Raw genomic sequence first — 72,089 nt, forward strand, 5'->3', positions numbered from 1 at the left:
CTTTGTGATAGTCAAAAATCTATGATGCCCCCCCCCCATGACCTACGTCCTTGTGTAACTCTCTACCCTTGAGTGTGAGAGATCTGAAAATGATGGGATATCATTTCCATGATTAATTTATTGGCTTTAAAAGAGAGATTATCTTCAGTGGGTGGGCTTGATGCAATCAGGTAAACCCTTAAAAGAAAGGGGCTCTCTCTGAAGGAGATTTGACACGAGGGAGATTCTGCTGCTGGCCTTGGAGGATTCTGTTGCCACCATGTCCTGTAAGCCTCAGATGAGTGAGACCATTGGCAAGGAACTGGGAGCATCCTCTTGGAGCTGAGAGTGGCCTCAGGCTGGCAGCCAGCAAAGAACAGGGGACTTCAGTCTTACACTTTCTAGGAACTGAATTCTGCTGTAATCCGAAAGAGCTTTCCCAGAGAAAGATGAGACCACTCCTGGCCAACACCTTGAGTGAGAGACCCTGAAGAGAGAATCCAGTTGAGCCATGCTGGTCTCCTGATCCATGGAAAAACTGTGCCATAATAAATGTGAGTTGTTTCAAAGCCTCTAGGTTTATGGTATTTGTTACAAAGCAAGAAACAACAAATACACTTTTCTTTCTAAGACATTCAATTTTGACCATGCCACCCCCTGCTTTTGGAGTGTGAATGTTGTCTTACTGATAAAAATTCAATTTAAATAAGACTTTTTCCCCCCCAGGTGTGTATATATATTTTTTACTTTGTACATTTTATTTTATTTTTTTTAACATCTTTATTGGAGTATAATTGCTTTACAACGGTGTGTTAGTTTCTGCTTTATAACAAAGTCAATCAGCTATACATATACATATATCCCCATATCTCCTCCCTCCTGTGTCTCCCTCCCACCCTCCCTATCCCACCCCTCTAGGTGGTCACAAAGCACTGAGCTGATCTCCCTGTGCTATGTGGCTGCTTCCCACTAGCTATCTATTTTACATTTGGTAGTGTATATAACTACATGCCACTCTCTCACTTCGTCCCAGCTTACCCTGCCCCCTCTCTGTGTCCTCAAGTCCATTCTCTACGTCTGCATCTTTTAAAACCCTGATCACCTCCCTAGCCTCATTGCCTGCCAATCTGATGTTGTCACTCCATTCCAGACAGACTGAAATAATTGGAGGTCTCATAACACTGTGCTCTCTCTTGCTTCACTTCTTCCTTGTAATTCATGTCTCAGTCTAAACTTTGATCTTCTAGCAAGCTTTTTCCTAATGCCCTAAGACTGGGTGAGGCCACCGTCATCCTGGTCCCCAGACAATCTCGTTCTTATTCCACTTGTAGCCCTCGGCACACTAACATATTTGTCTGTGTACCCGACTCTCTCCCTGAGTACACAGCATGGTCCCTGAGGGCAGTGGTTTTATCTTACTCAACATTTTCCTTCCCAGGATCTAAGTCTGTATTGAATGAATGAATGTATACGCAGGAAACAGGAAAAGAGGCTGCACACTGCCTTATGTATGCATTCAGGAAAAGCCAAATCATAACCTGTTTGTTCCAGTGCAGAGAGTCTGGGTTTTGAATACCAGCTGGCTGCACCACTCTATCAGCTCCATTACTTTGGGCAAAGTCTCTTAATGTCCTTAACTTTTATTTTCATACTCTGAGAAATAGGGATGCTAATAGTGTTTACTGTATGAGATTGTTTTGATCAGAAACTAGGAAAATGCAGGTAGGTGCACAGTGCCAAAGACATAGTTATATGCACAAGAAATTATTAACTATTAGTTTTATCACAATTTTTAATTAATAATTGCCATTTCATGCATGCCTAGATGTGGGTTGCAGAGGGGACCAAAGATCTTTTTCATGTGCTCAACAGGAATCTTTTTTTTGTTTGTTTTATTGTTTCCTGTCTCTTTTTCATTAGAGAAAAAGAAACTTAACAGCAGGTGGCTTGCTGTCTCCTGATGGTTTGCTGCTTTGAGTTTCACTTTCCTTTCTTATGAACAGGAAACCACTGATCTCAGCAGAACCTTCAGTGTCCCAATTGTGGCTGTTCCATAAATCAGAGGGAGCAGTTTAAGCCTCGTCCAACTCTGAAAAACAGGTAAGTAACTTGCTGCCATCCAATGTTTCCTAGCTGTGTGCGAAGAAAGTTGCCTGTTTTTCTTTCTTTGAAAAAAGTTTCAGAGTGAAATCACTGCTAATGATCATGTTTTCTCTTTCACTGGTTTTGTTTTTTAATGAATATTTCAAAAACAGGGAACTATAGAGAATAAATGAACTCTACTGTAATCTTATACAGTTCTATCTGATTTTTAGAATGATTTGCTTTATTTAATTAGAATGGTTTGGTTTTTTTCCCTTGAAAACCAAAGCATTACAGATCCTGTTGAAATTATCTAAGAGTCTCTCCTACATTATCTTCCCTTCTCTTCCTTCCCAGAGGGGAACACTACCCAGACTTTGGTATAAATTATCATCATGCTTGTTTTTATGCTTTAACTGTATATATGTATGTATCTAAAATGATCTCTAGTATTGCTTTTTGTATTAACAGTTTATTTATGGTATCATACTAAGAGTCTCATTCTCAACTTGCTTTTTTCCAATTAATTCTTTGAGCTTTATCCATGTTGATACAAATAGGTCTAGTTCAGTCACTTCAATGCCCTTTAGTATTTCCTTGTATGAATATGCCAAAATTTGTACATCCAATCTTCTAACATCACCATAAACGATGCTGCTATGCATATACTTGCTTTCCAAAATGTTGCGTGCCCATCAGGACAATGTAAGTATTCTTGAATTTCTATGTCCTGGTCAACTGTTAGTATCACTGGACTTTTGTTTGATGTGAAATGATATCTCATTATTGTTTAATTTACAGTTCCTTGTCACTAGAACTACTGAACATTTTTTCATATGTTTATAGCCCATTTGAGTTACTTCATCCGTGAATTTCCTGTTCACATACTTTGATTACTTTTCTATTAGGTTGTTTGTGGTTTTCTTATTTATACGTTGGATAATATTTGCAGGATAAATGTGTTTTAAAGTTGCATTGTTGTATCTTTTATTGTAAGAAAAACTTAAGTTTTAATGTAGTCAAATTTATCTTTCTTTCCTTTATAGTTTGTACTTTTAGTATCTTATTTTAGAAATCCTTCCCAATACAGAGGTCATAATGATACTCTCCAGCATTTCCTTCTAAAACTTTGCACATTTAGTGCCTCACATCAACTGGAATTTACTTTTAAGGATGTTATGAGATTATGAGGATCATATGATTTAATTAAAATTTTTTTCCTATAGAGCTATTACTTGCTCTCCAAGCTGAGTAATCAGTTGTGTCAACTTTGTATTTGGTCAAGTCCTCGATTTCACGTTCTGCTTTACCTCATGTTTATTTCTCTGGATTTGAACCCCACAATAAAGCCTCTGCATGTAAACTCGGCCTTAAGCTTTGTTTTCTAGGGGACCCTGGCTATGAAAGTTGGTCAGTCTCAGGGCTCTTGACTATCTTAGTGCCACTCTCACATTCTCCTAATTATCATAATTTTATATGTCTCAACTTGTTTTTCCTCAAAACTCTCTTGGCTCTTCTTTGCTCCTTGAAATAGAATGTGAACTTTCAGATCATCTTCTTACATTCAATGGAAAGAATGTTTTTGGGCTTTTGATCGAGCTTGCACTGAACTGAAAGATAAATTTTGGAAGAATTGATATCGTTTTTAAGAAGGCTTTTCTCATCCAAGAAAGTTGGGTAGGTTTTTATTTGGGTCATTTTTCATGTCCTTTATAACATTCTTCATATAATTATCTCTTCAGAAGTTGCTCGCATATTTAAAAAAATTTACTCCTAGGAACATTATTTTATTTGCTGCTCTTGCGAATGAGGTTTAAATAAAAAATCTGCTTCACTTCTTTTTTCTTTAGGTTTGCTAATATTTTGCTGAGGATTTTTGCATCAGTATTTAGGAGTGAGACTAGTTTGCAAATTTCCTTGCTTATAATGCCATTGTAATGTGTTGGTCTCTAAATTATTCTCTTGAAGTGTTTAAGATTGTAAAGTTGATCCCTCAAAGTTTGGTTTAGCTATTGGACCCACTTATCCTTGAGTTTTATTTGTGGGAAGTCTTTAATGATGAATTCTGTTTTTTTTAATGGCTATGAGATTATTCATTATTTTCTATTTATTTTCATATCAGTTTTGGTAAGTTTTGTTTTTCTCAGAATTGGTCCATTTCAAATTTGCCTATTTTCAAATTTATTTTTAAAAAATTGTTCAGCTTAAACAATATTTTTATTGTTTGTAGCATATATACATGTTCTTGTCTATGTTCTTGACCTTGATACATTGTCACCCCACCACCTTTTTTTCTTTATCAGTATCAGCAATGTTTTACACATCTTATTATTCTTTTTAAAAACTAACTTTGGTTCTGTTGATCTTCTCTTTGTATACTTATTTTTGCTTTATTAATTTTTGCTTTTACTTTTATTATTTAATTTCTTCTTTTTTCTTTGTGTTTAATTGGCTTTTTTTCTTGACGTTGTGAAGTTGAAGTTTATATAATTCATTTTCAGCCTTTCTTCTTTTCTAATACATGCATTTAATTATATACATTTTTTACAGGATGTTTTAGCTTCATTTCACAAGTTTCAACAATAATACTTTATTATCATTTATTAAATTTTCCAGATCTCATTTTCTTATTTGATCCAGAGATTTCTTAGTAGTAGATTTCTTTATTTTCTAATGTATTAGGGGATCTTTTTTTTTTCTTCTGATTTCTAGCCTATATTCTTATTCAAAATTATAGTGCTTTGAAATGTTTTGAGATTTGCTTTTTTGAGTTTTGTAGGACTATTTTAATATATGTTCTATTCCTTCCTTCTCTCATTCTTAGACTCTAGTTGCACAGATGTTAGCTAATTTTACTGTACCCTCTAGTCTCTTTTGTCCTTTGTTTTTCTTCCTCTTCTTTTTGTCTCGTTTCAGTTTGATATAGTTTCTTCCAACTAATTTTTCCTTTTAAGTGTGTTTAACCTTCAGTTAAATGTATCTTTCAAGTTTTAAATTTCAGATATATTTTTTTAAGTCCAGAATTTCCTTAAAATTTTTTTTTTCCATTTTACTGTCAACCATTCAATCTTATCTTTAACTTATTTGAACACACCAAGCTTAGTTATTTAAAAATTGCTATGGGTAATTCCATGATCAGTATGGATTTGTTTCTATTTTCTTTTCTATTTTTTCTCTTGGTTTTCTATCATGTTGTTTTGTCTGCTCCCCTGTGTTTATGATGAGTGTGAGACATTGAATAGCAAGAAAATGTAGAGGTAATTTAAAGTTAAGAAAATGTTCTCTTCATCCAAAGTTTATATTGCATCTGTCCTGTAGCTAGAGACACTGGCAATCCTCATTTGTCTTAATCTGATTATAGATTGAGAGGACTAGAGATGAAATTAAGTCTATCTCCCAGTCCACTGGTGCTTCTTCTCTGTAGCTCATCATAATTGTTATGCATGGCCTCGGGGAGGGTTGTGAAGGCACCCTCTTTGTTGTGCTATATTACCCTAGCTCTATGAATCTAGCAAAAGCTTTGCTGAACTTCTTAGCATCTTCTAAAGTTGACAGATGCATCAAATGCCAAGCTTACCTCTCTGTCTTCACTTCTTTTCCAAATCTTAGCCAATAACACAATTCTTCACTGCTTTTTTTTCTCTCTAATACTTTCAAATATATCTGTTTTACAGTTTATCCTGTGTTTCTAATTTTTCTTATTGAAAGAATTGGTGTGATGGCTAATGGTCTATTTTGCCACTTAGGACCTCCCTATTTAATCCTCTCATGTTTCAATTTCTTTCTTTGTACACTGTTTTCTGAATTAATTTCTCATTTCTATCTTCAAATTCATGGGTTGGCAAACTATGGCCTATGTGCCAGCCATCTATTTTTGTAGAAAAACTTCTATTGGAACACTGTCATGTGCATTTGTTTAAATATGGTTTGTGGCTGCTTTTGCCTTACATTGGCAAAGTTGAGTCATTGTGGTAGAGACCTTATGACCCACTTAGCCTAAAATTTTTACTATCTGTTATTAAGAAAAAGTGTGCTGATCCCTGTTCTAATTCATTAATTTTTCTCTATTTTTTTAATCCAGTCTGTTTATTTTTTTCTACTGACCTTAAAAAATTAATGATATTTTAAATATCTAAATTATCTATTTTTTCATATCTACCTATAGTTTTATATATATGCATATATATGTATATATGTGTATGTGTGTACTATATATATAGCCTTATAATCCAAATCCAAATAAGTGGACGAGAGGCAAAAATAACTCACTGGAACTAGTATAGCAGAAACCACAATGCTATAGTACTCTCTCAAACTATTAATTTTTTTTCTCACTAGATACAGAACAATGGCAGTGAGAACCACACTGACATGGAATGAGGAAAAGAGTCTTCAAAAGCTGCTTGGAAATGTTTCTTTGATACTTCTTTATAAGTCTACTGTCCATGGAAACAGAATTAGCAATATGCATGATAGGTGCATTCGTCAGGGATCCACTGTAACAATGATTTATTACCCCAAGAATAGTTTTGGTATCTTTATGCTTGGGCATTATCCTGAAATCTCTGAAAGTTTTAGAAAGCTAAATACTTCCATCTATTTTTCATTTCAAAAGAATAAAACAATGGAAATGACAGCTGCATTTTTAAATTCAACATCGAAAATTAGCAATGACCAACTGGAATTTCAGTTCCCTATTTCTCCCGTTCAGGCTCAGTACTTATCTCTAGATTTACACAAGAGAACCATTGTTATACCTAAACTTTTAGTGGAAAAATTAGGACTAAATCCTGACTTAGGCTCCCGATTTTTGGAATGTGAAGTTTTTCGAGTGGAAGGTATGTTAAATTAGATAATCCTACATTCTGGTTCTAGTCTTTGTGTTTGGTAGGTCATAATTAATCTACGTGAACAAGGAAAAAGGAGACAGACAATTGAATTTCATGCCACAAAATTTTTTATAAGCTCAAAAATGAAACCTGGAAGGCCTAAAGGTTATGGGGTTATTACCCAGAAAGAATAGGCAGTTTTGATCAAAGTAAGTTGAGAAGTGTGAGTGAAGAGGTGGAGATGGAGATGGAGAGAGAGAAAGGGTGGGGGGAAGGCCTCAGTATTTTGACACGTGACACGTTTTGGGTCAGCTCGAGGACCTCTAGGCATAATTATATGAGTTTGCAGAGTGACTTAATGTACAAAGAAGAAAATTTTAGCTCCTCTTCATCTCGTTATGCTGCCGACCCTAACTCCTAACCCAACAGCTCAGCTGGGTTACGCAAGAAGACTCAATACCCTATTTAGAAGGTAGACTTGGCCACATTAAACTAGACAAGTTTAAACATTATTATGCTGTTTGTTTCCTTTAGGAATTAAGGATGCTGCAGGCTACATAAACAGGATAACAAGAGCCACACAGTAAGTTAGTTTCTTGGACTATCTATTACTCATTTCATTACTCACCAACTGTATAAATGGCATGAACAAATAGTAAAATTAAAAATTGTATCACTTGGAGTGATAAAAATCGGTTATAGTGTTCCAGACATAATGTGTTCAAGACAATGTAGAACAGCAACAAAAACAAAACCACTACCAACTGAAACTTTTAAGATCCACCTGATGACAATTTGACTTCATGTTTCACTTTGGCCCTGTTACATTCAAAGTTTTCCAGACAGAGTCAAGATGACCATTTTAGAAAATTCCTCTGAATCCTTTCCTTGAGAATAAAGTTTTCGAGGAACCTCGGAGAATTTTAAAAACAAAGTCCCTTCTCCCCAGTTTATAGATAAACACCTGCATTGCATTTATTTTATTTTTATTTCTCCTTAATATAACCTTTTTACTGAAAATTCATCTTCAGTGTTACTGTTATTTCTTACTAGATTTATATGGTCTAAGGCTAACAGTTTAGCAATGATTTGGTTGCTGGTTAATGTTTAACTTAGTCAGATATAGGTAAGTGCATTTTCTTCAAGCACAAAATGTATAACCTTAGACCCTTTCAAGTCATATGACAGATGTTAATATCAAAATAATAAGTAAGCATTAAACCATACCTTTCAGAGGGAAGAAAAGCGCCAGGAAAATTGTATTCTTCCTTATGGAAATTTGCCTGTTGTATTTAACTACTGCATTTTTACAGGCACAGAAATAGTCTCTTAGCAGACCTCAGAGCCTACAGGCCCTATGCAGACTTGGTTTCAGAAATCCGTATTCTCTTGTTGGGTCCAGTGGGGTCCGGAAAGTCCAGTTTTTTCAATTCAGTGAAGTCCATTTTCCACGGCCATTTGACTCACCAAGCCATAGTGGGGTCTGATGTCACCAGCATTACTGAACAGGTAAGTTATTTCAGGATTTTCTGAGGATTTTGTTTTATGGATTACAATTATTATTTTATAAGAAATGACCATGAGAAGCAAAACAGCGATTTAAACCTTCACAGGGGTAAATCAATCTATCAATGCTCCTATAAAGACTATCTTATTTGTAAATTAATAGATTTAAGGAAATAAGTATAATACTAACACCATTTTTAAAAATGTTACCTGAAAGACCTACCAATTACAGTGCAATATTTATCTAGAAACTTCCATTCTGTGCTTGTCAATGTTATCATACAAACAAAAAGAATAAAGGGAATTAATAGAAAATTTCATAATCAAGCTGTGTTTTTCTATGATTGCTATAGTCTAATATTGTTATCTTCTGATTGGGAATATGTTGTACATTGTCAATGCATAATTTAGCATAAGACAGCAATAGCTCATTTTAGTTTTGTGTCACATTCAATAACTGAAAGCATTTTCTAGGACTTTCAAGAATCACATCTTATTTCTTGATGTTGGCTATATTCTATCCACTTGAGTGGCTTTATTATGATATATCAGCCTAGCCTTAGGAGCCAAGGCAAGATACCACAACAGCAAATCAGGACATTAAGCATTGATTGAAATGTTTATGTTTGCTAAATACTGTGTTGCAATAGAGACCTAAGGGCAAATAATACTTGGTCCCTTTACTGAGGGATCTCAGGGACCAATGCAATTAATAAAAAAATAAGTAGTATTCAATGTGATAGATGCTATAATAGCGGTACTCATCAGGACAGAATTTCTCTGCCTTCTTTTTATGCTGAAAACTCCTAAGGCATTGCTTTAAGAGAAGATGTAAGCCCTGAATTCCAAATAGAATGCAAATACTATATACACTGAAGGAAAACAGGACAGAGTATTTGTGAAGGAAATGGAATATTTTATTGCTCAGAGACCCTTCTTTCTGAAGAATTGAAGTAAAGGAAACAGGTTAATGGTTAATGTCACTACGAATGTGCCTATTGATCTTGAAATTTTATAATGTACTTTAAGTATCTAACTCTAATGCTTCATGTAATTCCTTTCATGTTGAGGTACCAGTAAACCCCATTCACTTAGATCAAAATCTCCAGTGGGATTGCTCCTAGGCATTTCATGGAGCAATGGGAGCTTTGACTCCATCACAAATGACAATAGGTTGAGATTCTTGGGAGAACTGAATAAGTGATTGGTTGGGCTGTTGAGCAGGGAAAGAAAATAACCTCTAATTTAAGATATTAGTCATTGTTCTGCCGAGATGTGGCCTGGCTTTAACTCCTGATCTGAAGAGTCTTATCTTGAGTGGTACAGACTGTCGAATACCAATCGTTCGGATAAATTTGGAAAAGGAGTAAACTCGTGTATGTTGGTCTCCACCACTAACTCACATCAGGTTGAAAGGATCGTTGACAAAAGGAAAAACAAAAAAGGGAAGACAGAGTATTTGGTTCGGTGGAAGGCCAAGACAGTGGGGATAACACCTGGGAGCCGGAGCAGCACCTGGTGAACCGAGAGAAGTATATCCACGATTTTAACAGGCTCCACACCGAGAAGCAGAAGGAGGGCACCTTCACCAGAACCAATCGGACCTCCCCGAACAATGCTAGGAAACAGATTTCCAGACCCACCAACAGCATCTTTTCCAAGGCCTCTCCTAAATCACTAATGGTCGGCAAAGAGCACGAGCCCAAGACCAGCCCGCTGTTTGCCGCCGGCCAGAAGTTCAGGAAGAACCCAGCCCCGTCCCTCTTGAACCGGAAGAACATGGACCTGGCCACGGCAGGCATAAAGATCCTCGTGCCCAAGAGCCCTATCAAGAGCAGGACCGCGGGGGACGGCTTTCAGAACGAGCGCCCCGAGAAACTGGACCCCGCCGAGCAAGGGCAGGAGGACACGGTGGCGCTGGCGGTGGCGGCCACAAAGCCGGTCGGGGCTCTGCCGGGCCCCGGCGCCGAGCGGCCGCGGATGGGGGGGCCGGCCCGGGATACCCCCGCTGGTGCCTCAGGTGTCCGGCCCCCTGACTGCGGCCATGGCCACGGGACTAGCCGTGAAGGGGAAAGGTTCCTCCCCATTCACGGACGCGCTGACAGCCAACAAGACCACCAACCTGCAGACGTCGGTCACGGGAGTGACGACCGGGAGGAGGAAATTCATCGACGATGGACGAGACCAGCCCTTCGACCAGCGGCAGTGAGGCAGACGGAAAGCACCTACAGGTACAGGGACATCGTCGTCCGGAAGCAGGAAGGCTTCACCCACATCCGGCTGTCCACGAAGTCGTCCCAGAACAACTCACTCAACCCAGAGGAGAGGGCGGAAGTGCAGAGCGCCGAGAGCACGGCCGCCACCGAGACAGCAAGCCGGTGCTGCTCGGCCGCCTGGGCGTCTTCTGCTGCGTCCTCGACTTCATCTACTTCATCCGGCGGCGCGCCTGACCGACGACCGGAAGAGGGAGAACACGAAGATGGCCGAGGCCTTCAGAAACTTCGTGAATGCTTTCATTCAGTTTAAGAAGCCTATCACTGCAGCCGTAAACGGCCCAGCCATTGGACGAGGAGCGTCCATACTGCCTCTCTGTGACGTGGTTTGGGCCAATGAAAAGGCTCGGTTCCGAACACCCGCTACTATCTTCGGACAGAGGCCAGACGGCTGTACCACCGTTATGTTTCCCACGGTAATGGGAGGAGCATCTGCGAACGAAACGCTGCTCAGCAGGCGGAAGCTGACGGCGCAGGCGGCGTGCGGCAAAGGCCTGGGCGCCCAGGTGTTCTGGCCCGGGACCTTCACCCGGGAAGTCATGGTCCGCCTTAAGGAGCTCGCCTCCTGCAACCCGGTTGTGCTCGTGGAATCCAAGGCCCTCGTGCGCTGCAGCAGAAAGCTGGAGCTGGAGCAGGCCAACGAGCGGGAGTGCGAGGTGCTGAAGCAGATCTGGGGCTCGGCCCAGGGCATGGTCTCCATGCTCAAGTACCTGCAGAGGAAGATCGACGAGCTCTGACGGCCGGGCTGCCCCCAGACGACCCCGGAATCGCATGGCGCAGGGCGGCTGGGGCTCCCCGGGGCCCGGACCCACCCTCCCAGCCTGAAACACGTTCACTTGGCGCTCACGCTTGGAAGCAGGACTTGAAATAGCCAAGCAATTTATTACCAAGGAGTTTCTAAGTACTGTAACTTTAAAATAAATAACTACAAAGCTCCTTTGTCCAAACGTCATTATTTTATACTTAATACACACACAGGTATAAAAGTATAATGGAGAGCTCTGGGCTGCTCTTTGAGGCTCTAATTTTTGTTATCTTTGGCTAGGACTGTATAAAACAGAAGTGTGTTTTCCTAGTTTGGGTGTCAGAAAAGTCTGGAATAATGTTTGTTTTCCTTGTTTTTTACCCTCTCGAAAACAGAATCTAAAGAGGTGTTAGCCAGCCTCGCCTCCCCTGCCCCAAATAGAAATACAGAAAAATCTGAGGCATGCCCTTGTCTCCAAGAAGGTACAAAACCTCAGAGATGGAAAATTCTAAATCAATGGGAAGACTTATCTTTCAGGATAAGTACTTCTGATTAAACACCCACTGATGAACATACCCCCAGACTAAAACGCATGTAGGATTCACGCTGAGAAGTCAATTGATTCTCCCTTCTTTTTTAAATATGTTCGATTCTTACCCAGTTGACAGGAAGAAACCACTCTCTCTAGGGGAAAGCTTGTTTTGCTGTATTAGTGAATCACTGAATAGCGGTAAGTATGATATCTAAGTTATAAGTTAATCTTAGTGGGTATATAATTAGTTTTTTCTGACCCTTTTGAAAAATAACTACATAAGTGCTTCTTGTTGCTGGGTGAAAACTACTACTTTATATACAGTTTTGGTTTTCTATTTGCAGATATGATTGGTGTATTACACCAAAAATAAAAGTATTTTTATGTTTATAAAGTGTAATTTTTAGGTTCACTTAGAATATATTTTATTTAATAAGTTAAAATTCTTTTGGCACACTATTAAATGCAGAAACTCCTTTTTAAGAGAAAGAACTACCTTATATCGACGTTTAATGTTCTTGGTCTCTGCTTTCATGTCAACACAATATACCAAGTACAGATTGCTGTCTGAAGAATGCCCTGTGTAAATAGACACCCGCATTCCTGCCAGGAGTGGGGACTGATTCCTGATTCCAGATGCCTACCATTCAGTAGGATTCTGAGCTCGCAATCATATGGAATGTATGAAGAATGAAATAAAATCAAAACCTTATTTTGTACAGTTTTGACATTTATACTTAAAACTGACCACCTCCTGGCCTCGGAGAGCTGTACAGCGTGTAAATCTGCCTTTACCTTGGATTGGTTGGTGTAGTAATTTTGCATCTTTGGGACCTACTTTTTTCGTTCAGTAGTTTGAACTATATATAAAATGTACCATCAGTAAAGTTTTTATAGAATAAATATTCAGCTGTGAAAACTGGTTAAATGAAACTACTATTTCTTAACACATTTGAAAACAAACAAAAACACAAATTACAATAGGCTACAGGGGTATTCTCCACTTCCTCGTTTAGAGTGGGAGAATGGTGATTAGAGTATTGTCTGGTGTCTCTGAGAAGTCCTTTTCTTTGTGATTCTTCCCAAATCTTCCATAGTTGTGTCTATGTTGGAAGTGTATTTGACCAATAAATAAAGCTTTTTCAGAGTTTTCCTGAAAAATAGTCTTGGGATCAGATTGAGTGTGTCTAGAAAAGAAGCTTTGTTAAAGTAGTGCTTCTTAAAGTGAGGTTTGTGGACCCCTTAGAGTCCCTGAAACTCTTTTAGGGGATCTGTGAGCTTAAAACTGTTTTTAAAACACTAAGATGCTTTTTGCTCTTTCTAGTGTATTAACATTTGAATTGATCAAACAAATATAATTTTATCTGTTGGCACCTTAGCATGAATCAAGCAATGGCACCAAACACTACTACAGTCACTGTAATCTTCCCTACCACTGAGTTTGCAGTAAAAACAAACAAAATGCCACTTTCACTTAAGAATTTCCTTGATGAATCAGTAACGATTATTGATTTTATTTAAACTCAACTTTTAAATGCACATCATTTAAAAATTTTGTGTGATGAAATGGGAAGTGCATATAAAGTGCTCCTAATGCATGTCAAAATATGCTGGTTGTCTAGCAAGGGCACTGGTGCAACTGAGTTGTAAGCTGAACTTTTCTCATGTAACATTTTTGATTGAAAAGACAACTGAAAGACTTGCTGAGTCATACTTGGGTATTTGGTAGACATTTTTGGGGAAAATGCACGAAATGAGCCTGTCACTTCAAGGACAGCAACTCACAGTGTTTGTTACCAAAGATAGCATTTGAGCTTTTAAGAAAAAATTAGAACGTTGGGAAACTTGTATCCACCACTTTGAGCTTGAAAACTTAAGAACTTAAAGACTTATCTAATGAGATTTATGATGGTATTAACAAATATGATGTTTTAATATTGTACAATGAAATGTGCCAATATTTGGACCATCCAGATAAGACAGTGAACCAATATTTTCAAATGACCAATGCATCAGGTTACAAAATCATGGATGGATAAAAGATATATTCAAAGTGTAAGATAGATCAACGAACTTAATGTAATAGTATGAAAACGTCATGAATTTCACATTGCAGCTAATCTTTGAGAAATTATCACTTGTTCAGCTTTGATGTATTATTAATGAGGAATGTCCATAATTCTCTGAAAGCTGTTAAATACTCCCTCCTTGCCTACTACATGTATGTGTGAGGCCAGATTTTTTTCATATACTTCAACCAAAGCAGTATATCACAACAGATTGACTGCAGAGGCAAATATGAGAATCCAGCTCTTTTCTATTAATTTAGACATTAAAGAGAATTGCAAAAAGTAAATCAATTCCACTCTTTTCTATAACTTTTTTGGAAAATAATTTTTTTTTGTAAAATTGATAATTAACATGTAACAGGGTCATAATTGTATTTTTAAATGATTTAAGAAATATTTCAAATTTTTTGTTTTAACTTCTAGTATGTTACATGTCAATAGATATAACTCACATGAATAAAATAACTTTGGGACCCTCAATAATTTTTAAGGGTCTAAGTTGACCCTGAGACCAAAATGTTTGAGGACCACAGTTTAAAAATATTAACCAGTTTCTATTTTTCCTATTGCCATGTCTTGAAGGCTATTTGAAGAATGAACTTTTATACTTGTTGTGTTTTGTTTTACAGTATAGGATATATTCTGTTAAAGATGGAAAAGATGGTAAATCTCTGCCGTTTATGTTGTGTGACTCCATGGGGCTGGATGAGAAAGAGGGAGTAGGCTTATGTGTGGCTGACATACCCCACATCTTAAAAGGCTGCGTGCCAGACAGATATCAGGTAAGAATCCTTCAATGTCTAAAACATTTCAAATCATTTTCATCAATGCTTTTCATTGACTTTTTACCCCAGGCAGTTTCAACTGTCATAAAGTGGTTTTAACACCAACCAACACTGCTGTACTTTAATAAGTATTCATGTAAGGAAAGTAGATAACAGCTCTTATTTTCTATAGCATTAAGAAATATAGCCAAAAGGCAAGATTCTACTCATATAGGTTCCAGGGAAAGTTCAGGAGGAGCTGTGTTTATATCATTCTTTACAATGATGTAAAATAGTAGGAAAGCAGTAGTATAATCTCTTGCACTTTAATAATCACTTAGGCAAAATATTGAAACAACCACTTTTTGTTGAAGTGTGATGTTATACTGAAAGTAATCAGGCTTCACTACTTAAATACTTAGATTCAAAGGTTGGCTCTGCCACCAATTAGGTGTGTACCCATAAGCAAGTTACATACTTGTCTCTGTAAGTCTTAGTTTTTTCATGTGTGTGTGAAATGTAGATAATGCTAATGCTCATCTCATAGGTGGCTAAGAAGATTAAATGAGAAGATGTACTCTAAGTTCTCAAAAAGTTAACCATTATTATCACCTTTCTTTTAGGTACAATAAAATCAGCCTCAGTTTCTAAGCAGTGACCTCCTTTGCCTCTCAATTGTGCTTGATTGGAAACCTTAACTATGCACTTATTTATTTAAAAACTGTTGATTAAAAACCAAATTTGTGTCAGATACTATGCTAGTTTTGAATATGAACATAATCCTATCCTTAAGAAGCTCACAATCTAAAAAGACATAAAGATACAGGGAGGAGGAGCAGGGCAGAGAAATGGGAGAAATCATAGACATATGAGCACCTTCATTTTTCACAGCACAGAGTCAATCAATTCAGTCCAACATTGAGTTAAAAAAATAATGAACCCAGACTTGTATTATGTTTTGTAATTATTTTCTTAACCCTGGAAAGATTATTGTCTTGTGGTAAGGAGATGTTAATTTAAAATTTGGTATTTTTTTCACTTTAGTTTCTTTTTCTTCTGTAAAATTAAAAGAAATTATAGTGTTTTAGTTTAAATGGCATTTTCAATATATTTTTCTCTTGCCTTTTCTCTCAATTAGTGCATTTAAGTATGCAAGAGTTTTGAAATTAGGTTTTAAAAAAACATTATTTGTACTTTTCTGAAATATTTCCATTATGGATAATTAAGTTATAATCACCATTTTTGCCAAAGCAACGGAGTGTGTTGTTTTATAAAAAAGACATAATGGCACCATGCTAACAGTGGAGAGGAAGTATGAAAGGCGTGCTACTAACTAATCTGGGGAAGGAGTATCGGGGGGAAGGGAAGGTTTTGGCTTGGAGGTTAGTGGTGGGCATGTTTGAAACATGAATTGTGTCTGAAAGAATTCAGCAGAGACTCTCTAAATGTTACCTTATGTTTCTATAACAGTTTAGTCCCCATAAACCAATTACACCCAAGCATCCTACTTTCATCACCTCTCCATCACTGAAAGACAGGATTCACTGCGTGGCTTATGTCTTTGATATCAACTCTATTGACAATCTCTCCTCTAAAATGGTGGCAAAGTTCAAACAAGTTCAGAAAGAAGTATTAAACTGCGGTGAGTCTCATTGTACTTATTAAAATATTTTTACTTGGAAATAATGATATATTCACAAGAAATTGCAAAAAGAGTACAGCAAGGTCCCATGCCCCCTTCATCCAATTTCCCGAGCCCTGGGTTAGTTGGTGGCAACAGCAGATGGAGATCATCCAAAGGCTTTATTGAAAGCAGGACCCTAAATCCTAGTCTTCAGTACTTAAACACTAGAAAGGCCATAGTTTTTTTTTGTCATGTGTGATTTTCCTGTGGCTAGATAGGCGAGTCACCTCCCCACATTATATGACTAGACCAGAAAGATTAAAATCGGGAGATATAACACTCTTATAATGTTTGGTATAGCTTTGTCATTTTGTCACATGTAGATTCGTGTAACCGCCACTACAATCAAGATACAGAACTACTCTATCACCACAAAGTCTTTGTCATGGTATCCCCCAATCCTCACCATCTATAGTTCTTGGCAGCAACTAATCTCTCCTCCACCTCCATACTTTTGTCATTTTGAGAATGTTATACAAATGGAATCCAACAGTATGTCTGATTTGAGACTGGCTTTTTTCTCTCAGCCTAATATCCTTTGAATTCCATCAAAGTTGTTGTGTATATCAATTGTTCATTCCTTTTTATTGTTGAGTAGTAATCCATGGTATAGATATTCCACAGTTGTTTTAACCATTCTTTATCAAAGGACGTTTTGATTACTTCTGGTTTTTGGCTATTGCAAATAAAGCTCCTTTGAATATTAGTGTGCAGGTTTTTGTGGGACATAAGTTTTCATTCTCCTGGGATAATTCCCCAAAATTGTGATTGTTGGGTCCTATGCTAAGTGTGTGTTTAATTTTTTAAGAAACCACCAAACAACTCTTCAGAATTACTGCACATTTTATATTTTAACAATATATGAGAGATCTAGTTTCTCTGTATTCTTGCTAGTATTTGCCATTATTGCTATTTTAAAAAAATTTAACTCTTCTAATAGGTGTATAGTGATAGCTCATCATGGTCTTAATTTGCATTGCCCTAATGATGAATTACATTGAACACCTTTTAATGTACGTATTTGTTTGTATGTGTCTTCCTCAGAGAAATATCTCTTCATGTCTTTGACCTATTTTCTATTTGGACACTTTGGTTTTTCACTGTTGAGTTTTAAGAGATCGATAAATTCTAGATACGAGTCAATTATCAGATATATGGTTTGCAAATAGTTTCTCCCAGTGCTCAGTTGTCTTTTCATTATCTTAACAGAGACTTTCACAAAACTAAATTTTAAAAATTTTCGTGAGCTCCAATTTATCAATTTTTTTCTTTTAAGGATCATGCTTTTCATTTTGTGTCTAAAATCCTTTACCAAGCTTTAAGTCCCCAAATTTTTTCTATGTTTTCTTCTAAAAATTTTATAGTCTTATTTTTTACATTTGAATATATGATTAATTCTGAATCACTTTTTGTGTAAGATGTGAGGTGTAGGTCAAAGTTTATTTTATTTTATTTTTACCTATGGATATTCAATTGCTCCGGCACCACTTGTTGAAAAGATTATCATTGCTCCATTGTATTGCTTTTGCACTGTTGTCAAAAATTCATTGTCCTTGCTTTTGTGCATCTATTTCTGGGTTCTGTATTCTGTTACCTTGATCTATGTGTTCATTCTTCTACCAACACCACACAGTCTTTATGACTGTAGCTATATAATAATAAAAATATAGGTCTTAAAGTGCGTAAAATAATTCCTCCCACGTTATTCTTATTTGTCAAAATTGTTTTAGCTATTCTAGTGCCTTTACATTTCCATGGGAATTTTAGAATTACCTTGTCTATTTCTACAAAAAAAATCTTGGTGGGATATTGATAGTTTGTTAGCTCTAGGAAGATTTTTTGTTGAATTCTTAGGATTTCATGCCATCTCAGATGGGGACAATTTTATGTCTTCCTTTTCAATTTGTATGTGTTTTATTTCCTTTGCTTGTCTTACTGTCCTGGCTAGGACTTCCAATACTATGTTGAATAATAGTGGTGAGAGCAGATACCCTTGCCTTGTTTCTGATCTTAGGAGGAAAGTATCCAGTGTTTCACCACTATGATGTCAACTATGGGTTTTTAATAATAGTTCTTTATTAAGTTGAGGAAGTTCTTCTTTATTCCTACTTCTCTAGGAGTTTTTTTTTTTTTTAAATCATGAATGGGTGTTGAATTTTGCCAAATGGTTTTTCTCCATAGATTGATATGATCATGGGAGTTTTTTCCTCTTTAGCTTGTTTGTATCGTGGATTATATTGACTGAATTTGAATCTTAAGCCAACTTTGTCTCCCTAGGAAAAAAACCCATGTGTTCATGGTGCATAATTCTTTTTATGTATTGCTGAATCCTGTATGATAATATCTTATTAAGAATTTTTGCCTCTATATTTATGAGGAATATTGGTCTGTAGTTGTTGGGTTTTTATTTTTTGTTTGTTTGTTTTTTTAATTTCTGTGGTCTTTGTCAGGTTTTGGTCTCAGGGTAATATTGGTGTTATAAAATGAGTTGGGAAGTGTTCCTTCCTCTTTCATTTTCTGGAAGAGATTGTGTAGAACTGGTATTAATTTCTTTTTAAATGTCTGGTAGAGTTCTCCACTAAAGCCATCTGGGCCTGAAGATTTCTTTTTCAGGAGTTTTTAAAACCACAAATTCAATTTAAAAATAGTTTTAGAGTTATTAAAATTATCTATTTCATATTAGGTGAGTTGTGGTAGTTTGTAGTGTGTAGTTTTAGTCTGTTTCTTCTAAGTTGTCAAATTTATGCATGTAGAGTTGTTTGTAGTATTTTCTTATTCTTTTTATGTCTTTGGGGTTTGTAGGGATATCCCCTCTGTCCTTCCTGGGGAAGCAGTTATTAGTAAAGCAGAACTTTTATTCAGTTAGAAGCCGAGTGTGATTGACTCATCTGATCTCTGCGGTTTGAGGGAAAAGGCAAGAGGTCCTTAGTAGAACTGTGAAATCAGTGTACTTTGCTTTTATAAATGCTCACACACAATCTTCCTCACTTTCTCTTTCTTGGGGTTCTTTTGTAGTCTTCAAGATTCAGCAACCACTTTTACCCCCTGGCCACTTTAAAACACACTATTTGAATGGAATAGTAGCTGATTGCAACTCAGTGAATTTAATTGCATTTAGAAATGATCTCTCACTTTGGAAGAAATAATTTCTCCTGTTAGAAGAACTTCAAGTCCCATATTGAGATTTCTTGGGGATATTGCATTCTCCTGATCTTAACTTTACCTTACAGAGTACTGTTTTCACACATATTTAATTACCTTGTTTATACACTGCTGTTTATGATATAAAATAACTGATTTATCTTTTTGATATAGGTGTAGCACATGTAGCATTGTTTACTAAAGTGAAAAATTGCTATGAAGTTCTTCAAGACAACTTCTTAAAGATGAATAAATCTATGATTTCTCAAAGCCAGGTAAGGAATACTTTTCGCAACTAGATAGTATTGTAATAGTGTTGTACTGTGTGTGTGTGTGTGTGTGCGCTCACACTACATATTCATGGGTAAATGAGGAAATGGATCAATTGCCTGGTTGATTCAAGTTTATACCCCACTTTAAAATAATGATCTGAATTATAATTATATTCAGAAAATAATTTATTAAGCCATTACTTTTTCTGTTTCTTGAATTATATTTAAATCAGTCAAATTTCAGATATAAGACTTATGCTTATTAAATTCATTTTTCCACAGATACAGAATGCCAACAAGATGCTAGGCATTCCTCTTTCTAATATCTTGGTGGTTGAAAATTATGCTTCAGAGCGGGAGATGGATCCTTTAAAGGACATTTTAATCCTCTCTGCACTGAAGCAGATGTTCCGGGCTGCAGATGACTTCTTAGAGGATTTGCCTCTTGAGTAAACAGGTGATCTGGCCCCGTTCTGCTCCTCTCACAAGCTTTTGGAAAAACTCTAAGCTATACCTCAGTTGGATGGCTGGTACCCATCTGCCTGTTCTAGTGCTGACAGCCATGTTACAATATGTGCTTTGTTTTCACTCTTTTTATGTTTTGTTTTCAGATGCAATTGTGGGAATGTTCCAGCTCTGCATGCGACATCAGTTGCCTTGATTCAGACACTTGGCCCAAACCAGGGTTGCTGACAGCCTCTTTGAGACTCTGCTTCTATTCATGTTTTACTTTCTGTCTCTGACAACATCTAACTGATGGTTCCTTCTAGGATCAGTCACACCTCAAGTGCAAAGGCCAACCTTAAGCAGTGGTGGGCCAACATATGCTCTATTGCAAACCACCCTTTGTATTTCTGCACTATTTACAATTTAATTTATATGACATCTTTCTATATCTCCTCAGCAAAATTAACTATTCCCTTATTATTTATCCATAACACTTAATTTAAAACTCTATGCAAGTACTAATCACATTGAGTATAAACTGGTTACATAGTTATCTGCTTTCTAAATAAATTGTGAGTCTTTTAAGAAACAGAGTTTGGATTTTACTTATCTTTGTATTCACAGAAATTAACATAGTGCCTGGCGGGGAGCAAGCATACCTGCTATTAAGCATCTCTCTCAACCTCCCCAGAGTGATACCATGTATTTAAAATTCTCTCCTTATAGAGGAGAAGACTGGGAGAGAATGAAATGCTGGAGATAAATAAAGGAGGGAGAATGTTTCACTTATCTCTGGATGACAATATGATTTAAGTTAATTAAAAAGAACAAGTATTTCTAAAGGACTTACATTTTGTTTCTGTAAAAAAAAGCTTTTTCCTCTAATGAACCCATGCCTGATTTTCATTAGTTGAATTCCAAACCATCCTAGCCATGTTCCCAAAGTAAAGTGATCAAATATGTTTACTAGCGCAAGTCAATAACAAAGTTGTCTTATACAGGTGCTCCTAAATGATTCTAAAGTTCTCTGGGTAGCTGAAGAAGTTAGGACTATTAATAAAGACAGAAAAAGAATTCCAGAAAATAGTTTTCAGGGTTTTTTTTTTTTTTCTCTCTTTTTTCTCTTAACTCTCTTCTTCAAATTTCAAAGTCTTTTTCAAATGAATATGCTTTGGCTCAATAGTTATTTATATTAAAGCAGTCTAATTTACTTATAATCAGAATTATTATCTTTTTTGGGGAAGTCCTGGGTATTACAAGGGCAAGAATTCCTTAGGGATAGTTAAGGAAAAAGGAATATTTCCTAAAGCAAAGCTGCAGGTGAAGCTGTGCTCAAATGAATGTCCAGGAGCAATGATTCAATGGAAGAGATGGACGGGGTCTTTAAAAAAGATCTAGGAATAGAAAGGTCATAAGTATTGAGGAAGAGAGCCCAAAGTAGATATTGGGAACAAAATTAGAGTGGCAGCCAGTATGCTTATGATATGGATGTAGGATGCAACAGGTCCAAAAAGTAAGGTATGTTTTCTCTATGTAATCCAGGGAGAAAAACAAGCCATGGCCATTGTTGGTTGTGAAAGACTGAAGGTGATTGAAGACCCACCATTGTTTTCACCAACTATAGGGCCATAACTCATCCTTCTCCAAGGTGGAATCAGCAAAAATCTGGGCAGAGGAAAGTTTTGCTAGATGTAAAGTTAGATTCAAGGTAGAACTTCTTTACTCTATTTGAAGGGGTAGCATGGAATACACTTATGAGGGAGATGGAGACATTGAAAAGAAGAGAAGTAATGGAAACATCAAGAGAGATAAACAATGAAGGACTGTCCAGGTGAACCAACATTGTTTGAGAGCACAAATATTGAGGCTAAGTTTTTCTTTTTTTTCTATAAAGGTGTTAGATAAATGATGTCACAATTCTGAATCCTCCGGCTCTACACTACTTTGGGAACACTTAAACCTCCAATGGAGCTAAATGTATATTTGGAGTTTAGGTTGGAAAAGATTGGTGAGGGGAGCTTCAAAAAGGGATAAACTTCTCTTTTATCTGAGAGAGAACCTTCCCTGACATTGTGGATTCTGCCAACCTTTCTCTACCATCCTGAGAGATAGTAGGACTCACCACTTTGCTACATTTTAGAGGCCATTCAGGATTTTTGAATAATTTGCAATTCATCTAGATGTACAGTCCAGCCAAAATCACTAAAGTATTTCTTAGTAAAATAGTGCTAAGGGACACAGTAGCTGAAACATAAGTGTGGTGTCAAGTAGAATATCATCTTAAAGTGAGAGGGATGTTGTAGAGACAGTTTTGCTAGAAACTTTGCGCAGTGGGTGGGTGGGTGAGTGGGTTGGGTTGTGGCATTAAAAAGTCACTGTTTCTTAATCTACGTGTCCATCAACAGACGAATGGATAAAGAAAATGGAATATTATTAAGCCATAAAAAGAAGTAAATCCTACCATTTTAAACAAAATGGCATATGCTAAAAGAAGTAAGTCAGATAGGAAAGACAAATACTGTATGACATCACTTATATGTGGAACCTAACAAAGCTGGACTCATAGAAACAGTGGAATGGTGGTTGCCAGGGGCTGAGGGGTGGGGGAAATGGGGAGATGTTGGTTAAAGTGTACAAATTTCCAGCTGTAAGGCGAATAAGTTCTGAGAATCTCATGTACAGCAAGGTGACTATAGTTAACAATACAGTATCATATACTTGAAAGTTGCTTAGAAAGTAGTTCTTAAATGTTCTCACCACACATACAAAAAGTGTAATGATTTGAGGTGATGGATGTGTTAACTAACCTTATTGTGGTAATCATTTCACAATATATATGTTTATTAATGCATCATGTTGAACACCTTAAACTTACATAATGTTATATATCAATTATATCTTAATAGAGCTTGAAAAAAGTAAAAAACCAAAGTGTTTCCTTTTGACAGAAATTGGTAACATTGTACAAATTCACCCAGTATCTACCTTAATAAGAGGGGTAATTATGGTGGGTGATGTGTAAGGCTGTGTCTTCTTTAGAAAACTAATCTTAAAGATTATCATATTGCTTCTTCATAAAAAGGGCAGGTTCATAACTAATTTCACAAAATTGACTGGGGGACTCAAGTAAATCTCAGGTGCTTCAGAGACCAGCTGATGAGTAATCATCTTGTAGGGACAAAATTCCATCTGATGCTAAAGTAGCCACTTGATAGCAAGGCTGATCAAAGTCTTTAGGTGTTCCTAAAAGCTGTGGGAATTTGGATGTCCCCAAATCCCAATCCTAATGTGATGAGTGTCTGGGCCGATTTATGGAGGAGAGTAGATTAAGTGCATCTGATTTTTGCCATCAATCTAAGCAAGATGGAATCTTGCCAACCAGTTGCAAACCACTGCAAATTTTTTTTCTGGTGTTGAAGAAAATGCAAGGCACTGGGGTCAGCCAGACAATAGTTTGGATAATAGCCAATATCCAGCTGCATGTCCCTCACATGGATAGATTCAAGCTATTCCAGGCCCCAGGGAAGAAATGCCAGTGTAAGCAAAACTGCAAGTATGGGTTGCAGGAATTGGGATGGGGTGGGGAAAAGACTAACAAGCTGTGCTCAACAGTGGTGGGTAGATCATTATAGTTTTTAAAGTTTTTTAAACAATTGATTTCTTTGGAATATTTCATGAAAACTCCAGTCTGACGTCAATAAAAAATGCAAAACAACCCCATACATTTAAGCCTTTGAGCTCATTTGTCTTCCATTTTGGTGTTATATTGTGAAAGTAATTCACATGTGAATGGACCACTACAGTTTAAATAAGCATACTAAGATATATACAGTTATGGTGTTCTGAGTGTATCATACCCCGTTCTGCCTGTAAGTCAATCAGTGGTTCTGTTCTCAGTGCAGGTTTATAGAGGGGGGATTGTCAAATCCCCATGACTGAAGAGTCCAAGGAGAAAAAGAAGTAGCTCATCTGCATGGTAGGACTTCAGATATTTCAAATGGGCAGCACACGAAGCTAGAAAACCTCTTAAAATAGCAACTTTTATATATTTTTTGTACTTCACTGTGTATAGTTTGTCCCTCATTTCCCAGAGTCACTTACATTGTCTTCTTAAGAATTAAGATTATTTAAACCAGAGGGTGAAAAAAAACCGAAACATTGTTCAGATTTTTTTAAGTTTTGTAGTAGACCCTTGGGAGTCCAGGCCATGAAAGGATCTGAACACAGAATTTATAGAATTGCTATGTATTAAAAAGGTAATAGAGGGATGCAGTTCTGTAGAAACTATAAGGTAGTCACCCATCCTGGGAAGAAAGAGGGAAGAGAAATTGTCCATAACTGGTGGAAGAATGAAAGAAAGAGAAACAGAATTGAAGGGACTAAGAGGAAGGGTGTGGTCCACAAAGGGGGAATTCTCAGTACCATGTGAGCAGTTACGACAATGACTGGAAGCCAGGGCAATGTGTCCAAAGTTTTCATCCCCATTTGAAGAAGCCCTACACTTCACAAGGTAAAGAAGAAATGTTACCTGATGGTCTTGTCAATGTGGCCTGTGGGCCTTTCACTAATAATGGACTGACTGTCATCTGTAGACTATCCAACAGAAGGACACACCTCTGCTCTGAAATTTAGCTGAGACTGTCTGAATAGTTGGAGCATATCCACTTTATAAAGACCTGAGACACTCAGAATACTCCCAACATATACAGTTGACCCTTGATGCTAAAAGGACCAGTGGGAGTATGCAAGGGGGTACAGCAACACAGGTGTTTGGATGGGACCTATCATACCTCTGAGCTCATATAGAGCATCTATGTCTTCCAAAGGCTCAAGGAAAGGAAATCTGGGTATATCAATTTCTTGAAGGGACTGGTTCATTCAAATGACATAATTTATGAGCAAGGGCTACCTAAGTTATTTGGTTATTTGTATGTGTTGGGAGTGGGGAGGTAGGGGGCAGGTTTGAAACTACATCTTGATAAACGCCAATTCTACAGTATCTCTTAAAAGAATTTGGGGTAAGTGCTGACTACCAAATGATCTCTCCTCCCATCTCCATGTCTTGTTTCTTTATCATTAAGGAGCTAAGCCTTACTTATTTCAGTTCCATTGATGATACAAGGAATGTGTCAAATATTACCCTAAGATTCCTAGCTTTCTAACGGAGCTGACAGCTGTTTTCCAGGTGATGTTAGACCCTCTGGTTCCAGTCTGAGTTCTTAAGGCAGTCTTCAAAATGGAAGAAGAGAAGATCTTCTGCTCTTTTGAGCCTTTCAGGGAGCAGTGGAACCTGACCATAGAAGGAATTCAGACGGTGATGACACTGTGTTTAACCCTCGCTGATCTCTGCAAACCTTTTTTTTTGCTCAGTGTTCTCTGCTTGAGGCTGCTCCTCCCATCATAGCTTTTCAGAAGCCTTCCCATGTTTCTTTGCTGGAGTCAGCTTTAAAGTCTTCCTTAACACTAGCAGCATATAAAGCAGTGGACCCTGATGCACTAAGACCCTCAGGATTGGCCAATTTGGCAAGAGGCCCTCTCCACTGACCATGAAAATAGGGAAATGGAACTGTTCACCCTTGAAGACTCACTGAGACCAGGGCAGGAGACCTCCCTCCCTGTTGCTAGCATGGACCACAGCCTCACCCAGCTCTGCAGAGTCAGCTTCTCTGCAGGTTCACTTCTTTATTTGCAGCGGAGCTACATTCTTTAGCACTTTCCAGCATTTCCCTAGCAGGAGATAATCGCTACTACCCAAATGCCCTCTTCCCATAGTAAGACAAGACCATCCCTCAAATTCCCAGCTCCTGAGGAAGAGAGTGAGTCTTTCCAGATGTATAAATGGAGGAGGTGCGGAAGGGAATAGTTCCACCATTTGATGCAGCTGATCACTTCCTCCTTCCTCACGTGGCTCCTGGGATAGCTGACTCTTCCAGCTTCTCTCTACTTTTCTGGCTGTTCTCTACTTTTTTTTTTAGTCTTCTTGGATAGACCCTTTTAATAATTCTGACCTCTGGATATTGGGGATAAGGGCAGGTCTTTGTCCATAGGACCGCTCTTATTAACTTAAACTCATTCTTAGCATATGTGTATGTATATATATATATATATATATATATATATATATATATATATATATATATATATACACATACATATATATATATACTGATCATTCTCAAATTCAGTGTCCATCCCTGATCTCATATACCTAACTACCTGTATTATGTATGCACTTACAGATTTCAGTACATTTGGATTCCTCACAAGAAATCTTCTCCCAGTGTACTCATCTCAATAAATGGTTCCACCATTCACCCAGTGCTCAAGTCAAAATCTTTGGCAGTCATACTAAATTCTCCTTTTTCCTTCCTCCCCACCCTTCTCCCCACATCCAGTCCAGCAATAAGTTCTCTTCTTTTTTTTTTTAAATCCTTAAAAACATCCTGATTCTGACCACTTTTCATAGCTTCCCCCACTATCACTCTAGTCTACACGACCTTCACCTCTCACCTGATATTGCAATAGCCTTCTGGCTGCCCTCTATTCTTCCTCTTTCAAGAGTGATCAGTGACATCCTTCCGCTCCATACCTACTTTACTGCAGCCATATTGGCCTCCTTACTGCTATCCAAGGTTGTTTGTGCTTGCTTTCTCTGCCTACAATGCCCTCCCCTGGATGTTTCCATGGCCCTCTCCCCACTCCATTTAGGTCTATTCTCCAGTGTCATCTCCTCAGACCTTCTCTGATCATGTGATCTAAAGTGGCAGATACCTTCTCTCATCATTCCTTTCCCTCTCATTCCCATTTATTTTCCTCATAGCACTTTTTTCTAGATGACATTTGTGTTGATTGCCTGCCTTCCAAAGAAGAATATAGGTTTATGAGGACAGGAGCTTTGTCTGTCTTGTCTACTATATCCCTAGCCTCCAGAACAGTAGTAGGTAGGCACATAATAGGTATCTGATAAATATTGAAAGAAAGAATGAATGAAAGAATCTCAGTTCACAACACAAATAGGAAGCTTACCTTGCATAGCTAGAGACATTGGACTTAACAGATAACTAATGGCTTTTGAAAAAGAGCATCTATTCCAAGTGGAAGATCAGAGATCTCATAGATGTTATTTTTCTTACTTTTATTTTCATATTAATGAATTATTTAAGTATATTTGTGTATGCCATTGCCCTTAAACTGTGGCCAGGCAGTTTAATAGTATTACAAATTTCCTTACAATACAGGGAAAAACAGGATAATATATTGTTTGGAAATTGTGAACTTTTTTTCTTAACAGCTATAGTAAGGTACAACTGAGATACTTTAAATTGCACCTGTTGAAAGTATGTAATTTGATCAGTTTTGACAAATGTATGTACCCATGAAACCACTATCACTCTGTTTTCACTTAGATTATGGTTCAAACCTTGGCTCTACAATTTAGCAGTGGAGTGAAATTTGGCAAATTATTTAACTCCAATATTCTGTTTATTTATCTGAAAACTGGAGGCAAGATTGGTATCTTTCTCATAAGATTATTGAAATAAATAAATGAGATAACATGGAAAGTGCCTTGCAATAATAAACATATGATAACTTCTGGCACTTTTTTAGCTAAGTAAATATACTTAAAAACTGCTTAAAATATCTTTATTAGATATTGCTTTTTAAAATAGAGTCAAAAACTTAATTCCTTTTTGGGCCAGGCAAGTAATTTAAAAAGTTCAGAACCAGGAATAGGGGATTGGTGAGGACAATTGGAACTGGAATGATATAAAAGCATTCAAACTTAAAATCCACTCCCTGGCCCCCAGAAAGAGAAAGAAAGGAAGAAAGAAAGAAGGAAAGAAAGAAAGAACGAAAGAAAGAAAGAAAAGGAAATGTGGTGGCCTTACAAAACAAATCTGCAGGTTGTGTTCAGCCTATACGACACAAGTTTGTGATCCCCAGCAATGTGAAGTCAGAGAAGGGGTTTTAGTGTGAAATTTATATAATTTAGTATGTATTTTACAAATGAAGTTGACTGGCTCTGTTGAGGAGAAAGAATTGGAGAGGAGGCAAGCAGAAAAATAGAGGGACCAATTAGGAGACTGTTTTAACAATCTACATATATTGGTTTAGAATACATTGATAGCAGAGATGAAGAGGAGTGAATGTATTTGAGATACCTTCCGGAGGTAGAATAGACAGTGCTTTCTTGTATGTCCATGTACAGAAACTGATTGAATTTTCCTTAAAAGATTTTTTTTTTAAAGTCATTTTAAGAAAAGGTAGCGAGCTATTAGGTTTTTTTCCTGCTGACTTCAATTCCTTGATTCTTCCAATATTATTTTTATATGACTTCGCTATCTAAAATTAGCTGGATTCCTTTATGCTTGCTCACTGGAGGGAAATGGGCACACTGCCAACTGGGCTGGGCCACACTGAGTTTCAGTTTCCTTTTATCTGAGTCTCAGAAGCCTCAAGGTTGCTGAGAAATTTTCTCCTCCCACTTTGCGCCTGCCTCCCTGTCCAGAGAGAGCAACTACTCTCAGCTTCAGCCCTTGTATAGATCCTCCAAACAGGTAAATGACTTGCTGCTTTCCACTTTTCCCAGCCTCTTGCAAACAAGTCTTTTTTGTTTTTAATTTAAAAAGTAATTATTTAGAACGAAAAACTAGCTAATGACTTTTCTTGCTATCTATTCACCCTCCGTTTACTCATTTCATTTGTAATGTAAAGTAAATAAAAGGCATAAATGCAAACTTTGTGGCAGTACATATTATCTGTTTTTCAATATTTAATGGAAAATGTATTTGATTTTCCACCAGATTGAGAAGTATGGCAGTGACAACTTGTTTGACATGGATGCAAGAAAAAAAGCTGCAAAATCATTTTGGAGAAAAGCAGTTTAGCCTTCTCTATAAGGCCAGTGTCCATGAATTCTCTAGTGAAAGTTTGCTTCAGAGATGCTCTAAACAAGGACCTATTATAACAGTGATTCATAGTGAAGATCACATTCTTGGGGCATATGTGCCAAAGAGCTACCCGGAAGACTGTTTCATTATCCTTTTTGCCTTTCAAGAGACTACATTTTCACATTGCAAAATAGGGCCATTTCAACTATCTATGTTGTTTTATGAAAGTGATAGAAATTCTGAATTCAATATAAACCTAGAGAAAAAAGAGGTGGCTATTAGCATAAATACAATGGACAAACTTGGACTACCTCAGTGTTATATTTCCTTCCAGGAATGTGAAGTTTTTCGATGTGAAGGTAGGTTTAACCAGATAACGCTATATAGAGTTCTCTTTATGTTTGGAGGGTTCTAGCTGACTCATTCCTGTAAGGAACAATAACTTTTATACTTGTCCTTATCTACAGGTGGCCCAGACTGAAACCTGGCCACAAATTGTTTTCTACAACACAATCATGGTCAAAAGTAGAATATACAGAGTTTTCTGTGGAGTGTGGGGAATGGGTGGGGAGGAAGCGGTAGTGTGAAAGGAAGAGAGAGAGAGAGAGAGAGAGAGCACAGAAAGCAAACTTGAAGATTGTGAGACTGTCAAAAAGAAACCAGAGCTTGAACTTCTTTTGACTGGTACTCAATCCTTTCTGCTGCAGTTTCCTATTATATCCATTATATCAAAAGACCAAAGTTAATTTACCTATTTTTTTACTACAGGACATTTAAATTGTTTCTTATATTTGCTGTTATAAACAATGCTCCTGTAATATCTGTATACATATAACTGTGCACAAAAATACTTCTCTATGGTAACTTCCTGGTAGTGGAATTGCTGTTTAAGAATTACGTACATTTGCATTTCGATAGATCCCTTTCAAAAGCTTCAGTTGTCTGCGCTATCCCCAGGAGTGTTATAGAAATGATTCTTTCCCTGTATCCTTGCCTGTCTTTGCTACTATCAATATTTAGAATCTTCACCAATTTGATGGTCAAAAGATGGTTTCTCATTTAGTTTTTGCTTATCCCTGATTGTTAATGAGTCTACGTGTATTGGTTATTTATATTTCTTCTACGAAATACTTGTTTATATCTATCCACTTAAAAGAGGGGCTCCTGGGAGTAGTATTCCCTGATCATTTATGTTTCCAAACTAATTGTGGTTTTTATACTTAAATGACTAGCAGAGTACATAATTCATGGATCACATTTTATTCTGGGGGATACTGTAATGTTTCCACAGCTTTGGTGTTACTGTGGAAAACCTTAGGCCAGATTTATTTTTACTTGCAGTATTTTTTTATTGTTTCTCTTTGAGTGATTTGATCTTTCTTCTGGCTGCCCCAAACAGCTTAAAACGTTTTGTTGTTGTTGAAGTCTGATAAATTTACATGGATGCATCATGATGTTGACCCTAACTGATCAGTTAAGTCAACCTTTTATTGAAGTATAACATATAAACAGAAATGCACAATTGATCAGTGTACCAACTGACAAACTTTTATAAATTGGACACAGTCATGTAACCAGTACTTGGATGAAGAAATAGATTATTACCATTGTTTCAGAAGACTCCTTTATGACTCCTCTCAGTTATTACTAACCAAAGGTAACGATTATTCTGGCTCCTATTAACATTAATTAATACTTATTATTTTTCAATTTTATATAACTGGAACTATACCAAAGTGTGTGTTCTTCTGTGTCTGGCCTCTTTCATTCAATATTATGTGTAAGAGGTTGGGCTAATACAAGGGATTGGATTATAAAATCAGACCTCTGCAAATCAGATGTCTTACCTAGTATCAAGTTTTACTAATAATTTCAAGAATAAAGGCTATCAAAAATCTCAGAGAAGTCAGGAAGAGTACTAAGATATTCTGCGTGGCTCCTAATTTTTTCCTTCCCATATTAGACATATGTTTTCTGGTTAAGAACAGAAGGCAGCATTTTTAAATGAAGTTTGTGGGCCACCTTACATATTGAAGAGTGATTAGATTATGGAACATTTATATGCCAGTGATATGGGCTCCCAAATTACGATTAAGGCATGTTGAAGCCCTAATCTCCAGTGTGAGTATACATGGAGACAGGGTCTCTAGGAAGTAATTAAGCTTAAGTGAGGTCATAAGAATGGGACCTTAATCTGATAGGGATAAAGTAAGTTTCCATATAAGAAGGGACACCAGGGAGGTTTTTCCCTCTCCCCACGAATCCACAAGAAAAGGACTTGCAAGCACACAGCAAGGTGGTAGCCACTTTCCTACAAGCCAAGAGGAAAGGCCTCAGAATGAAACCTGCTTTGCCCACATCTGGATGTTGGACTTAGCCTCCAGAATGCGAGAAGTAAATTTCTGTTGTTTAAGCCATCCAGTCTGTGGTAATATGTACAGCAGCCTAAGCAGACTGAGACAATCAGCTTATGTGACATTTCTAGGAAGACATGCCTCATAAATCCATAAAATCTGGATTTATTTACTGTAAGTAATTCTTAGCCAGGAACATCCTGTCAAAGACATTCAAGAGATAAGTACTCTCCTTGTAGCAAATATCATTAGTTTATTTCCCAGGAGACAAGGTTATTAGCATATTTATAAGAAAATTAGTCCCAGTCACTTCTTTTTTTTCTTTCCCTGGTAAAGTAAGTGAATGTATCCCAGGCCAGATATTTTAACTTATAACTCCCTAGTGATTCATCCATAGTATTATATGTAGTAGTAATTTTTTCCTTTTAATTTTTATATAATATTCCATTGTAATGATTCCATCACACTTTAAAAAAATAATCAAATCACTTTTGGTGACCATTTGGGTTTTCCAGTTTGGAGCTATCACAAATAATACTGCTATAAATATTCTTCTGTGTGTCTTTTGGTTCGTGTATATACATAATTTTTTGAAGAATATAAATATGAAATTTCTGGGTCATTGGGTATGTGTATTTTCAGTTTCAGTAGATACTGATAAAGTTTTCCAACACTGTCATACCATTCTACTACCACAAGCAGTGTATGAGACTTTCTGTCACTCTAAATCTTTCCCCAAACCTTTTATCACTGGTTTTACAATATATAGCCATTCTGGTATGTGACCTGTGGTGTGACATTTTGTCAATTTGGCTTTCTTTAGTTAGACTAGTTAGTAATTTATTTATTTCATATTTTAAAGTAATTAATTACTATATATTAATTTATCCCTTTTTTCAATTTATGAATTTGTCTTTGTATTTTTGTTATTAATATATTCTTATATTTCTAAGGTTTGTTCCCCTCTATTCTTTTCTATTTCTTTCCTTCTTCCTTGTTATTCATGAAAGGTACTTTTATCCCAAGATTGATATGAAGCATTTATATTGTTGTTATTTCCTATATATTTACTATTGTGATTTTTAATTTCCTTTTGGATGTTAAAGTATCTAAAAAGTGATTTGTAAAATCCTAAGAGGTTGCCCTTCTCTTTGTTTACACTTGTTCTTTTCCAGTTTTATTATATTGCAGTCATTGAATGCAGTTCTTCACTATTTCTCCTTTTGGTAATTTAAAGAGGCTTTCTTTGTAACCATACATATAGCTATATTTATAAATGTTCCACACAGTATTATTTTTTTGTTGTTTAGAGAATTACCAGCATCACTACACCTAATCCTTTCAGTTTTAAATCCACCACAAAAGAGTATCTCTTTCCGGGGCTTCCCTGGTGGTGCAGTGGTTAAGAATCTGCCTGCCAATGCAAGGGACACGTGTTCGAGCCCTGGCCCGGGATGATCCCACATGCCGCGGAGCAGCGAAGCTCGTGCACCACAACTACTGAGCCTGCGCTCAAGAGCCTGCAAGCCACAACTACTGAGCCCACATGCCACAGCTACTGAAGCCTGTGTGCCGAGAACCCGTGCTCCACAACAAGAGAAGCCACCACAATGAGAAGCCTGTGCACCACAACGAAGAGTAGCCCCCGCTTACTGCAACTAGAGAAAGCCTGCACATAGCAAGGGTGACCAAACACAGCCAAAAATTTTTAAAAAACCAAAAAACAAACAAATAAATAAATAAATTTATATATATATAAAAAAAAATTATATCTTTCCAAGAAACAAAAGAATTCTGGGCCTGAGTCTCCTTGGTTCAAATGAAGACCTAAGCCCACCCCTGAACCACTCACTGTGCTCTGATTGGCTATGCACAAGTACTACATTCTCTTCTGCACCAAGAAGAAAATCAATTGGATTGGAAGTTCCAGGAAGCCCAATTGTTGACAGTAGGTTTTGGAGAAAATCTGGTGCCGTGGCTTTTTGATTTGTGTGTCCTTGCTCATTATCCCATTCAGACCTATTGGATTTATGGAGGAGAAAATATCTTAGAGTGTTTCCAGTCTTTCCCTAGCCTGTGCATGCCTCTAGACCTTGCTTCTCTGATTCAGAGAGGACTCCAGCCCTCAACTCTCATGTTGGAGTGGGCCACCCACTACTGCTGAGTAATTTGGTGAGAAAAGATCTGCTGACGCTATAGTCTTGCAACGCCTACATTGAGTCTAGCTCTGGACTCTTCAAATGAAATATGTTAAGATTTCCCATAATTTTCTCCACTTGCTTTTCATCATACTGCACTGTTCCTACAGAAAGGCTATTTTTATATTTTTTCCTAGTGAATTCATGGCATTCATTCAGTGCCAGTCATTCAACAACTTGTAATCTTCATTATTCTTTGATTATTTCTCTAGATTTATTGGACAAAAGGAGGATGGATGGGCTCACTGAGTAAGTCAATGTTCTTAATGTTCTATTATTCTATTCATTATCTTAGACTTATTCTATTATAGGTTTTGTCAATAAAATTCGTAGTGCAAATTATAGCAGATGACTTGTGGATCACCAAGAACAAGTTATATTTATAATCATAAAATATTTCGTAAGAGTAATGTTAAAACAAAAAGAACACTGAGTGGATGAAAGACATTTCTAATGTTTTTATATACTTGAAAGGAAATAATTATTTGGCTGAATGTCTACACTTTTGCTTAGAATTCTTACAGCTATGGTTGGTTTCAACTACTTCAGGGCAGGGGTGGTTGGCAGGTGGGTAATACCTATCATGAACTTCAAGGACATGTTAGAAATTTTCTACTTCTATAAACCTCAAAAGTCACATATTACGTTGTGGTTTTTGAAGTTTATTATTGATAATTTATCTTCATGTTTAACATAATTGCTGTTTATTCCAAGGTTTATATATGATTAAATCTGAAAGGTTTTATGTCTGATTGGCTTTAGTTAAAACTGTTACTTTTACTTCTTTTACAATAGGATTTGAGATAGGATATTTTCATGTCTTTTAATACAAGATGCTAATCAAAAATAAATAATAACATATGAGAAAAGAGACTGAATTCTAGGAAAATTTATGGTAGAGTCTTGTGACCTAACCTTAGTCAACTGTTAAAATTGTCTTGTCTAAACAGGCTCAGGGAGAGCTTATTGACTGCTATAAGAACTTACGAACCATATGGAGGCCGGGTTTGCCAAGTACGAATTCTACTTTTGGGTCCAATTGGAGCCGGGAAGTCTAGCTTTTTCAACTCAGTGAAGTCTGTTTTCCGAGGCCATGTAACAAACCAGGCTTTGGTGGGGTCTAAGACAACCGGGGTGTCTGAAAAGGTGAGTTTGTTCTAGTTCACTCAGCCTTTGTTTCTTTGTTCAAGTTAATTATATTTGAAAAGTCTTTTGCTGATCAATTTCATTACATGTAGACTTCATTTCAATTTACACGTAGACTTCATTTCAATTTGCAGTTTTTTAGAAAATGAACTTTTAAAGTCACTTTTTTTTCCTCTGCAGTACAGAACGTATTTCATTAAGGACGGGAAGGATGGCAACACCCTGCCATTTATTCTGTGTGACTCAATGGGGCTGAGTGAGAAAGAAGAAGGGCTGCACATGGATGACATACCCTATATCTTAGAAGGCTGCATTCCTGACAGATACCAGGTAAGATTTGGCTAATTATTGAGAAAGTATAATTGATACTTGAAATGTTTATTTTTGCCCACTATCGACAATATTAGACTCTAGTTTAGTGCACTGGCATTATTTTATTAAACTACACTTGTTCAAGATATTTTTCTGCTTTTTGATATTTTATTTTATAAAGAATTAAAACATCCATAGGGTTCTTCTCTCATAGTTGTTATAACAACTCTGAATGTTGTTATACATTCAATTGCTTTTGGCTATGTGGAACAGAAGTCTAACTACATCAATTTACTCACAAGGGTGATTTTTCTTATGTAACAGAAAGTTTGAAGGTAGGCTGCTTTGGGCAAGTGTGGAAGGTTATTAATTTCATGTGTCCTTCTGACTTTCTGTTCTGAGATCCTCAGCATAAGTCTATGGTTGTAATGTTTGCCCCCCACCCTCCATTCACATGTTGAAGCCTTAATCCATAGTGTGATGATGTTTGGAGACAGAGCAAGTTTGGGAGGTGATTAGGTCATGATGGTGAAGCCCTCATGAATGCAATTAGTGCCCTTGTGAGAAAGGACACAAGAGAGATGACCTCTCTTGCAGCCATATGAGGACACAGCAAGAAGGTGGCTGTCTACACACTAGGGTCTAACCACACACAAAATTTACCAGCACCTTGATCTTGGATTTCCTAGTTTCCAGAACTATGAGAAATAAAAATTTGTTGTTTAAGTAACCCAATACGGTAACTTGTTATAGCAGCCCAAGCTGACTAAGACATGTGGTTTCATCTTTATGTTCTCAAGATATTCATGCTAAGCACCATTGGTGTTCCAGGCAAGAGGAAGGAAGAGATTAAAGAGAAAAGCTACTTTAGTCTGCCTTTTAAAAAACTTTCCCATTCCTTTTTATAAACATTTAGATCTTAAGTTAATTATTAATTCACCTTGTTCCAAATGAATAGGCGAATGTGCTAACATCTTTTATTGAATGCTGTATCTTTCCCTTCTAAATATGGGTATTTATTATTGCAATCTATAGTTTGTCCTATTAATGTATTTGTCAATTCCTTTATAATATTGCTTTTATTACCATATTGTCTAATTGTTTTAATTGCCATAGCAATCAATGATGTCTTGATAACCCACTGGATGTCATATTCATTATTCATTTCTCACATGTTTTGGACTATTTTATACATATACTTTTCTTTTTCTAAATGAACTTGTTAGTGTTTTATTTGATTGTTTGTATTTGTGTTTGATTTGTTGGAGCTTTGATTGAAAATACATTAAAATTGTATATTGAATGTTGATATACATCTTTACATATCCAGTGTTTTTATCCAGAAACAGAGCATGCTTTATTTTTATATGCATGCAAGCTTCTTTCATTCTTTAATGTAGAGTTATCTTGTAGAGGTATTTAGTTTATTTTAAAATATTCTTTAAAAGAAATATTTATTTAGAGAATGTTAAACCCATGCAAAAGTGGACAAAATAATTTAATGAATTTACATTTGCATAGCTTCAACGATTTTTTATTTATAGCCAATCTTGTTTCATCTGTGCCTACCCACTTTCTCCTCTCCTGTATTATTTGGAAGAAGATCTGAGAAGTCATAATATTTCATCCATAAATGAATATGCATTTAAATACATATAAATATATATATACACATAAGGTCATATGTGTCTTTTATTAAACATAGCCATGATATGCTTATCACATCTAAGAGTAATAGCTGCTCTTAATTTATCAAATATTACCCATTTCTATTTCTCTTTTAAGTATCATGCATCTTTTATAACAGTTTGTTCAAAAAATTATTCAAATAAATCTATCCAACCTGTTTTATTTTTTTATTTTTTTGAAGGAGCATGCTAGGTTTATTAGAAGAGTGACAAGAACAGAATTCATAATTACATTTTTTTAAACGTTTTTATTGGAGTATAATTGCTTTACAATGGTGTGTTAGTTTCTGCTTTATATCAAAGTGAATCAGTTATACATATACATATATCCCCATATCTCTTCCCTCTTGCGTCTCCCTTCCTCCCACCCTCCCTATCTCACCCTTCTTGCTGGTCACAAAGCACCGAGCAGATCTCCCTGTGCTATGCGACTGCTTCCCACTAGCTATCTATTTTACATTTGGTAGTGTATATATGTCTATATATACACTACCACTCTCTCACTTTGTCCCAGCTTACCCTTCCCTCTCCCCGTGTCCTCAAGTCCATTTTCTAGGAGGTATGCATCTTTCTTCCCGTCTTGGCCCTAGGTGCTTCCTGACCTTTTTTTTTTTTTGATTCCATATATATGTGTTAGCATACGGTATTTGTTTTTCTCTTTCTGACTTACTTCACTCTGTATGACAGACTCTAGGTCCATCCACCTCACTACAAAAAACTCAATTTCGTTTCTTTTTATGGCTGAGTAATATTCCATTGTATATATGTGCCACATCTTCTTTATCCATTCATCTGCTGATGGACACTTAGGTTGCTTCCATGTTCTGGCTATTGTAAATAGAGCTGCAATGAACGTTGTAGTACATGACTCTTTTTGAATTATGGTTTTCTCAGGGGAAATGCCCAGTAATGAGATTGCTGGGTCGTATGGTAGTTATAGTTTTAGTTTTTTAAGGAACCTCCATACTGTTCTCCATAGTGGCTGTATCATTTTACATTCCCACCAACAGTATATGAGGGTTCCCTTTACTCCACACCCTCTCCAGCATTTATTGTTTGTAGAATTTTTTGATGATGGCCATTCTGACCTGTGTGAGATGATATCACATTGTAGTTTTGATTTACATTTCTCTAATGATTAATGATGTTGAGTATTATTTGCCATGTGTTTGCAGGCAATCTGTATATCTTCTTTGGAGAAATGTCTATTTAGGTCTTCTGACCATTTTTGGATTGGGTTGTTTGTTTTTTTGATATTGAGCTGCATGTGCAGCTTGTAATTTTTGGAGATTAATCCTTTGTCAGTTGCTTCATTTGCAAATATTTTCTCCCATTCTGAGGGTTGTCTTTTCATCTTGTTCATGGTTTCCTTTGCTATGCAAAAGTTTTAAAGTGTCATTAGGTCCCATTTGTTTATTTTTGTTTTTATTTCCATTTCTCTAGAAGGTGTGACAAAAAGGATCTTGCGTGATTTATGTCATGGTGTGTTCTGCCTATGTTTTCCTCTAAGAATTTGATAGTGACTGGACTTACATTTAGGTCTTTAATCCATTTTGAGTTTATTTTTCTGTATGGTGTTAGGGAGGGTTCAAATTTCATTTTTTTACATGTAGCTGTCCAGTTTTCCCAGCACCACTTATTGAAGAGGGTGTCTTTTCTCCATTGTATATTCTTGCCTCCTTTATCAAAGATAAGGTGACCATATGTGCGTGGGTTTATCTCTGGGTTTTCTAACCCATTCCATTGATCTATATTTCTGTTTTTGTGCCAGTGCCATACTGTCTTGATTACTGTAGCTTTGTAGTACAGTCCGAAGCCTGGGAGCCTGATTCCTCCAGCTCCGCTTTTCTTTCTCAAGATTGCTTTGGCTATTCAGGGTCTTTTGTGTTTCCATACAAATTGTGAAATATTTTGTTCTAGTTCTGTGAAAAATGCCACTGGTAGTTTGATAGGGATTGCATTGAATCTGTAGATTGCTTTGGGTGGTATAGTCATTTTCACAATGTTGATTCTTCCAATCCAAGAACATGGTATGTCTCTCCATCTATTTGTATCATCTTTAATTTCTCTCATCAGTGTCTTATAATTTTCTGCATACAGGTCTTTTGTCTCCTTAGGAACGTTTATTCTGTGGTATTTATTCTTCTTGTTGCAATGGTAAATGGGAGTGTTTTCTTAATTTCACTTTCAGATTTTTCATCATTAGTGTATAGGAATGCAAGAGATTTCTGTGCATTAATTTTGTATCTTGCTACTTTACCAAATTCATTGATTAGCTCTCGTAGTTTTCTGGTAGCATCTTTAGGATTCTCTATGTATAGTATCATGTCATCTGCAAACAGTGACAGCTTTACTTCTTCTTTTCTGATTTGCATTCCTTTCATTTCTTTTTCTTCTCTGATTGCTGTGGCTAAAACTTCCAAAACTATGTTGAATAATAGTGGTGAGAGTGGGCAACCTTGTCTTGTTCCTGATCTTAGTTGCAATGGTTTCAGTTTTTCACCATTGAGGATGATGTTGGCTGTGGGTTTGTCATATATGGCCTTTATTATGTTGAGGTAAGTTCCCTCTATGCCTACTTTCTGGAGGGTTTTTCTCATAAATGGGTGTTGAATTTTGTCAAAAGCTTTTTCTGCATCTATTGAGATAATCATATGGTTTTTCTCCTGCAATTTGTTAATATGGTGTATCACATTGATTGATTTGATTATATGGAAGAATCCTTGCATTCCTGGGATAAACCCCACTTGATCATGGTGTATGATCCTTTTAATGTGCTGTTGGATTCTGTTTGCTAGTATTTTGTTGAGGATTTTTGCATGTATGTTCATTGGTAATATTGGTCTGTAGTTTTCTTTTTTTGTGACATCTTTTTCTGGTTTTGGTATCAGAGTGATGGTGGCCTCATAGAATGGGTTTTGGAGTGTTCCTCCCTCTGCTATATTTTGGAAGAGTTTGAGAAGGATAGGTGTTAGCTCTTCTCTAAATGTTTGATAGAATTCGCCTGTGAAGCCATCTGGTCCTGGGCTTTTGTTGGTTTGAAGATTTTTTAATCACAGTTTCAATTTCAGTGCTTGTGATTGGTCTGTTCATATTTTCTATTTCTTCCTGGTTCAGTCTTGGAAGGTCGTGCATTTCTACGAATTTGCCCATTTTATTGGCATATAGTTGCTTGCAGCAATCTCTCATGATCTTCTGTATTTCTATAGTGTCAGTTGTTACTTCCCCTTTTTCATTTCTAATTCTATTGATTTGAGTCTTCTCCCCTTTTTTCTTGATGAATCTGGTGATGGTTCATCAATTTTGTTTATCTTCTTAAAGAACAAGCTTTTAGTTTTATTGATCTTTGCTATTGTTTCCTTCATTTGTTTTTCATTTATTTCTTATCTGATCTTTATGATTTCTTTCCTTCTGCTAACTTTGGGGTTTTTTTGTTCTTCTTTCTCTAATTGCTTTAGGTGTAAGGTTAGATTGTTTATTTGGGATGTTTCTAGTATCTTGAGGTAGGATTCTATTGCTATAAACTTCCCTCTTAGAACTGCTTTTGCTGCATCCCATAGGTTTTGGTCATGGTGTTTTCACTGTCATTTGTTTCTAGGTATTTTTTGATTTCTTGTTTGATTTCTTCAGTGATCTCTTGGTTATTAAGTAGTGTAATTTTTAGCCGCCATGTGTCTTTATTTTTTACAGATTTTTTCCTGTAATTGATATCTAGTCTCATAGTGTTGTGGTCAGAAAAAATACTTGATATGATCTCAATTTCCTTAAATCTACCAAGGCTTGACTTGTGACCCAAGATATGATCTATCCTGGAGAATGTTCCATGAGCACTGGAGAAGAAAGTGTATTCTGTTGTTTTTGGATGGAATGTCCTATAAATATCAATTAAGTTCTTCTTGTTTAATGTATCATTTAAAGCTTGTGCTTCCTTTTTTATTTTCATTTTGGATGATCCGTCCATTGGTGAAAGTGGGGTGTTAAAGTCCCCTACTATTATTGTGTTACTATTGGTTTCCCCTTTTATGGCTGTTAGTATTTGCCTTATGTATTGAGGTGCTCCTATGTTGGGTGCATAAATATTTACAATTGTTATATCTTCTTCTTGGATCGATCCCTTGATCATTATGTAGTGTCCTTCTTTGTCTCTTGTAATAGTCTTTGTTTTAAAGTCTATTTTGTCTGCTATGAGAATTGCTACTCCAGCTTTCTTTTGATTTCCATTTGCATGGAATCTCTTTCCCCATCCCCTCTGTTTCAGTCTGTATGTGTCCCTAAGTCTGAAGTGGGTCTCTTGTAGACAGCATATATACGGGTCTTGTTTTTGTATCCATATAGCCAGTCTATGTCTTTTGGTTGGAGCATTTCATCCATTTACATTTAAGGTAATTATCAATATGTATGTTCCTATTACCATTTTCTGAATTGTTTTGGGTTTGTTATTGTAGGTCTTTTCCTTCTCTTGTGTTTCCTGCCTAGAGAAGTTCCTTTAGCATTCGTTGTAAAGCTTGTTTGGTGGTGCTAAATTCTCTTAGCTTTTGCTTGTCTGTAAAGGTTTTAATTTCTCTATCAAATCTAAATGAGATCCTTGCTGGGTAAAATAATCTTGGTTGTAGGTATTTCCCTTTTATCACTTTAAATATGTCCTGCCACTCCCTTCTGGCTTGCAGAGTTTCTGCTGAAAGATCAGCTGTTAACCTTATGGGGATTCCCTTGTATATTATTTGTTGTCTTTCCCTTGCTGCTTTTAATATTTTTTCTTTGTATTTAATTTTTGATAGTTTGATTAATACGTGTCTTGGCGTGTTTCTCCTTGGATTTATCCTGTATGGGACTCTCTGTGCTTCCTGGACTTGATTAACTATTTCCTTACCCATATTAGGGAAGTTTTCAACTATAATCTCTTCAAATATTTTCTCAGTCCCTTTCTTTTTCTCTTCTTCTTCTGGAATCCCTATATTTCGAATGTTGGTGCATTTAATATTGTTCCAGAGGTCTCTGCGACTGTCCTCAATTCTTTTCATTCTTTTTCTTTATTCTGCTCTGCAGTCGTCATTTCTACTATTTTATCTCCCAGGTCACGTATCCATTCTTCTGCCTCTGTTTTTCTGCTATTGATCCCTTCTAAGGAATTTTTAATTTCATTTATTGTGTTGTTCATGATTGTTTGTTTCCCTTTACCTCTTCTAGGTCCTTGTTAAACGTTTCTTGTATTTTCTCCATTCTATTTCCAAGATTTTGGATCATCTTTACTGTCATTATTCTGAATTCTTTTTCGGGTAGACTGCCTATTTCCTCTTCATTTGTTAGGTCTGGTGGGTTTTCACCTTGCTCCTTCATTTGTTGTGTGTTTCTTTGTCTTCTCATTTTGTTTAACTTACCGTGTTTGGGGTCTCCTTTTTGCAGGCTGCAGTTTCATAGTTCCCATTGTTTTTGGTGTCTGTCCCCAGTGACTAAGGTTGGTTCAGTGGGCTGTGTAGGCTTCCTGGTGGAGGGGACAAGTGCCTGTGTTCTGGTCATTGAGGCTGAATCTTGTCTTTCTGGTGGGCAGGTCCACGTCTTGTGGTGTGTTTTGGGTTGTCTGTGACCTATTATGATTTTCAGCAGCCTGTCTGCTAATGGGTGGCTTTGTATTCCTGTCTTGGTAGTTGTTTGGCATAGGTTTCCAGCCCTGTAGCTTGCTGTTTGTCCAGCACTGGAGCTTCCTGGTCATTGAGTGCAGGTGGGTCTTGGTGTTGAGATGGAGATCTCTGAGAGATTTTCAGCATTTGATATTACATGGAGCTGGGAGGTCTCGCGTGGACCAATGTCCTGAACTTGACTCTCCCACCTCAGTGGCACAGCCCTGAAGCCTGGCTGGAGCACCAAAGGCCTGTCATCCACATGGCTCAGAATAAAAGGGTGAGAGAAAGAAAGAAAGAAAGAAAAAGATAAAATAAAATAAAATAAGATTAAAAAGTTATTAAAATAAAAACAAAAAATAAGTATTAAAAATTTCTTTTAAGTAATTAAAAAGAAAGAAAGAAAGAAGAGAACAACCAAAACAAATCCTCCAATGATAACAAGCGCTGAAAACTATACTAAAAAAAAAAAAAAAAAAAAAGGACAGACAGAACCCTAGGACAGATGGTAAAAGCAAAGCTATACAGACAAAATCACACACAGAAGCATACGCATACACACTCACAAAAAGAGGAAAAGGGGAAAAAAATATATATCATTGCTCGCAAAGTCCAACTCCTCAATTTGGGATGATTCGTTGTCTATTCAGGTATTCCAGAGATGCAGGGTAAATCAAATTGACTGCTGGGAGAGATTTCCCTTTCTCTTCTTTGTTCGCACAGCTCCCAGGGTTCAGCTTTGGATTTTGACCCGCCTCTGCGTGTAGGTCGCCTGAGGGTGTCTGTTCTTTGCTCAGACAGGACGGGGTTAAAGGAGCAGCTGATTCAGGGGCTCTGGCTCACTCAGGCCCGGGGGAGGGAGGGGTACGGAATGCGGGGCAAGCCTGAGGTGGCAGAGGCCGGCGTGACGTTGCACCAGCCTGAGGTGCGCCGTGCGTTCTCCTGGGGAAGTTGTCCCCAGATCACGGGACCCTGGCAGTGGCGGGCTACACAGGATCCCAGGAGGGGAGGTGTGGATAGTGGCCTGTGCTCGCACACAGGCTTCTTGGTGGCAGCAGCAGCAGCCTTAGCGTCTCAAGCCCGTCTCTGGTGTCCGCGCTGATAGCCGCAGCTCGCGCCCGTCTCTGGAGCTCATTTAAGTGGTGCTCTTAATCCCCTCTCCTCGTGCACCAGGAAACAAAGAGGCAAGAAAAAGTCTCTTGTCTCTTCAGCAGCTCCAGACCTTCTCCCAGACTCCTCCCGGCTAGCTGTGGAGCAGTAGCCCCTTCAGGCTGTGTTCATGCAGCCAACCCCAGTCCTCTCCCTGGGATCCGACCGAAGCCCAAGCCTCAGCTCCCAGCCCCCGCCCGCCCCGGCGGGGGAGCAGACAAGCCTCTCGGGCTGGTGAGTGGTGCTCGGCGCCAAGCCTCTGTGCGGGAGTCTCTCCGCTTTGCCCTCTGCACCCCTGTGGCTGCGCTCTCCTCCGTGGCTCCAAAGCTTCCCCCTCCGCCATCCGCAGTCTCCGCCCGTGAAGGGGCTTCCTAGTGTGTGGAAACCTTTCCTCCTTCACAGCTCCCTCCCACTGGTGCAGGTCCCGTCCCTATTCTTTTGTCTCTGTTTTTTCTTTTTTCTTTTGCCCTACCCAGGTACGTAGGGAGTTTCTTGCCTTTTGGGAGGTCTGAGGTCTTCTGCCAGCATTCAGTAGGTGTTCTGTAGGAGTTGTTCCACATGTAGATGTATTTCTGATGTATTTATGGGGAGGAAGTTGATCTCCACGTCTTACTCTCCCACCATCTTGAAGCTCCTCCCAGCCTCTTTTAATCTGTATGTTCTGCCTCTATATCTTCTGGTATTTTTCTTTGAAAAAAAATTTTTTTTAAGACATTTCATTGTTTGTTCTGTAGACTAACCCATAGTCTGAACTTTGCTATTTGAACCCCTCGATGTAGTTTTCCATGGTCCTCTGTATTCTATGTATCCTAAAAACTGGTAGTTGAACCTGGAGGCATGTTCAGATTCAGCTTCTACTTCATAGGTGGTGTTGTGTTCTTTCATGAAGAGGCACACAACATTGGGTTTTCTCATTTTTCTAATATAGATATTAATTAATGTTCAACGCCTAGATCCTTTATTCATGAGTGTGAAAATAGTGATATTCTTTTTCTATCACTCCTTTTTCATTTCACATATGAAAGAGAAACTTCCCCTCATCTACTCCTTGGGTACTTAGTGGTACAGTTTATATAGGAAAGGCAGGATGTATGCTTCATTTTTTTCTTTTTTGCAAGCTTTTGAATCAGTAAGTTAGTTTTTTGTATCTGCCAATAATGACCATTTATTATTTTATTATTAATATGAACTCATGAATTGAACATATTTGATATATTTCTATCCACTGTAGTTTTTCTTTGTACCAATGCCAAATATACCGTCTTTGACAAGTGGGAACCTCTACAATTTGGATGTGGAATCCTTTTGACAGAAACCTAAAAATCTTCTATATTCCTTATTTATGATATACTAGATATCCAAGCCATATCTTGTATATTTCCAGCTCTAGATTTTTGAATCAGTTATTTCTCTAAGGAGTCCTGGTTTGGGTCATTAGAATTATTGACTGCTTCTTCATTGGTCACTGGTTTTTGCCCTTTTCTGTAGACAGGGCTAAGATATACATATGTATGTGTATATATATATATGATAAAATACTTTATAAATTCATGCAGAAACTTTCCATTCAAATACAGGGCTAGAGAATTTTTACTTAATCTCTTCTATCGTCTATCTGATTTCTCCCAGTGGAGAATCCCTATTCTCAAGGACACAAGAGATTGCAGAATATCATGTCACAACTCATTTGCTTTATCTCATGTAATATTCACTGTAATCTCAGAGCAAAAATTCTACTACTACTATAAACTATCTAATCATATTTAATATCAAGATAATATAATCACAATCAAAGCTGGAAACAATTTAGTCTTTTTAACAGATTTTTATATTGTATTTAGGAAGTATCATGTAGTAAGAATATACAAATTACTGTGTTTTCAAGTCAATCAAAGAGTTTCTCTCTGTGTAGTTATGACCCCAGCTGGATGTAAGGGTTTATTTGTTTAATTTTAAGTTATGGATAGCTTTTAAAATTTCATTTTGTTTTATATTTATGTTTATCATTTATATATAAGTCAAATCTATGAAAGAAGGCAGAATCCATTCTTTCTACTCAAAGAATACATTTTTTCTCTGCCTCTTAAAATATAGTCCTCCTCTTATAAGTAACCATATAAAAATTTATGGTTTACTTGTGGTTTCCCCTTTCTTAGCGAAGTGATAGAATACTATATGTTACTGGTGAATCAGACTTTTGCCACTACAAATAGCCCTGAAGTTAATAGCCTTGTACATACATCATTTTGTATTTTTGCCAGGGTATCTGTGGGACAGATTTCCAGCAGAGGAACTGTTAATTCAAGAGTAAATGCATCCCATTTGGACCACGTTTCCCCTTGTATTCTGCCTCATGATACCAGATTTCTTTCTGAATGCTTTCACCTCCACCTTTGCCCATATTGCTTCTTCTATCTAGAACACTTTCTGCCATATCTTTATTCCCTTTATCAGACTAACTCCCCCTATTTTTTAGCTTTCAGAGTATATGTCCCTTCCTCACAGAAGCTTTACCTGACTATGTGAAAGGACAGCTAGCTACTTGCATAATGACTGTCTCCTCTACCAGATTGCTAGCCCTTTAATATTAGATACCTGCCTGTTTTGTTCACTGTTTCAGTCACTTGCATAGTGCCTGGTACAGAGTGTGTGCTCATAAATATTCATTGAATTAATATGTTGCTTTATGTTTACCTTACAGTTTAATTCCATGAAACCAATCACACCAGATCTTGGTAACTATACAGGCTGCCCAATGCTGAAGGACAGAATCCATTGTGTGGCATTTGTATTCGATGCCAACTCTGTTGGTCACCTCTCTGATGAGATGGTGGAAAAGATCAGAAGAATTCGAAGGGAGTTGATTAAGTGTGGTGAGTCTCTTTCCACTTTACTACTAAGGGCAATTGATTATACTGTAGGATGCTTTGGGGACAAGATGAAGAACTTAAGAAATTGCATATGTGAATATTCCCTGGTTAATCAGTGTGAGTCAATCAAATCAATCACTCACTAGCTGTGTGACTTTGCGCAGGTGGCTCAAACTTTATGCCTCAATCTTCTGATCTATAAAATTAGTATAATAATAGCTCCTACCTCAGAGATTTATTGTAAAGATTAAACAAATTAATACAGATGAAGAGCTTAGTGCAGTTCTCACTACCTGCTACCACGGCATCCCAGAATGCATTTATTTACCAAGAGTCCTAAATTTCCCCTTTGTGTCTGAAAGGATTGGAAAGTGGAAAAGAACATTTCATTAAGAAAAAGAGGCAGGAAAGTAAGATGTTGAGTAGGGAGAGGTAGCATAAAGGCTTTGGAGAAGGTAAATAGGATTAGGGAATTAGGGTGCCTCACTAGCTTTTCTCAGCTCTGTTATCCATTCTGTTTGGGAATGAGCCAATTTGTCACAACTTTGATTAAGTTAGAAGCAGGGAGTGATTGATTTACTTGCTCACGGAAATTTAAAAGCTTGCAAGGGTGGTGTGCAGGGAGGTGATTGCTAACATTGTGACATCCGAACAATTTATTTGTGTTGCTTTGACAAATTCCATCTCCTTCCTGAGGCCTCTTCTCTCCCATCTTGTTTGTTAGAGTCCTTTTGGTCTTTTCTCTAGTTTCCATAAAAACACAACTGTTTGGATGGGATATGAAATCAATCAGTGATATTATAGCATACATTTTAGTTATCTCTTCCAAGAGGGTGGTTTCATTTGAAGCCTCGTCTTTTCCCATAAGAGGCAATGAAGGAAACTTCCTGTGTCAGAGGAATTCCAGCTACGAATGAGTAGTTAAGGGGGATTTTTTTGTGGGGGATAGGGAACCTTCCCAAGTCTCTGAAATTGCTCCATAGATAGCCTATCCCGTAACTGATAGTTGATTAAACGAAAAATACTGATGTTTTCTATAATAACAAAAACAATATGGATCTTTTTGGCATAGGTGTGGTCCACGTGGTATTGCTCACTCATGTGGATACCTTGGATCTGATTACAAAAGGTGACCTTATAGACATATACAGATGTGTGCCTGTGAAACTCAAGGTAATGGATGATGCCATTTGTAAACACATTTTCTGGGGTACTGTGTCACTATAATGATATATTACTGTGTATAAAAATAAAAGTAAAAATAAGTACCTACTGAGTTTAAGAAGAATTAAAACAATTGCATGGGATAATTCAGATTCATTTCCCAAGTTTTAAAAGTTAAATATATACTTATCTTTACACTGACACAGATAATTCCATTTATTATAATTTAATCCAGTTAGGTTCAATTCAACTAATATTTATTGATTACCTTGAATGATCAAGCCAGTGTGATAGTCTCTAATCAAATACACAGATAATTAAAACAATTTCCCTGTGCTAAAAAGCATATGATTTTATAGGTAGAGGTGAAGGGATGGGGGGGTAGTATAAGAAAAAATTGACAAAAGAATATGATATGATTGAGTATAATAAATAGAAATGATTAAAAATAAGATGCTTTGAAAGTTTAGAGAAGGAAGAAATTGTATTAAAGTGGATGGGGGAAGATTTCATTACTGGAGTGGTACTGGGAAATGGCTTTCAAGGAGGAGGAGTACTTCAGGAAGTGAAGGGACAAAAAGGGGAAAATATTGAGGCCCTGGGGGCAGCATAAGTCAATACATCAATGAAGGAAATGGCAGCGTGTATCAGAAGCATGGAGTCATTTAGTTTAGCGGAGGGCTGGATCTTTGGAGGGGGAGAGAAAGTGAGAAAGTTACATTTGCATGAAGTGGTATTATTAATTAGGTGCATTATGTGGAATCACAGCAATTACTCTTTTTTGAAAGAGTAATGATATGACCAAAGTTAAGCTTCACAAAAATTAATCTGCTGCCCATGTGCAGAATAGACTGGAGTCAAAAGGAACCTGGAGGTGGAAACAACAGTTGGGAGGATATAATGATAGCTAATATTTGTTGAGCACTAAATATGTGACAGATTTTCTTTTTTTTTTTTTTTTTAACATCTTTATTGGAGTATAATTGCTTTACAATGGTGTGTTAGTTTCTGCTTTATAACAAAGTGAATCAGTTATACATATACATATATCCCCATATCTCTTCCCTCTTGCATCTTCCTCCCTCCCACCCTCCCTATCCCACCCCTCTAGGTGGTCACAAAGCACCGAGCTGATCTCCCTGTGCTATGTGGCTGCTTCCCACTAGCTATCTATTTTACGTTTTGTAGTGTATATATGTCCATGCCACTCTCTGTGATAGATTTTCCTATTCAATACTTATAACAACCTTATGAGATGGGTACTGTCATTACCACATTTAATAGATAAGTAAACAAAAGCACACAGAGTAAAGCATTTGCCAGTTTACTGACAATGCTAGGGAGTGACAGAGCCCTACTTTGAACCCAGGGAGTGTGGTTCCACAAATAAACTAGTCTAAGCATGAATTAAACATCAACATTAAACGAGTCTAGTAAAATAGACTTATCCTGAGAATAACCTTTAAAAGGAAACTGAAGGAAATGATAGATTCTAATATAAGGGTGTTAAAAATTCTTCTATTTCAGAGTAGTTTGTATGGATCTATTAGTTATCTTTAGTTTGTAATTCACATTGAATCTATTATGTGTATTCTAAATGAAAATTAGCAGTGATATTAGAACTTGGCTTGCGAAGTTCTTGAAGAAACCCCTTTATGGGGCCAGATCTCTGTCTCCACATTCTCCAACAGGACAAGTATTGCCAAGCTCCTACTTTTTGATATTGCTTTCATAATTTATATCAACATAAAATTGTATTTTTCACTGTTTTAAGATTTCTGGGTTTTAAATTCTGTATTGCAGCTAGAGGCAGTTCACAGAGAACTTGGATTTGCTCTTTCTGACATCTTTGTGGTTAGTAATTATACCTCAGAGTGGGAGCTGGAGCCTGTCATGGACGTTCTGAACCTCTCTGCATTGAGACAGATGCTGTGGGCTGCAGATGACTTCTTAGAGGATTTGCCTCTTGAGGAAACAAGTAGATGTTTTTGAGATATAGAAGCTTGAAGTTGTCAGCTACATGGCTACTTCCGGTTTGGGTACATCCTAGAGGATCTATACTACTTCTCATCCCCCTTGTCTTATTTTAAAATGAAATATTTGAAATGATCGACCTGTGTCATTCCCACTGTCTGAACATCCCAAGCAGTATCCTTGCCCTCTTCTGTTAAAATGGGCTTTGCTGCTTGGGACCCAGAATTGGATTGGCTCAGCATTGTTTCTGATCAGATGTGATCTTTGATAATCGGTTCTTCCTTCAGACCTTATACTTCCACCTTTATTGACTTGACTTTTCAATGCCTCTCCCTTGTCAAAGTCCCTCTTAATACAGTGTGGTCAGTTCTGGGTAGAGGTGTGTGCCTTTCCTGTTTACGACCTCAGATTTTAGTGTTATGTGTATTTTCTGTTATCAGCCTGTGCATAGTACACACTGCACTGTTCCAATCAAAGATCAGACAGAAGTATCAATCTAAACTCAAATCTTATTTTAGCTTGTGGGAAATCAGAGTATCATATCATCTCTAGTTCTCTCTCACTCACAAACTCCTGGGAAACTCTCACACTACTACTTTTGCTGTCCTGACTCTGCCATCTTGGTTTTTCTATTCCTTCTCTTCCTCATGGTGCATGCATTCCCAAAGTCAGGGTTGGCTTAGACCTCCTGTAGCCCAATGTTTCTTCTTCCTACTGGTTGCTTTTCCCTAAATAATCCATTAAGAATATTTTGTTTCTCTTTACTAAGAGATCAGAGGAAAGAAATGATCAGGTGTAAGTAAAGAAAATAAATAAGTGAATGCTTTGCATATTAAAAAGTTTTTAATCTCATCATAGAAGATTAAACAGTGCGAAATGAGAAAACATAGGAAAAAGAGAAATAGTTGAACCTGAGGGGGGTATTTTATTTAAGTCTGGAATGAAGTTACACATACAAGATCATAATACTTATAAAGAGGAACAGGACAATTTAAAGTCATTAATTGTAAAAAAAAATTTATAACTTCTTTTAAAATTATGTTCTGTATCTGTGAAAAATTAAAGTTTCTTTTTGTAAAACCCAAGTCTAACTTGAGTGTGTGCATATGTGTGTGTGTGGTATGTGCATGTGATTCTGGCAAAGCTTATATGATTTGTCAGCATCTTCTGATCTTCACCCAAGTCATCTTAATTTTGCTTTCTTATGTTACTTCTAACGTGCTTGATTTTATTCTCTTTGGGACCCAGTTAACATTGTATTCTTTAACCTAAAGCCATTTTTATTTGAATATCTGAACACTTCTTCAAGGATGTGGCAATTAATATTAATGAGTTCCAGAGGACTAAAACTGAGAGGGACTATAGTTTGATTACTCTGTCAATTACGACTATTTTAATTTCGAGTGACAAAACTCAACCTGAACTACATGAATATAAAAGAGGACTATAGTACTGGATCAAGTAATCCAACGATAGAAAAGGCTGGGATTGAATTGAATTGGCCTCAGGAATTGTTGAATCTAGGGATTCAAAAGCTATTCAAAAACTATTCAAGGGCTTCCCTGGTGGCGCAGTGGTTGAGAATCTGCCTGCCAATGCAGGGGACACGGGTTCGAGCCCTGGTCTGGGAAGATCCCACATGCCGTGGAGCAACTAGGCCCGTGAGCCACAATTACTGAGCCTGCGCGTCTGGAGCCTGTGCTCTGCAACAAGAGAGGCCGCGATAATGAGAGGCCTGCGCACTGCGATGAAGAGTGGCCCCCACTTGCCGCAACTAGAGAAAGTCCTCGCACAGAAACGAAGACCCAACACAGCCATAAATAAATAAATAAGTAAAAAAAAAAAAAAAAAGCTATTCAAAAAGCTATTCTTTCTCTTTCTCTCTTCTCTCTCTTTCACACACACACACACACACACACACATGCACCACAGCCTTTTGATCCCTTCTTTCTGTATATTGCTGTCATTCTAGCAATCTTGATAAATCCTTCATCTTTTGAGGCCAAGCTTCAGGCTGACATTCATTCAGTCTTGTGACCTGAAAAGAAAGGACTTTTCTTTTCTAGTTTCATTGTGAAATACTCCCAAAAAACGACCGCAATTGATCTAGCTCAAGTCATACACCTAACCTCCCTCCCCCAGGAATAATTACTTTACCAAGAAGAGCAAGGAAGTATGATCAGCCCATCTTAGGTCATGTCTGCCCAGGAAGAGTGATTTATTATTATTAGAAGAAAGTTAATCATGGACATGGCCACTGTTGGATTAACTGAGCTGGAGAGGCACCGTAATATGTATCTCATAGGTCAGGAAGTTTTGTATCTAGTTCCTCATTTAGATTAAAAAGTTTGCTAAAAAATCTTATTAGTAAGTCTAAAATGGCTAAATTAAGAAAAACTTTTTAAACTTCAATAAAAAGCATTTTGTTAAGGTACCATACACACATAAAAAGTGCATGGTTCAAAAGTACAATATATAGCTGGATATATTTGTACAAACTTTACAAATCCATGAAATTAGAACTCACATAAGAAATAGAACATCACCAGCATCAAATAAGTCCCGTTTATGCCATGTCTAGTTATCTAGGATATCCACTGTTCGGACCTTTAATTGAAACATTATCTACGATCATACCTAGGATACCCACTATTCTGACTTCTAGTTGGGTAGATTGGTCTTGTTCTTTTTTATCCCTCACATAAATAGTATTATGCACTATTTATTCTTCTGAGTCTGACTTTAATATGATAATGTATTTGTTTATTGCACAATGACTTAGATTATTCATTCTCATCTATTCTACCTTTGATGGGCAGCTGGGTAGTTTCCAGTTTGGCACTATTACAAATAGTGTTACTACAAACATTCCAGCATATGCCTTTGGAGAACATATGGAAACATTTCTGTTGGGTATATATCTAGGACAGAATTGTTGTGTCATGGAGTGTGTACATGTTTAGCTTTAATCAATAATACCAACTCCTTTTAAAAGACATTTGAAAAATGTTTTGGTTTTATCTAAAAATTTAATGAGTCAAGACTTCCAAATTTTTAAAACTTCATCTCAAATTTAATATATTTAATTTCTTATTTTATCAATTCTATTGTTTGACTAAACCTTCCTGAGTACTAAAAGATTCTTACAGATCTAGTATCTTGATCTTAGAATCATAGTGAACCTAAAGTTATTCTAAATTTCCCAATATATGATAAAAATGTATTAAGATTTCAACTTAAATCCACAAATTCAAATTAAGTACTTAATTAGATATTTTAAATGAGAGATATAAGAAATTTGACCTATCAGTACTTTATTTTTGGTTAACTCTCACTGCCTAAGAAGCCACGTCAAACTTTAGTGCCTTCAATAAGAATCACTTATTATCATCTGTGTCTGAGGTCTGGCTGAAGGTTGGTTATCCCAGCTTGGGCTCAGCTGAAAGGTTATACTTCAGGCTATGGCTGCTGAGGTAGGTTGGCTGGGGCTGTTCCACTCCATATCTGTGCATTCTGAAACTGATAAGACAGTAGCTTCCTAGGGACAGCACTTCCTGCTGTGTGGCAGAATTGAAAGAAGGCAACGGGAGCCATGCAATGTCCCTTAAAGCCTAAGCATACAACTAACACATCGTCACTTCTGCCCACTTGCCATTGGCCAAAGCAAATCATATGGGCAAACCAAAACCAAGGGGCTGAAAAATTCACCCCTCTCTCCCAGTGAGGTCATGGCAAGTGTGTGACTGCAGAAGAGAGTGAAGAATTGAGACCAATAATAATGTATGTATATGTCTATCTAGTATATACATATAATACACCATATTATATATACGGTAACAAATTATACAATTTATTTTCCATTCCCATATCAAAAGAAAGCCAGGATTAGTTTACTTGCTCATGGGACTAACAACAGTATACATTCTCTATCCTCCCTCAAAGATACCTATATTCTCTAGTATGCTGTCATAACCTAATAAAACAAGATTTATACTTGAACATTGTCAAAAGTCAATTGCTTCATAACGATGATACTACCATGATAGCTTCTCTATAAGAAAAGAAAGCCAGGGAAAAAACGAGAATTGTGATAGTTTATTCAGTTCAATTTTGAGTGAAAAACATGGGCTGTAATCACAAGAGACTTTCCAAAGACAGTACATAATATATGCCAGGGCTTACTACTTAGAATGAGACTCAATGGCTTTTAAGGCTATTTGAATCTTAGAGGGTACATATGTTGTACCCAAGATGTTATTATCCTTTATATATCAAATGACCAAAGAGAAATCTGAGTTTGACTGGGATCTGGAACAAAAGAGACTTTGATAAATTTACAAAGGAAGAACTATAGCTCAAGTAGCAAAATCAAGTCCATGTAATTTTGTCATACGAATTATTTTGAAAATATCTACTATGCAGACATATGCAGACTAAATTCTCAGGAAGAAGTCTATAACTGCTCTCATTTGGTGACTACTGAGATATTTGGACATGCAAGTAACCTGATGGCAATAGCTAGATGTAGTCACTCCAAGAGACCTTTGTTGTCCTGAAACTGGGCTTTGATAGAAATAGCTACCATCACTGAAAGATATCAAATATCCATTATATTATAGGTAATGTCAGAGAGCTATTCCAATAATGATGGATCAGATCCAATGATGGATAACATAGAAATGGAATAGTAACTAGATGTGACTCTGGGAAAGTACATGGTATCCATGAACAGGTTGCAGCCCCACCTTTGGAACAGAGGACAGAACCACCAGAATTCTTAGTTTCTGTTGTTAAAAAGGGTGAACATATGACTTTTATCCTACTAAAGTAACACTTTAAGATTGGACAATTAAAAATACCACTGTGAGGAGAATTAAATTATGGAAATATGTGGAAATTCTGTGGAAGAATTTCAATGGGTCATATCAATGACCACCAGATAAAACCTGGCTGCTGGCTCATACAGGGTTAGAATACAAAGACTGATGCATTGGTCTATTCCTTGGATGTTATCTCCTTGGGTACATAAAATAAATGGGGATATTTTTACTTGAGCTATAAATATTGGATGGAACAATGACATACTCCTTTATGGAAATTGCTGATGTGATAATATGCTATCCGGATTGTGAATGGGAAAAGAATTTACAAAAGATGACGTTGGGTAAGATTCCTCAAGGGCAGGGAATGGCAGTTGACAACACTGGACCCTTACTGGTAGCCCAGGTGGCTTCAACTGCGTCCTGACTAGAATAACCACATATTAGGCTTTGCTTATCCTTTGGGTGTAACCATGGCTGAGGATACTATTAAAGATTTGGAACAATGCAACGTGAATAAACTCAGTCTCTTAAGTTACATTTTATCAATGAAAGTACACTTTTCACTGTTTCCTGTGTACAAAAATGAGCTAAGAGACATAACATCATATGGACTTACCAAATTCTGTATCACACATATAGCAGCAGTTTGAAAAAGACCTGGAATGGGTAATTAAAATATATGTTGATAAACACTGGTGATGCCAAGGGCATGAAGAACTGACTGACATGACTGGGTCAATCTAACATAGAAAAACCATTGGGGGGTGGTTCCTATGTGAATGTAGGGGTAAAGATAACAGTGATGATGCAATCACACAACTCCAACAGAAAGTTTTTCTTTTCTTTTCTTTTCTTTTCTCTTCTCTTCTCTTCTCTTCTCTTCTCTTCTCTTCTCTTCTCTTCTCTTCTTTTCTTTTCTTTAATATGGAATGCTTCACGAATTTTCCTGTCATCCTTGCACAGGGGCCATGCTAATCTCTGTATCATTCCAATTTTTGTATATGTGCTGCTGAAGTGAGCATCCAACAGAAAATTTATTTTATCTTGCCAGATTCACCTGTATTGTGTTCAAGACTACACTACCATATCCCAGCAAAGGGAAGGATTGATACTCAGAAAACTAGTTCAATTTCTCTGAATTTGACTGGCATCTTGGTAAAAAACACAATGGACTTGATAGTGACACCCCTCATGTGTCCTTAACTAGGACTGACTGTAAGTGCTGCAGTGTCACCTGTTGGTGACACGTAGGATAGTCCCATCACTACTTGTCTTTCCTTCTTGCTGGGAGTAGACTGAAGGGGAAGCCTTGGCAGAGTGATTCCAGCTATCTGCCCTTAAGGTAAACAGTATAGAGACACACCCAGGGAATGAAATATGGTAATAAGTAAGTAACAAATGAAGGCAAAGGGGGAATTGTGGCAGATGGAAAGAAAGCACATAAAATCTATAGTGTTGCATCACTTTTTTCCTGAGTGTCTCAGAGTGAGAGAAAAACACTTTTAACTGTTTCTCTCAGATATGATACCAATTTGTTGCTAATTCAGAGAGAAGAACCTGGATTTTTCCCCCTCTGGGAAAGAGAATGACACTGAAACCAAACTACAAGACTAAATTAAGAACTCTGATTTAGTTATTTACTGAAAAGACATCAACTACCCTTGATGATCCACCTCAATAGTAGTTAGTTGCAATTCTAATTTGAGTCACATTTTGTTAATTATATTCATCATATTGGTTTTATCATGTGTTGGAGAAGGAGCCTACCTTAGAACTGAGCAGGATATGTTGTGACTCTAAGCTCGGTGTGGGTCTGAAGGGAGATATGCCACCACTGAACTTCCAGTAGGTCAGAGTCTCCTTTTCTCTTTTGACTAAATCAGATATGAATGTGGAAGGAACATTAAATAAGTAAGGTAGTCAGGAAATTAGAATGGTGTCCAAAAGAGTGAATTATGCCTGACTTGATGAGCAAGTATCACTGATGGAATTTGTCTCTGAAACTTTGAAGAGGATGATTATGAAGAGCCTATTCCTATTAAATTGAACTGCAGCTAGGAGTCAACAGGTTCAGCTGATGATCTCCTGGAATAACAATATTTTAGGTGCCTATTATATATTTGAATAACACTCATAGCACAAGCAGTTAATGGCAACTATACTTGTAGTGGATTAACTAAAACTGGTGCCAACATACCAAGAGAGATTTGGGAGCCTTGGGAATTAGACTTGGTGTGTTGAATCGAGTGCAGATGGCTTTTCTGGAAGCTCACCATCATACTGAGAGGAATTTTAACTCAGATAGGGACACTGGAGTCCTCTCTCAGGAAACTTGTCTTGCTAGGTAGGCCATCTAAAAGATGATGAAGCTATCTGAAATTGAAAGAGAAGAAAAGGGGTTGAGGGAGAGGGAAAGCAGTAGCTAGGTGGAATAGAGGCTTAGGCTATGGAAACACTAGGGTCAACCTAATATGGCAAGCCATCACTGGGAATGCAGTCTTTTATTGCTGCTTCCTCATAATCAGAGTACCCACCTTTAAAACAAGGTCATGTTCCTCACAGTAAAACTGGTTGAGATTGGACAGGATCAGGATCAACCACCTCCTCTTAATGGGAAGCAGATGCTACCTAGAAGCTTCTATCAGTAAAAACTTATTTTTATTTATGGTATTTTTTTTGATGGCTGGCATATATCTATATGTATTTTTATCCAGACCAGAGGCAACCAAAATTTACAGAGCAGTGGCCTCTGGTGACTTCTCCAGCTACGGGAAAATATATGTCATACAGAAAACGTCATTTTTACTGGAAAGGGTGGTAAAATGTCACAGTAGTATTATTAATGTGTGGTGTACTAAGCACCATTTAAAACCCTACCATAACTATTTAGAGTAATAAAGGATATGCAGGGTCATTTATAGATGTAAATGAAAATAAAACTTACAAAGACAATGAACCTCCAGGATGAAATGATTCCCCCCACCCTAACTTGGTGTATTACCCATGGAAACTAATTACCCATGGAAACTAATTTTTCATTTTGAGAAGGTTATACATTCAATATCTATCAATACATATAAAAATATAGTAATATTGTATTACAAGTACTAGTGTATAAAAGAATAAAATAGTCCACCTGGTTCATCTATGTTGTTGCATGTGTCAATAGTTCCTTCTTTTTACTGCTGAGTAGTATTCCATTGTGTGGATATACCACATCTCTTTGCTTATTCACCTGTCAATAGACTTTTGTTTCCAATAAAGTTGAAGATATGCAGACAGACATGATGAACTAGCAATTTGACTCAGTTATATATCTTAGGGACAATTTTTATATCTGCATCAAAAGATGTGTGTAAGAATGTGTGCAGTAGCCTTATTCATAATAGTCCCAAACTGAAAACAACCCCCATGCCTATCAATAGTAGAATAGATAATAAATTATGGTATATTACATAGAGCATTTCATTTTATGTAGCAATGAAAATTAAAGAACTGTAACTATGTACAACAGTATAGATAAATATTACAAATATAATATTGACCAAAAGGAGAAAGACATGAATTAATCTATACACTATGAATAGATTTATGTAACTCTCACAAAAGTTCTAAACAAAAGAAAGGGAATGATGATCATAAAAATGAAGGTGGTAATTACCTTCCAAGGTTGTGAAGGGTGAGTAGCTCATCTGGTGCTTCTGCAGGAGCTAAAAGTGTCCTTTGTTTGGGTCAGGGTGGTGGTGAAATGGATATTTGCTTTATTATTATTTTTGAGTTGAATACTTGTATTTTATGTACTTTCCCGCATGTACTGTATATTTCATAATTAACACAGAAAAAAAGAAGTAATATCACACACAAACTTTGGAATTAGACAAAACTGGGTCTAAATCCTTATTATGCCACATAATTTGCGATCTTTTAAAAATCTTTAATTTCCCCATCTTACAGATGAGGATGGTAACACTTTATTCACAGATGTGTTGTAAGAACAAATTTAGGTAATATATATAACTAAATTACTAGTGTAGGCACTTAGAAACACAAACCTTGGTTCTGAAGGACATTGCCAATCTTATAACAAAAAAGTAATAATTAACTATCAGTCTATTGTAAATTTAATTTTATTGTAGTTGAAAACAAAGATAAGATTTGGACTTGGTAACTCATAAGAAAACAAAAGAGACTTAAAATTGAATTGTCAGTTTTTTCTTTCTTTCTTTTTCTGTTTGTTTGATATGCAGTTTTAAAGAAACTATACCTTTGGCTTCAAGAGCCTAGTGCATCTCGATTCAAAATCTGAAATAGCAAATAGAAACATATTAAATGACTTGGTCATGTCTGCCCCCTAGTGGTCAATGCTCTACTAAATGGAGAGGAGGCTGAAGGTTGAATCTGGAAGCTTGAATAAAAACAAAGACTTCTAATTCTTAAAAAAAACTATCACAACAGAAAAATTTTTAAATGTGTAATTTTGTTAAAGGTATGCAATATCGAATAGGAAGATAATTTTCTCCTGATGTTGAATATATGATAGTATTTGGAAATGCTGTGTTCTGTGCTACATTTTGTTATTCCTGGCATTATATCAGACGTATTATTCATGTATATTTGCAATTTAAGCTACTATTAATCTATCCTATTTTAGTATGTTTGTCAACCTGTAGAATATAAATTGGAATGTATAATACTCAAGCCTTATGGTGATCAATGAACACATAAAGTGGGTACTTTTGCCTTTTGCTTTTCAAAAATGTTATCCCCAATTACATTACTTTTGGTTAATGAAGTTTGAACCCGTGTATACATGAGTTAACTTGTGCAGTCAAATTAGACTCCTGTAGAACAGAAGACACATTATGCTTCAAGAGCCATGTTCCTCCCATTTTAATTTATATTTGATTTAGTATTATTCTATATGAATAAAGAGTTTGCAAATTAGTTACAATAGTACCTTGCTACAAAAATCATGACAATGTACCCTGTTTCCCTGCCAATTCTTCCTTCAGAGATTTACAATGAATTCACTTCAGCTACATGGTATTATGTCCAAACTTCTTAGGACAGTTTTCCTAAACTGGTCATATTTGATCTCAAACAATAAAACAAGAGCTCCACTGAGTGAATTCCCCTTTCTGACTATTTTACATGCATTGTCCTATCTCCCTTACTGTTGTTTATACTTTGGGGCAGTGACTTAATTTCTGTATATAATACATGGTTTTCTCATCTGGCAGATGGGGATAATTATAGTACATACCTCAGAGAGTTATTTTGAGGATTAAATGAGAGAGTATATGTAAAGCACTTTTTGAAAAGTGTCAGAAACACAGTAAGCAGTAAATAAATGCCTATTATTATTCATCTTTCCCTTCTGTAATATTCCACCCCATACACCTCTCTACCACCTGAAAATCAAGAATTGATTTCTCGAAGATTGGTTCAAGATGGCAGAGTAGAAGGATGTGCTCTCACTCCCTCTTGTGAGAGCACTGGAATCACAACTAACGGCTGAATATTAATCCACAGAAAGACACTGGAACTCACCAAAAAAGATACCCCAAAGACAGAGGAGAAGCTACAATGAGACGGTAGGAGGGGTACAATCACAATAAAATCAAATCCCATAACTGCTGGGTGGGTGACTCACAAACTGGAGAACACTTATACTACAGAAGTCCACCCACTGGAGTGAAGGTTCTGAGCCCCACGTCAGGCTTCCCAACCTGGGGGTCCGGCAACGGGAGGAGGAATTCGTAGAGAATCAGACTTTGAAGCCTAGTGGGAATTGATTGCAGGACTTTGACAGGACTGGGGGAAACAGAGACCTCACTCTTGGAAGGCACACACAAAGTAGTGTGCGCAATGGGACCCAGGGGAAGGAGCAGTGACCCCATAGGAGACTGAACCAGACCTACTGGCTAGTGTTGGAGGGTCACCTGCAGAGGCAGGGGGTGGCTGTTTCTCACCATGAGGACAAGAACACTGGCAACAGAGGTTCTGGGAAGTGCTCCTTGGCATGAGCCCTCCCGGAGTCTGCCATTGGTCCCGCCAAGGAGCCCGGGTAGGCTCCATTTCTAGGTCGCCTCAGGTCAAACAACCAATAGGGAGGGAACTCAGCCCCACCCATCAGCAGACAAGCAGAGTAAAGTTTTACTGAGCTCTGCCACCAGAACAACAGCCAGCTCTACCCACCACTAGTCTCTCCCATCAGAAAGCTTGCACAAGCCTCTTAGATAGACTCATCCACCAGAGGGCAGACAGCAGAAGCAAGAAGAACTACAATCCTGCAGCCTGTGGAACAAAAACCACATTCACAGAAAGATAGATAAGATGAAAAGGCAGAGCTATATACCAGATGAAGGAACAAGATAAAACCCCAGAAAAACAACTAAATGAAGTGTAGATAGTCAACCTTCCAGAAAAAGAATTCAGAATAATGATAGTGAAGATGATCCAGGACCTCAGAAAAAGAATGGAGGCAAAGATCGAGAAGTTGCAAGAAATGTTTAAAAAAGACTAGAAGAATTAAAGAACAAACAGAGAAGAACAATAAAATAACTGAAATGAAAAATACACTAGAAGGAATCAATAACAGAACAGCTGAGGCAGAAGAACAGGTAAGTAACCTGGAAGAGAGAATGGTGGAATTCACTGCTGTGGAACAGAATAAAGAAAAAAGAATGAAAAGAAATGAAGACAGCCTAAGAGACCTCTGGGACAACATTAAGCACAACAACATTTGCATTATAGGGGTCCAAGAAGGAGAAGAGAGAAAGGACCCGAGAAAATATTTGAAAAGATTATAGATGAAAACTTCCCTAACATGGGAAAGGAAATAGCCACCCAAGTCCAGGAAGTGCACAGAGTCCCATACAGGATAAACCCAAAGAGAAACACACCGAGACACATAGTAATCAAACTGGCAAAAATTAAAGACAAAGAAAAATTATTGAAAGCAACAAGGGAAAAATGACAAATAACATACAAGGGAACTCCCATAAAGTTAAGAGCTGATTTCTCAGCAGAAACTCTACAAGCCATAAGGGAGTGGCATGACATATTTAAAGTGATGAAAGGGAAGAACCTACAACCAAGATTATTCTGCCTGGCAAGGATCTCATTTAGATTTGATGGAGAAATCAAAAGCTTTACAGACAAGCAAAAGCTAAAAGAATTCAGCACCACCAAACCAGCTCTACAACAAATGCTAAGGGAAATTCTCTAAGTGGGAAACACAAGAGAAGAAAAGGACCTACAAAAACAAACCCAAAACAATTAAGAAAAGAGTAATAGGAACATACATATCGATAATTACCTTAAACGTGAATGGAATAAATGCTCCAACCAAAAGACACAGGCTCACTGAATGGATACAAAAACAAGACCCATAAATATACTGTCTACAAGAGACCCACTTCAGACCTAGGGACACATACAGACTGAAAGTGAGGGGATGGAAAAAGATAGTCCATGCAAATGGAAATCAAAAGAAAGCTGGAGTAGCAATTCTCATATCAGACAAAATAGAATTTAAAACAAAGACTATTACAAGAGACAAAGAAGGACACTACATAATGATCAAGGGATCAATCCAAGAAGAAGATATAACAACTGTAAATATTTATGCACCCAACATAGGAGCACCTCAATACATAAGGCAAATGTTAACAGCTATAAAAGTGGAAGTTGACAGTAACACAATAATACTGGGAGACTTTAACACCTCACTTACACCAATGGACAGATCATGCAAAATGGAAATTAATAAGGAAACACAAGCTTTAAATGAAACAATAGACCAGATAGATTTAACTGATATTTATAGGACATTCCATCCCAAAACAGCAGATTACACTTTCTTCTCAAGTGTGCACTGAACATTCTCCAGGATAGGTCACATCTTGGGTCACAAATCAAGCCTCAGTGAATTTAAGAAAAGTGAATTCATATCAAGCATCTTTTCTGACCACAACGCTATGAGATTAGAAATCAATTACAGGGAAAAAAAATGTAAAAAACACAAACACATGGAGGCTAAACGATATGTTAGTAAATAACCAAGAGATCACTGAAGAAATCAAAGAGGAAATCAAAAAATACCTTGAGACAAATGACAATGAAAACACGACGATCCAAAACCTACAGGATGAAGCAAAAGCAGTTCTAAGAGGGAAGTTTATAGCAATACAATCCTACCTCAAGAAAAAACAAACATCTCAAATAAACTATCTAACCTTACACCTAAAGGAACTAGAGAAAGAAGAACAAACAAAACCCAAAGTTAGTAGAAGGAAAGAAATCATAAAGATCAGAGCAGAAATAAATGAAATAGAAAGAAAGAAAAGAATTACAAAGATCAATAAAACTAAAAGCTGGTTCTTTGAGAAGATAAACAAAATTGGTAAACCTTTAGCCAGACTCATCAAGAAAAAGAAGGAGAGGACTCAAATCAATGAAATTAGAAATGAAAACAGAGAAGTTACAATGGACACCGCAGAAATACAAAGCATCCTAAGAGACTACTACAAGCAACTCTATGCCAATTAACTGGACAATCTGGAAGAAATGGACAAATTCTTAGAAAGGTATAACCTTCCAAGACTGAACCAGGAAGAAATAGAAAATATGAACAGACCAATCACAAGTAATGAAATTGAGACTGTGATTAAAAATCTTCCAACAAACAAAAGTCCAGGACCAGATGGCTTCACAGGTGAATTCTATCAAACATTTAGAGAAGAGCTAACAACAATCCTTCTCAAACTCTTCCAAAAAATTGCAGAGGAAGGAAAGCTGCCAAACTCATTCTATGAAGCCACCATCACCCAGATACCAAAACCAGACAAAGATACTACAAAAAAAGAAAATTGCAGACCAATATCACTAACGAATATAGATGCAAAAATCCTCAGCAAAATACTAGCAAACAGAATCCAACAACACATTAAAAGGATCATACACCATGATCAAGTGGGATTTATCCCAGGGATGCAAGGATTCTTCAATATATGCAAATCAATCAATGTGATACACCATATTAACAAATAGAAGAATAAAAACCATATGATCATCTCAATAGATGCAGAAAAAGCTTTTGAAAAAATTCAACACCCATTTATGAAAAAAACTCTCCAGAAAGTGGGCATAGAGGGAAACTACCTCAACATAATAAAGGCCATATACAACAAACTCACAGCAAACATCATTCTCAATGGTGAAAAACTGAAAGCATTTCCTCTAAGATCAGGAACAAGACAAGAATGTCCACTCTTACCACTATTATTCAACATAGTTTTTCAAGTCCTAACCATGGCAATCAGAGAAGAAAAAGAAATAAAAGAATACAAATTGGAAAAAAAGAAGTAAAACTGTCACTGTTTCCAGATGACATGATACTATTCATAGAGAATCCTAAAGATGCCACCAGAAAACTACTAGAACTAATCAATGAATTTGGTAAAGTTGCAGGATACAATATTAATGCACAGAAATCTCTTGCATTCCTATACACTAATGATGAAAAATCTGAAAGAGAAATTAAGGAAACACTCCCATTTACCACTGCAACAAAAAGAATAAAATACCTAGGAATAAGCCCACTTAAGGAGACAAAAGACCTGTATGCAGAAAACTATAAGACACTGATGAAAGAAATTAAAGATGATACCAACAGATGGAGAGATAGACCATGTTCTTGGATTGGAAGAATCAGTGTTGTGAGAATGACTGTATTACCCAAAGCACTCTACATATTCAATGCAATCCCTATCAAATTACCAGTGGCATATTTTACAGGACTAGAACAAAAAATCTTAAAATTTATGTGGAGACACAAAAGACCCCGAATAGCCAAAGCAGTCTTGAGGGAAAAAAATGGAGCTAGAGGAATCAGTCTCCCTGACTTCAGACTATACTACCAAGCTTCAGTAATCAAAACAGTATGGTATTGGCACAAAAACAGAAATATAGATCAATGGAACAGGATAGAAATCCCAGAGATAAACCCACACACCGATGGTCAACTAATCTATGACAAAGGAGGCAAGGATATACAATGGAGAAAAGACGGCCTCTTCAATAAGTGGTGCTGGGAAAACTGGACAGCTACATGTAAAAGAATGAAATTAGAACACTCCCTAACACCATACACAGAAATAAACTCAGAATGGATTAAAGACCTAAATGTAAGACTGGACACTGTAACACTCTTAGAGGAAAACATAGGAAGAACACTCTTTGACATAAATCACAGCAAGATCTTTTTTGATCCACTTCCTAGAGTAATGGAAATAACAACAAAAATAAACAAACGGGACCTAATGAAACTTAAAAGCTTTTGCACAGCAAAGAAAACTACAAACAAAACGAAATGACAGCCTTCAGAATGGGAGAAAATATTTGCTAACGAATCAATGGACAAAGGATTAATCTCCAAAATATATAAACAGCTCATGCAGCTCAATATTAAAAAAACAAACAACCCAATCCAAAAATGGGCAGAAGACCTAAAAAGACATTTCTCCAAGGAATACATACAGAGGGCCAAGAAGCACATGAAATCTGGTCAACATCACTAATTATTAGAGAAATGCAAATCAAAACTACAATGAGGTATAACCTCACACCGGTTGGAATGGGCATCATCAGAAAATCTACAAACAACAAATGCTGGAGAGGGTGTGGAGAAAAGGGAACCCTCTCACACTGTTGGTGGTAATGTAAATTGATACAACCACTATGGAGAACAGTATGGAGTTTCCTCAAAAAAGTAAAAAGAGAACTACCGTATGACCCAGCAATCCCAGTACTGGGCATATACCCTGAGAGAACCATAATTTAAAAAGACACATGCACCCCAATGTTCATTACAGCACTATTTACAATAGCCAGGACATGGAAGCAACCTAAATGCCCATCAACAGATGAGTGGATAAGGAAAATGTGGTACATATATACAATGGAATATTACTCAGCCATAAAAAGGAACGAAATTGGGTCATTTGTAGAGACGTGGATGGATCTAGAAAGTGTTGTACAGAGTGAAGTAAGTCAGAAAGAGAAAAACAAATATCATATATTAACACATATATGTGGAACCTAGAAAAATGGTACAGATGAACCAGTTTGTGGGGCAGAAATTGAGACACAGATGTAGAGAACAAATGTATGGACACCAAGGGAAGAAAGTGGTGGTGGGGGGATGGTGATGGTGGGATGAATTGGGAGATTGGGATTGACATATATACACTAATATGTATAAAATGGATAACTAATAAGTACCTGCTGTATAAAAAAATAAATAAAATTAAACAAAAAATAAGAATTGATTTCTCTGTCATTTGCATTCTGCTGACTTTTTGTAGATACTGTTCAAGCATTATCACACTATATGTTAATTATTTAGCTATATGGCCATGTACCTGGCACACTGCTTTTTCGTGGGCAGTTCAATTAGTACAGTTTCTGCACATAATAGATGTTCAATAATGTTTGGGGATTTTAAATGAAATGATTAGAAAACATATGAAGATTGATGGGATGTGAACCTGATTCATGAAAATCAGTTGAGAACAACAACCAAACAACTACAGTAGACCCTTGAATAAAACAGGTTTGAACTGTACAGGTCCACTGATACGCAAATCTTTTTCAATAAATATACTGGAAATTTTGGGGGAGATTTGCACCAATTTGAAAAATCTTGCAGACAAACTGTGTAGTCTAGAAATATCAAAAAAAAAAAAAAAAAATGAAGACAAAGTTAAGTATGTCATGAATGCATAAAATATATATAGATACTAGTCTATTTTATCATTACAACCATAAAATATGCACAAATGTATTATAAAAAGTTAACATTTATCAAAACTTATTCATAAAACACTTACAGACTATACTTGGTGCCATTTGCAGCCGAGAGAAATGTAAACAAATGTAAAGATGCGGTATTAAACTGTGATTGTGTAAAATTAACTGCAGTACATATTGTGCTATCATGTTAATTTCATAGCCACCTCCTGTTGCTGTTTAGGTGAGCTCAGGTGTTGCGAGTATTGTGTAAAACGCCAAGTGATGCTATCATCTCTGCATGTGCAGTTCCTCTCTTTGCTAAATTGCGTATCACGGTAAAAAGTGATCTCTCCCAGTTCTTGCATGGTTTTCATCATGTTTAGTGCAATACTGTAAACCTCGAATAACACTATGGGATCCATACAAAGTGCCACTAGTGAGGCTGGAAGTGCTCCCAAGAAGCAGAGAAAAGTCATGACATTACAAGAAAAAGTTGAATTGCTGGGTATGTACCCTAGATCGAGGTCTGCAGCTGCTGTTGCCTGCCATTTTAAGATAAATGAATCCAGCGTAAGGACCACTGTAAAAAAAGGAAAGGAAAATCGTGAAGCCATCGCTGCAGCTACATCAGCAGGCGGGAAAACCTTGCACTTTTTGCAAAATACCTTTTTATCTTGTATTGAAAATGCAGCTTTTATGTGGGTGCAGGCATATCTACAGACTCTAAAATGATTTTTTTTAAAAAGCGAAATCATTATATGACAACCGAAAGCCAAAGGAAGGTGAAGGATCTAAAGCTGTAGAATTTAATGCCAGCAAAGGATGGTTTGATAATTTTAGGAAGAGGTTTGGCTTTAAAAATGTCAAGATACCAGGAGAACCAGCTTCTGCTGACCAAGAGGCAGCAGACGAATTCCAAGACGACATTAAGAAAATCATTAAGGAGAAAGAATTCTCCTGAATGTGTTTTTTGTTTTTTTTTTTAACTTTGGGTTTATTTATTTATTTATTTATGGCTGTGTTGGGTCTTCGTTTCTGTGCGAGGGCTTTCTCTAGTTGCGGCAAGTGGGGGCCATTCTTCATCGCGGTGCGCGGGCCTCTCACTATCGCGGCCTCTCTTGTTGTGGAGCACAGGCTCCAGACGCGCAGGCTCAGTAATTGTGGCTCACGGGCCCAGTTGCTCCGCGTCATGTGGGATCTTCCCAGACCAGGGCTCGAACCCGTGTCCCCTGCATTGGCAGGCAGATTCTCAACCACTGTGCCCCCAGGGAAGCCCTGAATGGGTTTTTAATGCAGATGAAAGTGCCCTATTCTGGGGAAAAAAATGCCACAAGAGTCATTTATTTGTAAGGAAGAAAAGCGAGCGCTAGGATTTAAGGCAGGAAGGGATAGGCTAACTCTACTGCTTGTGCAAATGCGGTCGGGTTTATTGTAAGTACTGCCCTTATCTATAAAGCTGCTAATATCTGAGCCTTGAAGGGAAAAGATAAACACCAGCTGTCAGTCTTGGTTGTACATCAAGAAAGCCTGGATCATGAGAATTCTTTTTCTGGATTGGTTCCATCGATGATTTGTCCCTGAAGGAAATACCTTGCCTGTAAGGGATTGCCTTTTAAAGTTCTTTTGATATTGGACAAGGCCCCTGGCCACCCAGAGCCTCATGAGTTCAACATCAAAGTTGCTGAAGTGGTCTCCTTGCCACCAAACACAATGTCTCAAAGTCAGCCTCTAGATCAGGGGGTCGGAAAGACCTTTAAGGCTCATCACACACAGTATGCTATGGAAAGGATTGTCAGTGCTATGGAAGAGAACCCTGATGGAGAGAACATCATGAAAGTCTGGAAGGATTACACCTTCCACTGAAGATGCCATTGTTATTATAGAAAAAGTTGTGAAAGCCATCAAGCCCGAAACAATAAATTCCTGCTGGAGAAAACTCTGTTCAGATGTTGTGCATGACTTCACAGGATTTATGACAGAACCAGTCAAGGAAATCCTGAAAGAGATTGTGGCTATGACAAAAAAGGTGGGAAGTAAAGGGTTTCAAAATACGGATCTTGGAGAAATTCAAGAGCTGATAGACACCACACCAGAGGAATTAACAGAAGATGACTGAATGCTTCTGAACCAGTGCCAGACAATGAGGAAGAAGATGTAGAAGAAGCAGTGCCAGCAAGCAAACTGACACTGGACATTCCGTCGGAAGGGTTCTGATTTTTCAAGACTGCTTTTGCATTCTTTTACGACATGGATGGGCCCTTCTATGAAATGGGTACTGAAACTAAAGTGAAAAACAGTAGGAGGATCGATTCCATCTAGAAACAGTTTAAGAGAAATGAAAAAGCAAAAGTCAGACAGAAATTACCGTGTAGTTCCGTAAAGTTACACAGACTGTGCCTGCCTCTCCTGCCCTCCCCATCCCCCTCCTCCATCTCTTCCCTCTCTGCCGCTGCTGAGATAACAAGACCAACCCCTCCTTCCCCTCCTCCCCCGCAGCCTTCTCAGCACGGAGACAACAAGGGTGAAGACCTTTATGATGATCCACTTCCACTTAACAAAGAGCAAATGATCATCATGCCGTACAGTTAATAAACTTATCTGCTGTGTGTGTGTGAATGTCTTCATGTGAAAATCTAGTAACCGTATGGCAAGAACCGTAGGAGACATTTTTGTGTCATCATCATCATCATCGCCTAAGTATTCATCGGGTAGAACATGGTGCACCAGACTCGTATTGAAGTGGACAGCATATCTTACATAGGCATAAGGTTAGTAATATTTAACATAAAATTGACAGGGTGTTAGTTTTCTTACTGTTTTATAACTTTGCTTTCAAAGAGTTACATTACCATACAGTATGCCCCTCTCTCTCATTATTGGAAAAACTGTGTCTCAGCCTATCATCACAGGTAAGTGGTTTCTAAAAAAAAAAAGTAACAATGTTTCTAATACTGTATTATGAATAAGACTATAGTATTGTATGCCATACAGTTTTATAATGATTCATTCACTAGTGCATAGGGTAGGCTACGCTACCATGAAGCAATCATACTGCTGCTTCTTCATTATCAATGCACGAGCCATTATACTTGTAAATAAATATGCATTTTTCACATTATTTTTTCATTTTGAAGTCTAGTGATAGTAATACATAGAACATCTATTGTGTTTTGTATCATATAAGACAACATTGATGTACATACTGTCAGGCAGACGATTCATCCTGTGAACAAACCATGTAAACTTATGGTATTGATAAATACAGTACAGTACTGTAAGTGTATTTTTCTTCCATATAATTTTCTTAATTTCTTTATTTCTTACTAAAATTTTCTTTTCTCTAGCTTACTTTATTGAATGAATACAGTATATAAAACATATAACATACAAAATATGTGTTAACTGACTGTTTATGTTATTGGTAAGACTTCCACTAACAGTAGGTTATTTGTAGTTAAGTTTGGGGGAATCAAAAGTTATACTCAAATTTTTATCTGTGTGTGGGGTCTTGGCACCCCTAACCCCCACGTTGTTCAAGGGTCAACTGTACTTTTAAATGTAGACGACCAAGGTAGGGAAAGGCAAAGAAAGGTGGAGCAAAGTCAGTCTTAATGGCCATCTGTACTTATCAGACTCCTGGCAGAAAACAGAAGCAACTCTGGGTTTTTTAAGCAAAGTGATGGGAAAGCTGAGAAGTCAAATCAAGGATAGAGAAACAAGCCATAGGTTAGCCATTTAGGGGAGCCAAAACTTTATCTTTGCTGATCTTAAGTTTTCATCTGGGGTTCCTTAACAAAAAGATTAACAAGAGGAAAATAGTTTATTTACCGGTGCTGTGCACATCATGGAGGAGAAACCTCAATGAAAAGTAACTCAGAACTGTGGCTTAGAACTCCAGCTTATATAGCATCTTCAACAAAGAACAATACATTTGTAGAGAAATGGCAGGACAAAGGAAAGCAGTTTTAGGCTTCTAAGGATGGCAAACTGTGGGAAGGTAAATATTTAGGAGGGAACTAATAAAGTGAGGTTTGTTTGCAGATTGCTCTGGTGCTGTCTCTGAGTTGATAAGAGTCTGTCTCCGAGCTGATAAGAGTCTGTCTCCAGTAAAGGGAGAATTTATATCCTGCCTTGAGACAGAAAAGGGGAGGGTAGAGAGAGCTTTTCCTGCTTCTTAGCTGTCTTTAACTCAAAATAATTTTTATGTCAGAGGGGTGTATTTGGGGTGACATATCCTGATTTCCTTCAGGTGAAAGAGGAAGCTGCTACCACCCTTAGGGTAGAGAGGACAATGTGATGAGATGGTGTTACCAGAACCAAGAAGCCAAAGCTCTTTGGAGGAAACTCAACTAAGTGGGGGCTTCCTGGTGAGAAGTGAAACTGCACAGAGTGGACAGTCCTGTAGAAGCTGGAGACATGAAGACATAGTTGCTGCCAGAGGTCACACCCAAGAGTCAGAGAGGAGCAGACAGAGCCCAGATCTCTGCACTACTGCCCTCCAGTCTCTAGCAGGTATCTCCCACTGGCCAAACTCAGCTGTAAACTAGCTGAGGTAGGAGCCTTGATAAAGTAGTCTGCAGGGGTGGGCTTTTCTATGATATGGAGTGGAATTGGATGCAAGCCTGAGGAATAGATCTGAAGGCAGAAGTACAGTTGACCATCTTCTAACTTCTTTTCTTCCTCACAACTTACATTCCTACCTCTGTTTTTCTGGCCATTCCTAACACAGGGTAATTGTTCATGCCTTTACTACTATTCCTGCAGCACAGAACACAATCTCTATGCTTTTTTCCTGTTAGAATTTAACCAGTTGTTCAAAGCCCAGTTGGAATGCCACACCATTTTAAAGCTTTTCTCTTACTATCAGTTAAATAGTGTATTCCATCGGTACTTTATAGTACTTTGATTATGTTTCTCTTGTAGCAGTAATTTTTGCCTTACAGTATAGTGATTTATGTATAGGTCCTTTTCTCTTAATATTAAAAACATATTGGGCTATTGCTTGACTAAAAATCCCCACAGGTTCAACACTTTCTTTAGTGCCAAAATCAGTGTGTACTGTGAACCGTGAGGACATTACCTACGATGGTCTTGCCTCCACTTATAGCCCAGGGACCACGGCACATACTCTCTCCCTCTGGACACCAGGAAGGACTTCCATTAGCTCGGAAATGGGGGCTAACTTTCTCCCTGAGGCACGGAGAGATTGAAACTACAATGGATGTCAAAATTTTGTCCTCACACTCTGGAGAATTCACCATCCTGGCATGAGTCTAATTTATTTAGGGGAAAAAAAAAAGTGCATCGAATTTTTTTAAAAAGATCATTTTCTTCTTCTAAATACAGAAGGTTTCCATCTCTTTTTCAAAACAAGGCTACAGAGGGTGAGAAAGTTATGGCCAGTATGCTTTTCCTTAACCAGCGGTTATGATTTATTAACACAAATGTTAGGGTTGGTCAGTAACCACGGTATCTGTAGCTTCAAACCACATATTTCCCAGTGCATCAAACTACAGTTTTCCCAGCATTGTAGGAGGAGATAAATTCACCTGTTTAATACCATTCTTAATTGAGCATCCATGTACCGTGAACTGTGCAATTGTCTTGGGTAGGTCATTCTGCACAAAGTTCGGTCACACTGAGAGCTGGATGGTGAGCCAGTTGCTTTCAGAGATGTGGACTGGAGCTGCTGAGGGCCCAGCTTAGTTTAAAATGACATAATCTAACTGCATCATAGCAATGCCAAGGGCATGCATTTCAACATACAGTCCGCAGTCATTCCA

The 72,089-nt window shown here is 37.2% G+C and overlaps 2 protein-coding genes, 1 non-coding gene and 1 pseudogene across 4 annotated transcripts; 3 read left to right on the forward strand and 1 right to left on the reverse strand.

Annotated features, from left to right (window-relative positions):
• The first annotated feature begins 1,951 nt into the window (after positions 1 to 1,951).
• Positions 1,952 to 21,106, forward strand: IFI44L (interferon induced protein 44 like). 2 transcript variants are annotated; one of them, XM_059925031.1, is made up of 9 exons: positions 1,952 to 2,079; positions 6,400 to 6,899; positions 7,425 to 7,473; positions 8,204 to 8,399; positions 14,645 to 14,797; positions 16,250 to 16,421; positions 19,779 to 19,879; positions 20,159 to 20,333; positions 20,488 to 20,575. In XM_059925031.1, the coding sequence occupies exons 2-8, from the start codon at positions 6,410 to 6,412 to the stop codon at positions 20,327 to 20,329; spliced, it is 1,332 nt and encodes a 443-aa protein (XP_059781014.1). In that variant the 5' UTR covers positions 1,952 to 2,079; positions 6,400 to 6,409; the 3' UTR covers positions 20,330 to 20,333; positions 20,488 to 20,575. The 2 variants fall into 2 exon arrangements, with proteins under 2 accessions (XP_059781014.1, XP_059781024.1); XM_059925041.1 differs by lacking the exon at positions 20,159 to 20,333 and having other exon boundaries at positions 1,953 to 2,079; positions 20,488 to 21,106.
• Positions 8,912 to 12,174, forward strand: LOC132350392 (chromodomain Y-like protein; annotated as a pseudogene).
• Positions 21,107 to 28,783: 7,677 nt separating the features above from the next.
• On the forward strand, positions 28,784 to 50,772 carry IFI44 (interferon induced protein 44). The gene is made up of 8 exons (XM_059925053.1): positions 28,784 to 28,881; positions 29,128 to 29,573; positions 33,979 to 34,015; positions 34,717 to 34,912; positions 35,093 to 35,242; positions 46,381 to 46,552; positions 47,622 to 47,722; positions 49,517 to 50,772. The coding sequence occupies exons 2-8, from the start codon at positions 29,138 to 29,140 to the stop codon at positions 49,703 to 49,705; spliced, it is 1,281 nt and encodes a 426-aa protein (XP_059781036.1). The 5' UTR covers positions 28,784 to 28,881; positions 29,128 to 29,137; the 3' UTR covers positions 49,706 to 50,772.
• Positions 50,773 to 55,428: 4,656 nt separating this feature from the next.
• LOC132354600 (U6 spliceosomal RNA) lies at positions 55,429 to 55,532 on the reverse strand. The gene has a single exon (XR_009499343.1). It is a non-coding gene; the product is annotated as a U6 spliceosomal RNA (small nuclear RNA).
• Between the last annotated feature and the right edge of the window lie 16,557 nt (positions 55,533 to 72,089).

This window comes from Balaenoptera ricei, chromosome 1 (genome assembly GCF_028023285.1).
Source record: "Balaenoptera ricei isolate mBalRic1 chromosome 1, mBalRic1.hap2, whole genome shotgun sequence".
NCBI lineage: Eukaryota > Metazoa > Chordata > Mammalia > Artiodactyla > Balaenopteridae > Balaenoptera > Balaenoptera ricei.

Excerpts from the sequence above, each read along its gene's own strand:
- IFI44L (XM_059925031.1), top strand. The coding sequence starts at position 6,410 with ATGGCAGTGAGAACCACACTGACATGGAATGAGGAAAAGAGTCTTCAA. Across the intron at positions 6,900-7,424 it reads TGAAGTTTTTCGAGTGGAAG|GAATTAAGGATGCTGCAGGC; the intron begins GTATGTTAAATT and ends TGTTTCCTTTAG. Across the intron at positions 8,400-14,644 it reads TCACCAGCATTACTGAACAG|TATAGGATATATTCTGTTAA; the intron begins GTAAGTTATTTC and ends TTTGTTTTACAG.
- IFI44 (XM_059925053.1), top strand. The coding sequence starts at position 29,138 with ATGGCAGTGACAACTTGTTTGACATGGATGCAAGAAAAAAAGCTGCAA. Across the intron at positions 29,574-33,978 it reads TGAAGTTTTTCGATGTGAAG|ATTTATTGGACAAAAGGAGG; the intron begins GTAGGTTTAACC and ends TTATTTCTCTAG. Across the intron at positions 46,553-47,621 it reads AAGGGAGTTGATTAAGTGTG|GTGTGGTCCACGTGGTATTG; the intron begins GTGAGTCTCTTT and ends TTTTTGGCATAG.